At 43.7% G+C, this 60,948-nt stretch overlaps 1 protein-coding gene across 1 annotated transcript; it reads left to right on the top strand.

The window, feature by feature from the left end:
* Window positions 1–40,250: 40,250 nt before the first annotated feature.
* LOC140714746 (BTB/POZ domain-containing protein 17-like) lies at window positions 40,251–60,546 on the top strand. The gene is made up of 3 exons (XM_073026277.1): window positions 40,251–40,445; window positions 53,510–53,792; window positions 57,678–60,546. Exons 1-3 carry the CDS (start codon window positions 40,343–40,345, stop codon window positions 58,756–58,758), a joined length of 1,467 nt encoding a protein of 488 aa, XP_072882378.1. The 5' UTR covers window positions 40,251–40,342; the 3' UTR covers window positions 58,759–60,546.
* Window positions 60,547–60,948: the final 402 nt, after the last annotated feature.

The following is a 60,948-nucleotide window of genomic DNA, read 5'->3' on the forward strand; positions in this document are numbered from 1 at the left end:
TCCCATTCCCATTCCAGCATGATGGTCGATGGCCACCTCTACTGCCACGACGAGGCAACTCTCCGGTCGGAGGAGCAACACCTCATATTCTGTCTGGATAGCCTCGAACCTGATGGCATGAACATAAGAAATAGGAGCAGGAGTCGGCCATCTAACCCGTCAAGACTGCTCCGCCATTCGATAAGATCATGGCTGATCTGGCCATGGACTCATCTCCACCTGCCTGTCATTTCCCCATAACCCTTAATTCCAACCTTGGATCCAACCTTGTCAGTCTATCCAACCTTGTCTTAAATATATTTACTGAGGTAAATATATGAATATTGATTTCTCCAATTTTTTATAAAGTTTACCCCTTACCCTTCCCACTTTTCAATTCCCCATTCTGGCTCCCTCCTATCACCTGCCCAACATCTCCTCCTAGTGCTCCTCCCCCTTCCCTTTCTCCCAAAGCCCACTGTCCTCTCCTGTAAGATTCCTTCTTCTTCAGCCCTTTACCTCTTCCACCTATCCCCTCCCACCTTCGCACTTCATCTCCCTCTCCCACTCCCACCCACCTTCCCCCTCACCTGGTTTCATTTATCACCTGCCAGCTTGTATTCCTTCCCCTCTTCCCACCTTCTTACTCTAGCTCCTTCCTCCTTCCCTCCCTGTCCCGACGAAGGGTCTCCACCTGAAACATCGACCATTTATTCCCCTCCATGGATGCTCCTGACCTGCTGAACTCCTCCAGCACTTTGTGTGTGTCGCTCAAGATTTTCAACATCTGCAGAATCTCTTGCGTTTAAGATAATCTCCGACTCTGCTTCCAGAGAAGGTCGTTGTTCCCACTGGGAGGATTACACTGCCCTGCATTTGCATTTGGGTAAAACCTCGGCATCCTACTCCCTCACCCTGAGGCTCTCCAGTCTCCTACATTGTAAGGTGCTAAGCGTAGAGCACAGAATGTTACAAAGCAGGAACAGTACCTTCAAGTGACAAAGTCTACAACCAGCATGATGCCAAATTAAACTCCATCTCTCCTGCCTGTATATGATCCATATCCTTCAACCTCCTGCATATTCCAATGGTCTCTGAAGTGCCACTATAAAAGTTCAAAGTAAACTTATTATCAAACTATATACATTACTATTTACTACCCTGAGATTCATTTTCTTATGGCGTTCATGGTAGAACAAAGAAATACAATGGACTCATTGAAAATCCACACACAAAGACAGGCAAGCAACCAAATGTGCAAAAGAGGATACCTGTGCAAATACAAAAAATAGTATTGATTTTTATTTATTGAGATGGTGTGGAACAGGACCTGCTGGCACAATGAGCCACCCAGCCCAGCCACCCACCTATGTAACCCTGGCCTAATCACAGGACTGTTTACAATGACAAATTGAACTACTAACTGCTTCTTCAGAAAGTGGGAGGGATCTGGAGCACCCAGAGGAAACCACACCATCTTGGGGAGAACGTACAAACTTCTCACAGACGGCACCGGAATTGAACTCCAAAACTCTGGAACAATTCAAACTGAAATAACAACACACTACGCACTACGCCATTGTTTACTAAACAGGTAAATAAATAACACTGAGAACATGAGCTGTAGAGTACCTGCTTCTATCACTGCACCTGGTAGTCACGTCCAGTCACCTGACACTGTCTGTAAAAAACTTACCTTGCACTTTTCCTTTGAAGTTTCCCTTTCTCATCTTAAATGTGTGTCCTCTAGTACTTTTTATACTCTTATTGTCTCCCCGTGGTCAGAAAGATAGCAGGGACCAAATGGTGTGCTAACCAGTTAGTCCTACAAACATCTAGCCTCACACTACGTTTCTCAGTCACTGAATATTGTCCACCCACCTGCGGAAAGACGTGCTCACACAAACATCATCTACGGGAATAATCTCAGGAGCCCTAAAATCCAACCTGTCCAATGGCTCCCAACAATAAGCAGAATAGCACCCCTGGAGATCCGTAGAAGAGCAGCTTCAGCAAAATTCTACATGCGTATCCAAAGATGGCCAACAACATTCCAGTTCCCGACTCAAATCCCGAAAACCCTTCTACAACTTGAAAAACCTCGACTCCTATGATGAACACACTGTATGGTGCCAATACTGGCACACCAACATGCCCCCCACCACCCCCCAGTGGAGATCTGACCAACACCACCTGATGCACCATCAATAACTCTCGGAGACGGGAGGTGAACGATAGGCTTTTATTAGCAGCAAAAGTGACCACAACATCTTGGAGACTGAGGGGGGAGCAGTGCCTCCAATTGCCTTTATAAAGGGGTCTGTGGGAGGAGCCACAGGAGCAGTCAGCAGAGGGGCGTGTCCAGACAGGTATACACATAGTTTACCACACCACCTCACTGCTCCCGGGCTTTACAACAGCTACCAGAAAAAACGGGACCCCTGCAAATAGACTCGGAAGTCGACAAGCCAAACCAGCGCACACACTACACCGATGGGGCGCCTGAAAAACCCCAGCTTGCCCCCGTGGTGGTCCAACCCAGGAGGTCCTCCACCTGGTCTAAATATACTCTCGCACCAAGATCCTAGACAGCTTTGCCATGGTCCGTCGATGTGGCCACAGAGCTGGAGGAGTGGTTTGACAAAAAACAGTTAGGAGTGTGAAGAGAAGAACACCTGCCATACGAAACAACAAAACAACTATTGTCTCTCCCATCACTGCTCCGGTTACCTTGAGCAGAATTATTACTTTGTAATCCATCCATTCTCATCGTAGCCTGCAGCTTAACACTCAATAGCTGAACATGAATACTTATTGCGTATTGAGGAGATTGGGAAATTCTTTGATTTAATTAATGAAGGACACTAATTACTGAATAGACTGTTCTAAAGCAAAAGGCAATTTCTTGTATAATGAGGTTCCTCACTGCTTTGAAATACTCAATAGAGCAGGGACACATACTTGGCGATCACAGAACTTTAACGACTTCCATGTTTCTTAACTGTTCTGCAGCACCTAACCAAATTAGAACCACAAGAAGCAATAATAGCTTATAAAGCTCATCAACCTATCAGAAAAAAACGGATGCCTCTCCCTACTGATTGGTTTAATGACACACACAGACATCTACAATGTTCTCTTGGAGACATTGGAGATTCCAGATGCCGGAATCTTGACCAAAAGTCACGCTGCTGGAGGAGCTCAGCATGTCAGGCAGCATCTGTAGAGGCAAACTGATGTAACACTTACCCAACAGGCTGGTATATGTCTAGGGGAAAAGGAGATCCAGCCACTCACCAACCCCACCTCCCGTACACGCAGGTGCTGTGAGAATCAAGTTTATGCCGCGCCCACACACGCCATATCAAACTCACACCAGATACCATTATGGAATACACTTTAAAGATTTTACTAAAACTAAAAGATTACTATGCAATACAATATATATGAAGGAAAAGAAAATAAAGTAAAAGGCGCCAGCTTATCAAAGTTCAGTCAGTTTAGTGCACATCGTTGGAGCTCAACCATCGAACCATTCGACCCCTCGTCGCTTTCCTCCGACCTCCACGTCCTTGCACCTGGGACCACCTGGGTGGTCGACTGAGCAGTGCAGCGCACGTCCACCTTCCTCGGCATCTCCTTCCTGCCTCCCCTGAAAAGACCGCGAAACCCCCCAAGCTCCCAGCCCCACAAGACAAAATAACATTCCCCATTGGTTAACAAATGAATACAATCCCGATATCAGCAAGTCCAGAGCTAAACAACTGCGAGAGAAAGCACTTATCATACAAAGAAGCATTCCTACTCTTAACAGAACAAAGAAGCCATTTTGATTAACATACACAGTACATTGTACACTGACAATCAGTATTTTCTTTTGAGATCCTTCATCTGGACTGAGAAAAGTTGAATGTGCACTTAATGCTCCGAGACCCATTAAGTTTCCCCAGTTTGTCCTCCAATATTCCTGCATTTCCTCTGCTTATAACACAGAATAAATCCTGACCTTGCTCTCAAGCAAATAACCTAACATGTCTCTAACAGGCCAGACAGGAACTACACTCTCAACTTGTTTACGGAACAGAAACTGGCAGCATGGAGACGTGAGCCACTGTCGCCGATCTCGGTACATAAAGACCACGAAGGGCACCACATTAATTGGGACACGGCGCAGGCAAACACAAAGCAGGCACGAGATTTTTTAGAAGCATGCCTCTCTTCTAATAACTCTGTAAATAAGCATATCAAAATAGACGCCATTTAACGGACCCCTAAGAGCCAAAGAAAAGTGAGCCAATAGCATTCAAAGGTCAGATGAAGGGGTAGCCAATTAAGACCAAGGCAAGTGAACTGGGGGAGGAGGCTGTTATATAAATGCAAGCACTCACAGAGAGAAACACAATGAACTGTGCACTGAGGATCACCAACATCTGCAAGCTAATTGGCAAGCTCAGAGAACACCGCAATATCAAGGGTCTCTCTCCTCCCTCCGCGCTTTGAGAAACCAGGAAAGATCAGCCTCAGTGTCAGCAGCAATATTGGTGGAAAGCTCAATTGAAACTGTGCCGAAGCAACTCGGGAATCATTTTAAACACTGTTGAAGAACAAATTTAACTCTGTCACGGGAGGTGATCGGGTCAGTGCAAATGTAAAGGTTTTCATTTCGTTCAAATTTACTCATGACTTTGTCAGTAGCAACTGTTGCATGCATTTACTGAATAATTCAAAGCTGCCTTTGCAACTGGAAGGAATGAAGAGAAACCTCATTAATTCTGCACGCTCTCTTTGACTGATTGTTACTTCCCTCAACGTGATCCCTTGTTTGTGTTTTAGTCCTTTCACCTCCTGGTCTTTCTCCTCTGGTCTGGAAAGAGATGCAGTGTCTTTGTTGAGGTGCAGCATAACACAGGAGCCCTACACTTGACAGGCTGTGCCCAGGGGTGGGGCGGGGGTATTGGGGTGAGGAGAGGACTCACTGAGACAAACTCTGAATACTGCCATCTTGGAGAAAGATACACTTTGGTCTTTTGCTGGACTTCTAGCGCGAAGACTGAGTGTGGTAGGCTGATACGAGCTGAGGGGTGCACTGAAACCTGTTGGAAAGACTATAATGAAAGGACACATTTAACATCCTGGAACCCGGGCACAGCCTCAGTATGAAGGGTGGTCCCTTTAAAACTGAGATGAGGAGGAACCTCTCCAGTCAGAGGACACACATTTAGGGTCGTTAAACCATACACATACATAAACAAAACAGCAAGATGCTAAACAGTACATACAATCACACTCACCACATCTGGTTATGATAGCACTATGTGTGGTTGTTAGTTCCATTAGTTACCGCAAGTTATACCAGTCTAACCTTGTAGATGAGATCCCACCATCCTAATAAATCTTTTCACCCTCCTTGAGTCCTGGAAAGTGAGCATGAACTTTCAAGGACTCCACAACTTATGGTTTCAACATTATTCGTTACTTATTTATTATAATTTGTTCTTCTTGTATTTGCACAGTTTTCCGTATATTGCACGCTAGCTGTTTGTCCATTTTTGTGCTTATTTTTTCATTGCTTCCATTGTATGCCTTTTAACCTACTTTGAATGAAAATATACGGTACGTACCTTGATAAATTTACTTTGAACTTTGAACTCTCTAGGACCTTCACACCCTTGTCAAAGTGAGTGCCTAGAATTGAAATTAGTTGTCATCTAATCAGTGTGTCATAGAGGATTGGGGTAACTTTTCTGTTAATGTAATTGGAGTGGAACTACTTGAAATTCAAAGTAGAGAATGGTGGAATTGCCCAGCAGGTCAGGCAGCGTCAGTGGGAGCAGGTGATGGATGGTCGTATGAGAAGCTGATGCATATCGCAAGTCTCAGTTATGTGACTGCAGATGCTTGGCAGACAATCTCTGAAGTGTATTGATAATGGCTGGGGTCACCCGTGTTGTAAAGACACTGCCCAGAAGAAGGCAATGGCAAACCCCTTCTGTAGAGAATTTGCCAAGAACAATCACGGTCATGGGACCATGATCCTCTACGTCATACGATATGACACATAACGGATGAATGCGTACAAAACGTGTGGATAGTCAGAGGCTTCTTCCCAGGGCTGAAATGGCTAGCACGAGAGGGCACAGTTTTAAGGTGCTTAGAAGTAGGTACAGAAAAGTTGTCAGGGGCAAGTTTTTTACACAGAGAGTGGTGAGTGCGTGGAATGGGCTGCCGGCGACGGTGGTGGAGGCAGATACGATAGGGTCTTTTAAGAGACTCCTGGATAGGTACATGGAGCTTAGTAAAATAGAGGGCTGGGGTAACCCTAGGTAATTTCTAGAATAAGTACCTGTACAGCATGGCATCATGGGCCAAAGGGCCTGTATTGTGTTGTAGGTTTTCAATGCTTCTAAAATTAAGAGGGGTATAGGTAGGGGAAATGAAAGCAGGCTTTTTCCACTGAGGTTGGATGAGACCAGAACTAGGCCAAGGATGAAAGGTGAAATGACTGAGGGGAACATGAGGGAGAACCTTTTCACTCAGAGGGCAGTGGGTGTGTGGAGCAAACTGCAGTGAAAGTGGTGAATGCAGGTTCGATTTCAACTTTTAAGAAAAGTTTGGATAGTTACACAAATGGGCTACTGTTCGGGTGCAGGTGGATGGGATGAGGTAAAATAATAGTCTGCTCGGACTAGGTGGGACTGTAATGTTCTATGACTCTATGTCTCTGTCTTAGGAAGAGGCTCCAACGACGGGGCTGTGACCATGGTGCCTCTCGGAAGGTAAACAGTGGCAATTAACGTGCACAGACTGCAGTTGCCAGCTAATACAGGCCTGGTTTTCTGTAAAGTAACCAGGTTTGGTATTACTGTTTGAATAAAGGATTTATCAGAGTATTGCAACATTGTGATTGACACTGAGTACTGAGGCCGTCCTTATCTTAAATCCCAAGGTAACCTTTAACCCAGTTCTTACAGCTGAACAATACCTTCTTCCCTTCAGCGGTGAGCTTTTTTGCAGGATTGGCTGGAGGACAGAGATTTATCAAGATTGACTTGTGGCAAGTATACTTGCACGTGGAGCCAGAGTCACAGGAACTGTTGACCATGCTCTTCTGAAGAGTATTGACAATGGCTGGGGTCACCCATCTTGCAAAAAGACACTGCCCAGAAGAAGGCAAGACACTTCTGTAGAAAAACTTTGCCAAGAATAATCATGGTCATGGAGACCATGATCGCCTATGTCATCTGCCACGGCACGTAATGATGATGACGATATTTTTTAAATTAAGTAAGTACTGTGAAAAAGAGAGCAAAAATAGTGAGGTGGTGTTCATTCTTCATTGTCCATTCAGACATAGCATAGGCACAGGACCTTCAGCCCAGGATCTTGTTTTGAACTAATTAAACAGCTAACTGAAGTAGTCACTTTTACCTAGATAATGTCCTAATCCCTCCATTCTCTCCATGATCCTCTTATTTGCCTCTATTATATTTGCCTCCAGCACACTCCTGGCATTCCAGGTACCCACCACTCGTTCGTTATGTGCCATGCCGTATGACGAGGGCTGTCATGGTCTTTCCAGGACCACTGTTCTGGCATTGGTTTGCCATCGCCTTCTTCTGGGCAGTGTCTGTACAAGATGGGTGACCCCAGCCATTATCAATACTCTTCAGAGATCGTCTGCCTGGCGTCAGTGGTCTCATAACTGGGACTTGTGATAAACACCAGCTGCTTAAACGACCATCCACCTCCTGCTCCAATGGCTTCACATGACCTTGATCGCGGGTGGGGTTGCTAAGCAGGTGCTACACCTTGCTGAAGGGTGACCCGCAGACTAGCGGAAGAGAAGTGCGCCTTACACCTCCTTTGGTAGAGAAATAATCATTCACTATGTTAAAAAAAAACTTCCCTTGCGCATCTCCTTTGAACTAACCCCCTCTCACCTTCAATCTGTGATCTGTTAGGTACTTGGGCATTAAGTATTATTATTAGTGATTCGGCACACCTGGTAAGCCCAGTGTGATTTTTTGCTGCTGTAGCCCGTCCACTTCAAGGTTCGACATGATGAGCGTTCAGAGAAGCTCTTCTGCACACCACTGTTGTAACACATGGTTGTTTGAATTACTGTCGCCTTCCTGTTAGCCTGAACCAGTCTGGCCATTCTCCTCTGACCTCTCTCATTAACAAGGCGTTTTCATCCATGGAACTGCTGCTCACTGGATGTTTTTTTTTGCATTTCACACCATTCTCTGTAAACTCTAGAGACTGTCAGTGCATGAAAATCCCAGGAGATCAGCATTTTCTGAGATACTCAAACCACCCTGTCTGGCACCAACAATCATTCTACGGTCAAAGTCACCTGGATCACATTTCTTCCCCATTCTGATGTTTGGTCTGAACAACAACTGAACCTCTTGACCATGTCTGCATGCTTTTACATATTGAGTTGCTGCCATATGATTGGCTGATTAGATATTTGCATTAACGATCTGGTGTACAAGTGTACCTGATAAAGTGGTCACTGAGTGTATTTCTTGCCTTTCTGAAGTGAAAGGCTCCTACTGGCAGAATTTTAAAGGTTGGGGGAGTGACCTTTAAGAACGGTTCCTCCATGGATTTGGGGTGGCACGGTAGTGTAGTGGTACATATAATACTTTACAGAGCCAGCGACCCAGGTTCGATTCCCGCCACTGTCTGTAAGGACTTTATACGTTCTCCCTGTGACCATGTGGGTTTCCTCCCATATTCCAAAGACGTATGGGTTAGTAAGTTAATTGGTCACATGGGTGCAACTGAAAGGCTTGGGTTTGTTGGGCTGGAAGGTCCTGCTACCATGCTCTTATCTCCACATAAAAGACAAAAACCAGGGAAATGTGATTCAGCAGTCGCATGGGATTGAAGGGAGGGAAATTAATGAGCCCGTACTTAACTCAGACAACAGCTCTGATTCCTTTTATTTGCCAGATCAAAACCTACCGTCCCTGCTGCAGGATCATAGATCATCAAAATTTGTTTCATTGACTAAACAGTCCCTAATTATTGGAGCCTTGCTTTCATAATACGGTAATGCTTCACGTATTCTTAACTGACACAGAAGTGACTTTCAGATCTCATGGTAAAAGCTTCCTCAACCTGCTTCAGAGGACTCCATTTCTTAAGATTTGAATCGTCTACTAAGTGTAAGATATGAGACTTCTGGATTTATTTTTTTCTCTGTTTTATCTGTGATTGTCAAGTGCTGGAAATAATTAGAGGTGGCAAACATCCGTATGCAGCGCAAATATAAACGACACTGGTTTAAGACAGAGTGATGTCTCTTGCCCACAATTTCCATGTTGATGTATTAAACCAAACATCCCTCCCATCCCTTCATCTCCTCTCCTAGTGATAACAAACCAGAATATTAGTTTAATTTCCAGCTAAGTAGAGAGGTGACTGAAAGTAGCCGGCATGCATAGTTCAAGATCAAGTTTATAGTCCCCATACATGTACACCACCAGGTGAAACAACGGCCCTCCACACCAAGGTACATACAACTCACACACAACACACAAAGCAATGTGACCACAAATAAATTAACAAATAATAAAATATATTCCAGAAGACTGACGTTCAGCATCAGGTGCAGGTACAAAGGAAACAGGATAATGTTACTGGCACTTCATACGTGATGAGACCTGAGTGGTGGCAGGGACTTCAGCAGTAATATGGCTAGGGAAGAAACTGTTTCCTATCCTAGCAGGCCTTGTCCTACCTCCCACCTGATGGTTAGGGGGCAAAGAGATTGTTGGATGGATGGCGGGGATCACTGATAAATCCTGCGTATGCAGTGCTCCTGATAAATACCTTGGAAGGGTGAATGAGATTGCCTGATGATCTTCTCAGCAGTCCTCGCAGTTCTTTGTTGTATCTTGCAGTCAGATGCCTCGCAATTTCCGTAGCAGACAGGGATGCAGCTGGTGAGGGCACTCTCAATGATTCTCTTGTAAAAATTGGTTAGAATCGTGGGGGAGTGGGGAGAGCCTCTTGGTTACTTACTTACTGCCCGTTGCACCGCAACAATGAAGGTCCTCTGTCTCCGGCGGTGTTTAGGGCTTCCTTCATCACGTCAGCAGCTTCCTCTCGGTTTTCACCACTGCCAGTCATGAAAGCCCCGGGTGGAGACTCAGGAATACCGTCACACTCAGATGTAGAAGGATTCTTCATCGCTGCTTCCCTAAAAACTTTGGTTGATCAATCAGGGTTGTTAGCCCTGAGCTGAACCCCTGAACGTGGCGGACCGGTGGACCACTCTTAGTCTGTCCTCTACCCTTTGACCTGTTTGGCATGGGTGACCCTACCAAGAGCCGAAGCACAAGGCCCTGGCTCCAGCCAGCACAGCTCTCTGGGTCACTGAGGCACGCCAGCCTCCGAACCCTACAACAAGGTTGTGGTCCCCTTGGAGGCTGGGGAGCCTCGCTCACCCCCTCAGGAACTGGAGATGCTGCAGCGCTTTCCTGACTAAAGAAGTGGTGTTGAGGGACCAGGTGAGATCGAATTGTGAGGAGGGAAGTCATGAAGCAACAAGGCAGGGCTAGGCACTGCATCCAGTTACGGCTTATGTATCTGATGCAGCTATGCAAGGAGAGCCTCCAGAGAGAGAGAGGGAGCATGGTTAACTGGGAGAATAATTGCTGTGGCAATTTTCTAATGAATATTAATAATTTAAGGAGTTCTTAAAATTCATATCCCTGTGGTATGCAATTTAATGTTTGCAGACTTTGCCAGTCAGATGCAGGGTGAAGATTTGTTATTATAGCGGATATAAAATAAAGTGAGTCAACTGTGAAGACTTTGAAGAGTAAACGGGGTGACATGGTAGTGTAGTGGTTAGTGTTAACGCTATTACAAGTACCAGAGACCCAGGGTCAATTCTACAGCCGTCTATAAGGAGTTTGTGCACTCTGCTCATAACTGCATAGCTTTCCTCCAGGTGTTCTGGTTTCCTCCCACCGTCCAAAGGCATACAGGTTAGTATGCTCATTGGTCACTGTTACGTATGCACGGAGCAAGGACGACAACCGAGTTGAATAATTAAATGTTTTTACCGAGTCACGTTAGTGACTGTACATGCTGAGCAGCTTACAGTGCGGGAGCAACGGACCGGGCCCATGAGACAAAAGCACGCGCACTCGAAAGCCTGCGCTGAAAGAGAGAGCCCCATCACGCGCAGGAGCCCCAATCGATTCACCGCGCTATCAAACAACCTGCCCCTTTCTCGCGATTGATCTGGTATGGTACAATCACGTGGGTGTAATTGTGTGGTAAACTATGTATACCTGTCTGGACACGCCCCTCTGCTGACTGCTCCTGTGGCTCCTCCCACAGACCCCTGTATAAAGGCGATTGGAGGCACTGCTCCCCCCTCAGTCTCCGAGATGCCGTGCTCCCTTTTGCTGCTAATAAAAGCCTATCGTTCACCTCCCGTCTCCGAGAGTTATTGATGGTGCATCAGGGTCATTGGGCTGGAAAGGCTTTACCGTTCTATATGTCTAAATAAAATAAATAATTATGAAATAAGTTCTTAAACATTGCCACAGAATAAATGGACTGGCTGTGATCAAAAGGTCAAGTTTGCTTGTTTGTGAATTTAGTTATTGTGTATTCTGGTTTAAGGGCAGTAGGCCACTACATTTTCTTCCTCAGCAAGCAGATAACATGCAATTGGCAAATACGTTGTGTGTACACAATGTGAGCACACCTATACAAACCCTAGTGTGTCAGATCTGCGCACTTAAAGCATATTTGCTCTCTGCAATCGAAGTAGACCATCACTGATAAAGCCAGCCCGTATGAAGTCTGTTCTCTCCACAGACGCTGTGCTGTATCCAGTGAAGCACCAGTAAAAGCTTCAAATCCAAGTTTAACTACTTGTGGTAAGTGCTGGTGTCAGCAGGTTCTGGAGTTGGTGTTCTGCAGGGGCAGGAAGAACGGTTCTGATGGCTCCTGTGTTTGCAAATCATTCAGTCCGGGGTTCTAGGCCAGGTGTTTGATGCTACGGTTTGAGGCCCAAGGGTCAAATTGGGGAGTCCTGTCTGGCAACCTGTCCTGGGGTTAGAGGGGGGTGTGTGTGTGTGTGTGTGTGTGTGTGTGTGTGTGTGTGTGTGTGTGTGTGTGTGTGTGTGTGTGTGTGTGTGTGTGTGTGTGTGTGTGTGTGTGTGTGTGTGTGTGCGCCCCCTCACACCCTTGGGTGTGTCGGTTGTTAACACAAGCAACACGTTTCACGGTTTTGACATACAAACTTGATAAATAAACTTCGATCTTGAATCTTGCTTCTGTTTTTGAAGATCCAGTGGACACATAGGGCAGTCCTTTACTGGCAGGAGCCTGAACAGTTCAGGGTTTCTCTGTACGTGCCCTCGCCAGCTTTCGATTCACCTGTCTGACGTATAAGTGAGGGGGTGTCTGGGAGAGTGGAACTGTCGGCTGCAGACAACACCTGCAGTGGGGGGCTCAGCCAGCTTTCCGACAGAAATGTCCTGGTTGCAAACAGCTCACGGGAATGGAAACCCGCTGTAACCCGGGGACGGCTGGTACCGCGACTGCTGACGCTCTCCGCAGATTGCCACCCATCTCCGCACGGTGCTGCTCCTTTATCCTGATTACCGAAGAGCCACACAACACAAAAAGACCCCTCAGGGGTCTGAGGTCCCCCGAGTCTGCTCCAACAACAAAGCACCCGTTTGCACTATCCCAATTTCATTCTCCTCGTATTCCCATCAAATCTCCCCACATTCTACCACTTGCCTACAGACTAGGGACAATTTGCCATGGCCAATTGACCCACCCTATTGAGTCATAGAGCAATACAGAATGGCACACACTTCAGACCAACCAGCTCATGCCAACCATGATGCCCGCCCAGCTAGTCCCAATTCCCTGCAATCAACCCATACCCCTCCCAGCCTACTTCTTAAATTATACTAGTGAACCTGCCTCAGCCACTTCCTCTGGCAGCTCAGTCCATACATTCACCACCCTTTGTGAGAAAGTAAGACCATAAGACAAAGGAGCAGAATTAGGCCATTTGGCCCATCGAGTCTGCTCCACCATTTCATCATGGCTGATCCATTTCCCTCGCAGTCCCAGTCTCCTGCCTTCTCCCCGTATCCCTTCATGTCCTGACTAATCAAGGATCTGTCAACCTCTGCCTCAAATGTACCCAATGACTTGGCCTCCACAGCCATCACTGGCAACGAATTCCACAGATTCTCCACTCTCTGGCTGAAGAAACTCCTGTTCATCTCCGTTCTAAAACAATGCCTCTGTACTCTGAGGCCGTGACTCTGGTCTTAGACTCCCCTTCAGGTCCCTTCTACTTCTTTCCCCAAGCACTCTAAACCTGTATCCCTCAATTTTAGACTCCCCTACCCTGGGGAGAAGACTATTATCGTCAACCTTATCTCTGCCTCTCGTAACGCTAAACATTTCTATTAGGTCACCCCTCCCTCCCCCCTCGTTCTCCTACTTTCCATGGAATAAAGTCCTAATCTGGGAATGGGTGACGTGACTTTGGGATGTGGGAGGGAACATGGGGGGAGCCCACCTTCAAGATTCGAGGTCGTTTGTGGTCATTCTTCAGTACACAAGTGTAAAGGAGAACAAAGTGATTGTTACTCCAGATTTGATGCTGCACAAAAAACATAATAAACGTTAAAAAGCACAAAAATAAATACAAATGCAATCCTGTACTGTTACGAATGTGCCGCAACTCTGAGGGGCCGAAGGGAGCAAAGTTGCCCCCTCCTTTTTGAGAATCGCAAGATTGCTATTATTTGGGGTCTGAGACCCAGGAAATGAGAGAGAGAGACGCAGAATACACAATCAGGTGAAATGTCTCCTGACATAAGCGGAACGGAACCACTGATTACTGCTATTGTCTCTTGGAGAAGGAATTGTGTATTGAGTACTGTACTATTCATTGAAACCCCTCAGGGGACAACCAGAGTGGTCTGGTTGAGGGGTTGCATCATCCCAACCTGATTGACATCTGAGACCCCGTGAGTAAGGATAAAAGAGGGTCTGGGGAACAACCCCTTTGGACGCACCAGGAGAAACGCTGGAAATCCAGTGACAGCGTTTTATAGCGAAAACCGGTGGGAGCTCGTGTGCGTCCTCCCTTGCCTGGGTGGCGGGCTCATCACGGAAGAACGGTTTAGCTAAAGGAGAGGTCACACTTGAACGGCCACACCAACGAGACTCTGATGGATCGAAATCATAAAGGAAGGTTGGAAAAACCCGTAGCGGTAACTGTTCCCATTCTCCTATTTCTCTCTTTCTCTCTCCAACAATTGCAACACAGCAACAAACAAACGACGGCAGCCTGTGTGAACTGAAATGAACTTTATATTTCCATCGGACAATTCATTATCCCCTAGACAACGATAGAGGTGTATAAAATTATGATGGGTATAGATAGAGTGAATGCAGGCAGGCTTTTCCACTGGGGCTAAGGAAAAAAAACAGAGGTCATGAGTTAAGGGTGAAGGGGGAAAAGTTTAAAGGGAACATTGGGGGGCTTCTTCACGCAGAGAGTGGTGGGAGTGTGGAATGAGCTGCCAGATGAAGTGGTGAATGCGGGCTCACTTTTGACATTTAAGAAAAACTTAGACAGGTACATGGATGCGAGGGGTTTGGAGAGATATAGCCCAGGTGCAGGTCAGTGGGACTAGGCAGAAAAATGGTTCGTCACAGCCAAGAAGGGCCAAAAGGCCTGTTTCTATGCTGTAATGTTCTATGGTTCTATCATAACTACTATAGTGCCAGTGACCTGGGTTCAATTCCCACCGCTGTCTGTAAGGAGTTTGTATGTTATCCCTGTGACTGTGTGGGTTTCCTCTGGGAGCTCCAGTTTCCTCCCACATCCCGAAGATGTACAGGTTAGTAGGCTAACTGGTCGCATGCGTAACTGAGTAGCACAAGTCAGTTAGGCCGGAAGGTCCTGTTGCTGTGCTGTATCGCTAAATTAATAAAATAATATTTTCAAAGAAGTATGACCTATCTTTCTCTGACCCCAGCGAGAAACAAACTTTAAAAAAAAATTTGCATAGTTAATCTTCTTTTGCACATTGGTTGTTTGTCAGTGCTTGTTATTTGTAGCTTTTCATAAATTCTATTGTATTTCTTTATTTTTCTGTAAATGCCTGCAACAAAATGAATTTCAAGGCCATATCTGATGACATCTGCACAGTTTGATGATAATTTTACTTTGACTCTGACTCACACAGAGGAAGTCTTTTCTTGTACCGTGCACATTAGCGGAAAAGCCTTTGCAGAATTACTTGTTTATTTTGCAGTAGTTGCAATCTGTTTATTGATGCAGGTTTGTCAGCGGTGTAATTGATTCCATGCGTGCTGGTTATCCAGGCGTCCAACCATGCCTCACCAGCAGGCTGGGACTTTGTTCTTGTAGCTTCTGAACAGGATTGTCAGCTTGATGTCAGTTACACACTGTATTATGGACCATCTGTGCAGTGCATCGTATCATTAAAGTCCAGGTTGAGATTATGCAGATGCTGAACAAACTCCAATGCTCCTGTATTAGATTAGAATCCAATTCTAGGAAATGCAGCCGTTCGGTTAATGCAGGAGACTTCAATACCCCTCTTGCAGCTCAGCCATAAATAAACCAGAAATCCCCAGCACAGGAAGGTGCAAAGTCTATTCCCTAATGATTCAAAAATATAAATGTTCATTGTAGAACCTCCCTGCTGTTCTTAGAAACTATTATAAATTAAGTGCTTACTAGATCCTAAACACGAGAGATTCTACAAATGCTGGAAATCCAGAGAAACACACACACATACACACACACACACACACACACTCACACACTCACACACACACACACACACACACACACACACACACACACACACTCACACACACACACACACACACACTCACACACTCACACACACACACACACACACACACACACACACACACACACACACACACACACACACACACACACACAGAGACACACACACACACACACACACAATGCTGGAGAAACTCAGCAGGTCAGGCAGCATCTATGGAGAGGAATAAAGAGCTGATGCTTCAGACTGAGATCCTTTTTCCCGATTATCATAGATTCATACTGCCCGAAGCATCAACTCTTTATTCCTTTCCACAGATGCTGCCTGATCTGCTGAGTTCTTCCAGCATTTTTGTGTGGCTCATGAGATCCTGGTGTTCTCTCATTCCCAGACACCTGCACATCCCTAAGTTGTATTGTCCCTTTATTTCAGGGGTTTCCAACTTGGAGTCCACAAATCCTTCGGTTAATGATATAGGTCCCTGGCATAAGAAAGGTTGAGAGCCCCTGCTTCACTGAGAGCTGGCTATCACTTGCTAAGGACCCCAACCCTGGAATGCTTTTCTAAGCTCTTTTCACTCCATCCAGCTGAGCAGATTTCTAAATCGATGTTTATATGGTTTCATCTGAAGTGGAGTTTGATAATGTCCTTGCAAAGCACTTTGTGATATACATTCACTGTGGAGGAGCTGAAAGCTTCTCCCTGTGCTTTTTTTTATAAATTGCTCTATACAGCAACTGCAAAACAACAAATTTCACGACCGGTGAGTGGTATTAAACCAGATTCTGATTAAGTGATATTTAAATACAAATTGCTATTACTATTGGTGCATCACTTCAGCAGAGTTGGATCGAGTGTGTTCAGAAGCAAGCAAAGGGACTGAAACTTGTGCCCAAGTTCTCCCCGAGCATAAACAAGAGAAAATCTGCAGATGCTAGAAATCCAAAGCAACACAAACAAAGATGCTGGAGGAACTCAGCAGGCCAGGCAGCATCTGTGGAAAAGGGTAAACAGTCCACGTTTCGGACCGAGACCCTTCTTTTTTTCCCCAGTCCTGATGAAGGGTCTTGGCCCGAAACATCGAAACTGTGAACAAGGTAAAAACTGACTGAATATACTGTCCATGTTGACCTTCCTCCCACACCTTGGCTAAATATGCAATGTACCAGGTGTCCCCTGCTTTTCGAAAGTTCGCTTTACGCCACTTTGCTTTTACGAAAGACCTACATTAGTACCTGTTTTCGCTAACTGAAAGAAATCCAAAGAGGATTTTCGCTTTTACGAAAAAAGGCACCCGCTTTAAACTTGTGTTTACCCCGAGAAAGACTACCATGACCGCGAAGCCTCACGCGCGCGGGCAGGTGTGTACGCATGTGTGTACATGCCAATTTTTTTCTACAAATCGGTTTTGGCTAAATCTTCCTGATTCTGATATGTGAAACTACACCGTAATACATTATTTCTACTTTATATAGGCTGTGTATTTATCATATCATTCCTGCTTTTACTAGATGTTCGTGTTATTTATGTGCTATTTGGTATGATTTGGTAGGTTATCTTTTGGGTCTGGGAATGCTCAAAAATTTTTCCCATATAAATTAATGGTAATTGCTTCTTCGCTTTACGCCATTTCGGCTTACGAATGGTTTCATAGCAACGCTCTACTTTCAGATAGCGGGGGAAACCTGTATATATGTGTGTGTGTATATATATAAAAGATGTTGGTGAAGCCAAATCTGCAGTATCGTATTCACTTCTGGTCATCTACCTACAGGAAAGACAATAATGAGTTTGGGGGGAGTACAGAAAACATTTACAAGGATGTGTAGGTTTTCACAAATAAAACGATGTGAGGAGTTTTATGTTTAAGAAAAACCATAACAGCTCTTTGATTGTACTCCAAATACTGAACACCAAAAGCGCGGTAACAGAACTTCAGGTATACGTCATCATGTCAGACCAGCCTCTTAAACTGAACCCCCACTCAATATTGGTGGCTGTGAATTTTGTACACTTCCACCGATTACATTACCCTACACAGGTCGCCGCAGAGTTCACTAAACCGGCATTGTGAGCCTGTCTGGAGCTCGGACGGGCCACCCGGCTCGGGTCCCGTGTTCCAATGGTGGCAGAACAGCAGGTGCCTCTGGCTCGTCCAGAGGTGCACTGACACGCTCACGGTCATGTCATGATGCCCTCCAGCCTCTAGAGGGCATGAGAGCGGAATCCTTCAAATCCTGGAGGGCCGATTTAAGCCGATCTGCGGCGACCCACTTCCTAGCGCACTCAAACCGGCTCACAAATAGCCAGCGCGCCGGCACAAAGGCCAGGTCTGCTTCACCAACAAAGGGAAAAGCCTGCGGGGATTTGTGGGTACGTGCCCCTTACAGCATCCGCGCCCGGGGAGGGCGGGATGAGGGAGGCTTTAAAGCAAGGCTGTGAAGTTCAAATAAAATCTTCTTTAATTGCAGTTTACCGACTCCGTGTCGTTATATTAGCGCTGCGTGTAGCACACCGCTACAGATCTACCAAAATACATCTACGATAAAAGGTTTTCCTCTATGTTCCAAAATGTGGAAGGGGCCATCATCAGGGGGCTAAAGGGGATGTTGGTGTGTGTCACGTTGGACAAAAACAAATGAGGCAGAGTGTAGGTCAACAGGAACCCAAGAGTGCTGCATGCAGTGATGGGAGTTTGGAACAGGTGCGAAGAGATTGAATTTATGGAGGAGCGTGGAACGCTGTTGAGGGACAAACCAGCAGTGGTGCAATCAGGAATAAGATCATCTGACACCGGTAACGGCTGCCCGTAGAGCAACTCAGCCGCAGACGATCGCAAGTCCTCCTTTGGAGATGTTCTGTGTCCCAGCGGGACCCAAGGGAGATGATCATGCCAACATTCACCCTTCAGGGAAGACCTCAGAGCAGACTTTAAGGAGTGGTGAAACCACTTGGATCGGCCATTGGACTGCAGCTGATATTCCGTGGTGCGATGTATCCTAACTCCGAGGTTTTGGGCCATTGCAGCCCAGAGGTCTGAAATGAATTGGGGACCACGGTCAGATGGGGTACCAAGCCAGGCATCCCAGTCGCTGATTGAACGACCGAACCACGTCTGCGGCCATTGTCGACGCTAGAGGGTTGACTTCTAGCCTCATGGTGTTACAGTTCACCAAGGTAAGGAGGTGCGTGAAACCGTGGGAGGGGGGGAAGAGGACCAACAAGGTCCACACTGACATGGTCAACCGTTGTTCAGGGATCTCAAAAGGTGCCAATGGCGCCTGAACATGACGGTTGATTTTTGCCCGGTTGCACTCCACACAGGCTGCCGTCCAATCATGCGCGTCCTTTTTGAGGCCGTGCCACACAAACTTTAGTGCAAGCAGCTTCTGTGAGGCCTTCCGGCCCGGATACGAGAGGCCACGTGTGGAGTCAAAAACAGTCCGCCTCCAGTTTGCGGGCACGATGGCATGAGAGCGACTGGCTGAGACGTCGCACGGGAGAGAAACACCAGCTTCCCCAAAATGTAATGTCATCCAACCGCAGGCTCCTGACTGCTGTTCGGTAAGCCCTGGGTCAGTAACTTGGTCGCTGTCATGCCAGCATAGTCAACCCCTATGTGCACGGCCTCAATTCTGAAATGTCGGCCAGTTGGCGTTGCTGCCGTACAAACCAAGGCTCTGATACTTCGGCCATCGCGTGCACAAAGGGTTTATGGTCAACGAACGCCATAAAATGGCGACCCTCTAGAAGTAAACAAAAATGGCAGACAGCCAGATGGAGACCGAGAAGCTCATGTGGTCAAATGTGATGTACTTCCTTTTGGGGGGACGGAGCTGCCGGCTGAAGCAGGCGAAGGTTTGCCACACGCCTCCGGCCAGCTGTTCCTGCACAGCCCCTACAGCACAGTATGAGCCGTTAGTAGTAATGGCTAGTAGTTGGGGAGCCAGTGTGCCAGTAGGGTCGTGTTGGAAAGAGCTTGTTTGGTACCTGATGCACCATCAATAACTCTCGGAGACGTGAGGCGAGAGATGGGCTTTTATTAGCTGGAAGAAAGCACTGTCAGCAGCAAGAGACCATCACACAACATCCTGGAGACTGAGGGAGGAGCAGTGCCTCCAATCGCCTTTATACATGGGTCTGTGGGAGGAGCCACAGGAGCAGTCAGCAGGGAGCATGTCCAGACAGGTATATGTAGTTCACCACAGTACCATCAAGTGCCCTGGGCACATCCACTGACCAGTCAAGCACGCAATTAGGGGTGTTGCCTTTAAGCGCCCTATACAGGGGGAGTATAAGCTCACCAGCTCACGGAATGAAGCGGTGATAGAACTTCACCATGTCTAAAAACTCTTGTAGTTTTTTGTAGTGTGGGGCGGTGGGAAATCCATAATATCAACTACCTTCGATGGGAGGGGTTTCTGCAGAGATGTGGTGGCTGGGAAAGTCGGTGGTTGACAACACAAACTGGTATTTAGCAGAGTTAATAATCAACCCGTGTTGGCTTAACCGCTCAAAAAGTGTGCGGAGATGAGATATCTGTTCAGATTTGGATGCACTGGCGACAAGTACCTCATCCAGGTAAACAAAAAGAAAATCGAAGTCTTTTAGCACAGAGTTCATTAGCTGTTGGAAAGACTGTGCTGCATTTTTCAGCCCAAACGGCATACATCACAAGCTCAACGTTGCCAGATAGGGTTTTCACAGCCCTGCTGGGAATGTTCTCCGAGCACACAGGTACCTCACGGTAGCCCCTAACTAATTCAATTTTTGAAAAAAATTAACCTTCCGGCTAAACGTGCCAAAAAGTCTTGGATGTGTGGGACCGGGGGTGGTGGTAATCCTCACATGGCTGGCAACTACCCCTAGCGACCATACGGAGGGGGTGAAGCCCAGGGGCTATTTGACCGGTGTACAATGTCTAGTCTTCCCACGTTGGCAAACTCAGCCTTCATGGCTGCCAGCTTTTCTGGGCCCAGTCTACGCGCGCTGGCATGGAATGGCGGGCCAGTTGTGGGAATGGGGTGCTCAAGCCCACGATTTGCGACTGCGGTGGAGAATGCGGGCTTGGTGCGGTTTGGGAATTCACCCAGCGGTCGAGTAAACTCACATGCAGCGGCGCATGGGCTTGACGGAGTCGTCGGGGGGAACTTACTGGGGGAGCAGGGTAACGAGCCAAAGTTCTTGACATCCACAGGCCGGCAGTCCTTAAAATCGACTGACAGTCCTTGGGCGCACAGGAAGTCTGCAGAGGTCTAGCGCTTCAGCCAGGACGAAGTCCCATGAGTAACATCACCCACTGAAGCAGTGCATCACCCGTTGTGTCCCGCAAGTCCAGGTCCCGTTGCTGTTGGCGGCCGCCAACGGGGTTTCGTCGCACTTTGCCTTCTCATCATAGGCGATGTTGGTAGCACAGTCACCTGGTCACGTAAGAAGCGGCACCCTGTGAGAACGTACATAGTGAACAGTAGATGACCCATCGTGTTCACAGACCTCTGATGTCCTGATGCGCAGGCACTGTCAAAGCCGAAGGCGATCATACCAAAATGATCATGGCGAAAACACAGACCCAGCATCACCTGCTTTGCAGCCCTGGGCGTCCTTTTGTCATGGGCCTTGCTGACCAGGCTTACTGAGGCAGCGAAAGGAGGAGGAATGATTCACTGTGACCTGGCTGAGTGTAGACTATCTGCCATTTTAGCAAGCTCCCTTCGCTTGCTTCACGGGTGAATTCTCGCGGCACAAAATGGGCCCCGGCTTGAACAAACCAAGCGGCGGCATTTTGCTCCCAAACCTCCGGCAGTTTCAAAGCGATCGTGTTGGCCGTCATGTTCAATAACTCTGGAATCGTCCTGGAGCAACGGGATCACAATGTAGGTTTTCCACAAATAAAACAGAGTGAGGCGTTTGATGTTTAAGAAAAATTGTAACAGCTCATTTATTGTACTCCAAACACTGAACACCGAAAACGCAGTAACAGAACTTCATGTAATGCGTCACCACGTCAGACCAGCCTCTTAAAGTGAACCCCAACTCAACGTGAATATGTACGTTTCCACCGATTACATTACCCTACACTGGGACTTGAGAACCTGAGCTATAGGGAAAGGTTGAATAGGTTTGGAGAATGAGAAGAGATTTGATAGGGGTATATAAATGAAGTTCCCTCATCGGGATCATATGGAAACTTAGCTCATTGCTGGTCCCACTAAGGAAATCAGCGGTGAGAAGCTACCCTTCATAAACAATAGGCATCTGGGGTCGGTATGATTTGAGGTTCAACCAAACAGGAACGTCGTGATGTTCCAATTAAAGAAACCCCAGTTTGAGCGAATGCTGTGTAAATACTGTCCGTACACAATTATCAGTTAGCAAGAAGTAACAGATTGGACATTGCCTAAAATTATAAAGCAAGTATATTTACATATTTCAGCTGTATTGAACAGTTAGTATGAAAAAGAAAAGGAGAAAAATATAAGGGCCCATTGCAGTTAAGCCAGTCCAAATGTACACATGAAGTTGGAGCTCATCTTGAAGTTGTCTCTAACTCACACACCGGACCCACAGTCTGTGTGAAAGCCCACATTCATTCCGAACTTGGCCCAAAACGTCATCTGAGTTCCTCCCACGTTCTGTGTGTGTTTCTTTGGATTTCCAGCATCTGCAGAATCTCTTGTGTTTATAGTATATTTCAGCAAGATTCTTGAATTCCAACAACAATCCTAAACACCTTCTGTATTTGTCTCTTACACAGCGACGTCGAATGGTTTACATTTTTATCTATTGTAACACACACAAAACGCTGGAGGAACTGGGCAGGTTCTATGGAACTGAGTAAACAGTCGATGTTTCAGGCCAAAATGCTTCATCAGGACTGGAAAGGAAGGGGAAAGAAGAAGGTGTGGAGAGGGGAGGGAGTACAAGCTGGGAGGTGATAAGTGAGGGGGGAGGTGGGTGAGTGGGGATAAAGTGAGAAGCTGGGAGGTGATAGGTGAGGGGGGAGGTGGGTGAGTGGGGATAAAGTGAGAAGCTGGTAGGTGATAAGTGAGGGGGGAGGTGGGTGAGTGGGGATAAAGTGAGAAGCAGGGAGGCGATAGGTGGAAAAAAACAAAGGGCTGAAGAAAGGAATCTGCTAGGAGAGGGGAGTGAATCATGAGAGAAGAGGAAGGAGGAGGGTCACCAGAACGAGGTGATAGGCAGATGAGGCAAAAAGAAGAGGTAAGGGGGAGCCAGAACAGGGAATGAAAAAGTAGAGAAGTGGGGTGGAGAAGTTAGAGAAATTTATGTCCATGCCGTCAGGTTGGGGGCTACCCGAATGGAATAAGTGCTGTTGTTCCTCTGACCGGAGAGTGGCTATGGACCAACGTGTTGGAATGGAAATTGGGAATTGAATGAAAATAGTTGGGCACTGTTATTCAGCATAATTCTTGACTCTCTGTTTTTTTTAAATGATCAACCTGCCTCGGCCTTGAAGGACAAGTGCAGTTGATGCATTGGACCACCTCTCCAATTCATAAACCGTCTTTTCCTCCATCACTCAGTCTCAATCCTGGAGCTCCCTACCCCACCACCAGTACTTTCTCAAGGGAAGTTTGGGGATGCAGGCTTTAACTAATTCTTAATTTGTACGCAGGTGAAAATGCGTCAAGAAGTGGATCAGATAAACTTTATTTCTCATATGCGCATCAAAACCAACAGCGAAGTGCGCCGGGGGTATTCTGGGGAAGTCTGCAAGTGTCACCGTGCTTCCAGTGCCAACATTGCGTGCCCACAGCTTGCTAATCCTAACTGTTTGTCATTGGAAAGTGGCAGGAAAATGGGGCACCCATGGGAAACCCACACGGTCACAGGGAGAAGGTGCATTCTCCTTACTAACAGTAGCGGGAATTGAACCCAATCCTATAGGGGGCGCTGTAAAGCGTTGCTTTGATCGCTACGCTGCTGTGCTGACCAGAGATGGATCTAAATCTAACCTTGGCCTGCAGGATATAATCAGATCGGTAATTTGCATCAAGTGTGTATGCAACGTTCCCATTGAAATGACACCAGGGTTTGAGGACTGATTTCAACAGCCAATAAGGCCTAGAAGCTATGTGTTGGCATCTTTCATAATCTTTGGTTGTCTCTTAGTAGTGATTCTTTTTTTGTGATCTAAAGTCACTGATAAGCCAGCATTGATTGTTCCCCCTCAACTGCCCCCCGAGAAGGTGATGTCGAGTTGCCTCCTAGTACTGGAGAGTTTAACATTGGTAGCTGAGCGAAGGGCGCTGAGTAGGTTACGGTCAATTATGGATAACTCTGAACATCCTCTACATAGCACCATCCAGAGACAGAGAAGCAGTTTCAGCGACAGGTTACTATCGATACAATGCTCCTCAGACAGGATGAAGAGGTCAATACTCCCCAATGCCATTAGGCTTTACAATTCTACCGCCAGGACTTAAGAACTTTTTAAAAGCTATTATTAATGCTTTTTGAGATAGTGATTTAGATGCATATCATATTTTTTACTGAGTTGGGTATTGTATGTAATTAGTTTTGCTACAACAAGTGTATGGGACATTGGAAAAAAAGTTGAATTTCCCCATGGGGATGAATAAAGTATCTATCTATCTATCTATCTAAAAGACCGTGGTCCTTCTGGTGGAGGAGGTATTCAGGAGGGATTTCAGGGATTCTGACCTTGCAGCAATATATACTGAGTATTTCTCGGATCATGTGCAGTTCGGCAGGGAACCAGCAGGGGGCAGTGTTTACCTGCATCTGAAGCCCTTGTCCTTGCGCTGGACGTGACAGGTTTGGAAGAGTAGCCTGGGTGGGTAACGACAGTGTGTTTTGTGTGGGGGGGGGGGGGGGGAATTGAGTTTTTAGGGTAATGGGAGAGTATCAGTGAAGCAGGCTGAATCGTGCTGAGATTCTTTAGTGTAGTTGCAGTTATCCAGGCATGTAATTGGAAAGATCAGAAAGGTGAGGTCCAGGCTGAATTGAGGCGACGGGCTCCTGGCCCCAGACTGTATTGAAGTGACAGACCCGAACCTTGGACGACGATTCCGTGTAATCTCCTAAATCTATTCCTTCGACTCTTGAGGCTATGTCGTCAACTGGGCCTTGATTGTCTAGACTGAGTTATTTGCTCTTTTAGATACTACTTACGTAACTTCCAGCTGAGTTTCTTTTTAATGAAGACACCGGGATGTCTGTGGTGGGAGTCTTAGTGGTGGTATTGATTTTGAAACTCAAGTGTGGGTGGTTCGATTTTCTTCGAGTTTAAAGGCAATTAAGTATTGTTGAAATGTAACCATTGTTGTGACATAAGAAAAAAATCCACTGCAATGAATAATATTATCATTTATTTCAACAACTATTGCTGAATGTGTCACAATATCAGATCAGAAAATAACACTGAGCTTAAAATGTCCCCAGCAGCTTAAAACTGGTCAAAAAGATCTTTCTTTCTTTTCAAATCTTTTTATTAGTTTTTTAAAAAAAACAGAAGAAAAATATTGTTACAAGACATTTGAGAGTACATAATAGATTGATAAACATTCAAATATATATTGATCCATACATAGAATCTCTCAAACTCATATAATAATATAAATGATTAAGAGAAACCCCCCCCAAAACAAAAAAAAACAACAACTAAATAGAAAAAAAACTAACCAACATGGGCAATCGCATAATGTTATATATATACAGTAGTGCCTATGACTCCCAACCTCCATCCACACAATTCAGGATAGTGACAATAAGGTTCAGGATCAGACCGTTTAATTCATATGAAAATGCTGAATAAATGGTCTCCAAGTTTCCTCAAATTTAACTGAAGGATCGAAAACCACACTTCTAATTTTTTCTAAACTTAAACAGGAAATAGTTTGGGAAAACCACTGAAATACTGTTGGAGGATTGGCTTCTTTCCAATTCAGTAAAATGGAAACTTTTAAATAGTTTCTTCTGGAAGTAACTTGGAAAATGTGTAGCTATGGGTGCTTGATGGTTGGGTTGAGTTGTTCTCTGATCTTGGCAGCCCATTTGCAAACATTTTGAGGAGACATCATCAGTACGCTGTTCACTGTGTCGTCCAAATGCTTGGTCTATACTGTATGCAGCCTACTTATCGATCAGCCGATAGGTCATCATTACGGAATCTCAGTTGTGATGTGGGGGGGGGGGGGTCTCATCACTGATTGGTTGCGTATGAGCAGACATGTTGAGGTGAATGTCATTTGGATATGTTAATGAGAATCAAAAGCTATCAATTGGATGGAAGTTCTATTAGTCTAGATAGAGTTTACAAAGAATGGGTAAATGCCAAAGACAGGAGAGAGAAAAAAAACCGAGTGACTTAAGTATGTATGTTATTTTGTTGTTATTCTGTGCAGTTTTATGTCAAATGTTTTGTAAACCGACAGAAACTGCGCCATGTGTGCATTCAGTGCGCACATACTTCCATCACAGGAAAAAAAATTTGCACAGCATAAGATTTTGGCACACACTGACTACTAAAAATTAGAGGGAACGTTGATGTCGACCTCGATCCTATTTATAAGCCAACGTGGGCAAAATTCCAGAAAACACACAGAGTTCGCCATGCGCCTCCTCGTAGGGAGACAAAACGTTTGCAAGTGGACTGCCAAGATGGGAGAACAACTCAATCCAACCATAGTTTTGCTTTAGTTTGATACTTTCAATTATTTTAAGTGATTTAATGTATTTTAATTCAAAATTAATTTAGACTGTAAGACCAAAATACACAGGAGCAGAATTAAGGCACGTGGCTCATTGACTCTGCTTTGTCATTCTTTTTGTCTTAATTCTTCATTCCTCGTCTGTTAGGGCACAGTGGCGTGGTGAGAAGGGTTCCGGGGCAGTGTTTTGTACTGGGTGTGAGATGTGGGAAGTCTGAGAGACCTCCAGTCTTCCAGATAAACACATCTGCACCAGGTGCACTGAGCTGCAGCTCCTCGGAGAGTGTATTAAGGAACTGGAGCTGCAGCTCGATGACCTTCAGCTTATACAGGAGAATGAGGAGCTGAAAGACAGGAGCTACAGGGAGGTAGTTACCCCTAGCTTGCAGGAGACAGGTCAGGTCTTTAGAAATACTTTTGTAGCCTTTTCCAGCTTCATGCACTTCTACAATTCATGCTCTGAAAGTTGTTCTGATCAAGGCATGGTACACATAAACATAATTTTCTTGAGAAGAGCAAGCTCCATCGGTAATCAGACTTTGTGTGTCTTTTTTTAATATAGAGCAGGGCACCTCTCCACCCCACACCTCCAATCTCATCTCATTGATTGGAATACCTGACTCCAAATAGCTTTTGTAGAAGGCATTACCCCAGAGGTTCACATACTCTTTTGAACCTGGACTGTGATTGTTTGAATGGTGTACTCAGTATTGATGAGAAGAAGTACGATTGTTTGAGTGTTATTAGTTTAGGCAGATTGTGTTTGTCTATTATTGTGACTTAGATGAAGATCAGACCACATTTTGTGAGTAATTTAAAAAGCAAGTAATTGCAGAAGGTTCACAAACTTCTTCTTGCAAGTGTATCTACCGACCCCCACACAGTGGTAAGGATGTGGTCTACAAATTACAATGGGAGATAGAAAATGCATACCGAGAGGGCAATGTTACAATGGTCCTGGGGGATTTCACGATGTAGGTACATTGGGAAAATCAGGTTGGTGCTGGTTCCAAGACAGGGAACTTTGGACTGCCTTTTTTAAAAGCAGCTCATGGTGGAGTCCACCAGGCGATCATCTTTTCTGGATTAGGTGTTGTGCAATGAACCCGAGTTGATTAGAAAGCTTAAAGTAAAGGAACCCTTGGGGACAAGTCATCATTCTGTGATAAAATTCACCCTGTAATTTGAGAAGGAGAAGCTGAAGCAGATGTATCAGTATTACAGTGGAGTAAAGGGAATTACAGAGGCACGAGAGAGGAGCTGGCCAAAATTGATTGGAAATAAACCCTGGCATGGATGCAGGCAGAGCCGCACTGGCGGGAATTTCTGGAAGCAATTTGGAAGGCACGGGATATCCACAGCCCAAAGGGGAAGAAGTATTCTAAAGGCAAGATGATACAGTCATGGAATAAAGAGAAGTCTAAGCCAATATAAAAGCCAAAAAGAGGACATACAATGGAGCAAAAATTAACCTGAAGTTAGAGGATTGGGAAGCTTTTAAAAATCACCAGAAGACAAGTAAAAATGTCATCAAGCAGGAAAAAATGGAATATGAAGGTAAGGTAGCTGATAATATTAAACAGGATACTCAAAGTTTCTTCAGATACATAAAGTCTTAAAGAGAGGTGAGAATGTATATCGGATCGCTGAAAAATAATGCTGGAGAGGTAGGAATGGGGGATAAGGATATGGTGGACCAACTGAATAAGCATTTTGCATCAGTCTTCACTGTTGAAGACACCAGCAGTATACCAGAAATTCGAGAGTGTCAGGGGGCAGAGGTGTGTGAAGTTACCATTACTAGGGACAAGGTTCTTAGGAAACTGAAAGGTCTGATGGTAGATAAGTCACTAGGACCAGATGGTATACTCTCCAGGATTCCGAAAGAGGTGGATGAAGAGATTGTAGAGCATTAGTAATGATCTTTCAAGAATCAATTGATTCTGGCATGGTTCTGGAGGAATGGAAAATTGCAAATATCATTCCACTCTTCTAGAAGGGAGAGAGGCCGAAGAAAGGGAATTATAGTCCAGTTAGTCTGACCTCAGTGGTTAGGAAGATGTTGTTGCCAGTTGTTAAGGATGTGGTTTAAGGTACTTGGAGGCATGTGATAAAATAGTCCATAGTCAGCATGGTTTCATCAAGGGAAAATCTTCACTGACAAATCTGTTGGAATTCTTTGAAGAAATAACAAGCAGGATAGACAAAGGAGAATCCATTGATGTGTACTTAGATTTTCAGAAGACCTTTGACAAGGTGCCACACGTGGGGCTGCTTAACAAGTTAAGAGCCCATGGTATTAAAGGAAAGATTCTAGCGTGGATAAAGCAGTGGCTGATATGCAGGAGGCAAAGAGTGGGAATAAAGGGAACTTTTTTCTGTTTGGATGCAGGCGACTAGTGGTGTTCCACTATGTTGGGACTGCTTCTTTTTACATTATATGACAATGACTTGGATACTGAATTGACAGCTTTGTGGCCAGGTTTGCAGACAATATGAAGATAGGTAGAGTGGCAGGTAGTTTTGAGGAAGTAGAGAGGCTTAGACAGATTAGGAGAATTAGGAGATTAGGAGAATAGGAGAGTGGCAGATTGAATACAGTGTCGGGGAGTGTACGGTCATACACTTTGGTAGAAGAAATGAAAGGGTTGACTATTTTCTAAATGGAGAGAAAATACAAAATACTGAGGTTCAAGTGGACTTGGGAGTCCTTCTGCAGGATTTCCTAAAGGTTAATTTGCAGTTAATTTGGCAAGAAAGGCAAATGCAGTGTTAGCATTCATTTCGAGAGGGCTAGAATATAAAAGCAAGGATGTAATGTTGAAGCTTTATGAAGCACTGATGTGGCCTCACTTGGAGTATTGCGAGCAGTTTTGCGCCCCTTATCTAAAAAAGGATATACTGACACTGGAGAGGGTAAAAGGAGTTTCATGCAAATGATTTGAGATCGAAAGCCTCGTCATATAGTACGAGGAGCATTTAATGGCTCTGGGCCTGTGCTCGCTGAAATTCAGAAGAACAGGGGGTGACCTCATTGAAGCCTATCAAATATTGAAAGGCCTCATTAGAGAGATGTGGAGAAGATATTTCCTGAGGTGTGGGGAGTTTAACGACAGAGGATACAGCTCACAATAGAGGAGCATCATTTTAGAATGGAGATGAGGAGGAATTTCTTTAGCCAGAGAGTGGTGAATCTGGAATTTGTTGCCACAGGCAGCTGTGGAGGCCAGGTCTTTATGAATATTTAAGGCAGAGGTTGATAGATTCTTGACTGGTCAGGGCATGATGGATATGGGGAGAAGGCAGGAGACTGGGGCTAAAAGGGGAAATGGATCAGCCATGATGAAATGGCAGAGAAGATTCAATGGGCCAAATGGCCTAATTCTGCTCTTATATCTTATAGTATTATAGTCTTATCCCATTATGGCTGATTTATTGTCCCTTTCAACCCCATTCTTCTGCCCTCTCCCTGTAACCTTTGACACCATTACTAATCAAGAACCTATCAATCTCTGTTCTAAATATACCTAATGATTTGGCCTCCACAGGCAACTGTGGCAATGAATTCCACAGATCTGGCTAAAGAAATTCCTCCTCATTTCTATCCTAAAGGACCGTCATTGTATTCTGAGACTGTGCGCTCAGGTCCTAGGCTCCCCCACTAAAGGAAACTTCTTTCCACACCCACTCTATATACGCCTTTCAACATTCAATAGGTTTCAATGAGATCCCCCGTGCTGCCTCAGTAGTTGGTTATTTTTATTTCTCATTTAGCGCCCTCTGCTGGTGGTTTTGTATAGCAGCCATTTCGGTCATGTGATCTGTGTCTGTCGTTGATGACAGCATCAGTAGGTATTTAAGCAGTTCTCCATGTTAAAGCTGAAGGAAAACTCGTGCCTTTTTATCCTGATGTTCAGGTCTTTGAAAGCATTGTCGGTATGTAAAAGTAACCCATTTCTTGATGTTTATGCCTATTTTCACAAATCAGAGATATTTTAATGGTTTGTGAGCAGATAAAATACAGACGGAGTATTCATGTGGACCACATGTTCCTACAGACAAAAAAAGGGATTTAATATAACCCGACAAGGAACCATTTAATTCTAAATAGTATTATTTTTGTAGGCTTCTTTGGTAATGGTATTATTTTCTTGGGAGTATCATTGCCATTGTTTTATATTTTATGTCTTTAGGAATGCCTTTTAAAGTTTTATGGAATGCTGGGTAAGCAAGGAGATTTAAGGTACCCATATAGGTAATGGGCATCACTGTATTTAGCAGTTGATTTAATTATTTAAGATTGAAAGGGATGATATTTGTAAGGGTCAAATTCCCCTATTAAATAATAAATGTCATAGCTGTTTTTAACATAAGTATTGTAGTAAAACTTGTTTGACCACCTTCAGTAAGAGTAGGCAATTGTGTTTGCTAGGGGGGTAAATTGATTATGAGTATCCCAATGGCACAGAACTCATTGGTGCCTCAAGAAATGAAGGTTCATGGTGGGATATTAGCACATGGACTTTGTTAATTAACTGCTCGTTGGAGCTCAGAACAAATTAAATTTAATCATTCACAAAATGTAGAAAGTTCCAAGAGCACTTGGCAACTAAATGTTTTCCCAATACGCTGTGGGCAGCCATGGGTTACACTTCCTTGATTCCAGAATGTCGTGCCAATCGTCAGTCTGGTTTGACTGCTTCAGTAACCACATGCTCATGTATTGCATCTGAGAACGAAATTACTTGATAGAAAAACAAGCCATTAAGTTGAATCCTGATAATGCATAAACCTGGCTAGCTTGTAGTGAGAAAATGTACAAAGATACATTGTATATAGCAACATCATGCTTACCAGTAGCCCTTCTTTATGATACATTTGGAACTTATTTGTAGACAGTATCTTGTATATTATCCTGTATCAATTGTGGTATACTTAATATTTACCTTGTACTTATCAGAATGGAATTTGGATACTTTTTGACTGTGTTGTAGCCCGGGGAAAAGTACACACTCAGGACAACAAATACTTTTTAGGGTTTTTATTCCTTTATCTGTTTTAGATGTTTAAGTGCCAGAAGAGGGTCTTAAAACAAAACGAACGACTTTACAATCAGGTCCTCCCATTACAACCTCCATTTAACCTTCGATCCACACACTTGTGTGTCGACCAATTGTGTATGCAGTATAAAAATGCGAAGAAAACCGCACAAAACGAATACAGTATTAATACAGTAGTGGCAATTCTGAAGGAACACAACACGAACAACATTAGAATCCCCCCAACCCTGTACCTTATACATACAGTGAAAAATATAAGCGAATACATCTCATCTAAGATGTCTACTACTCTTTAGTACACGTGCTGAACCCCCGAACGGAGACTAAACATTCACATTACGCGGTTACGTGCACAATCAGTCATGATACAATAAAGTTAGACAAAAGGTACATTTTGGCACAACTTTTACAAGAGATTGCCTGGTAGTTAAATTACAGGAAGGCTGACCTACTTGGCCGGTGAGGAACTTTGCAAGCCACGCTATCCAGCGTCAAGTTCTTTACTCGTGAAAATCTAAAGCATCCATGTGTAAAACATGTCAAATTACTGATATTCTCGATTTGCCAACAAGCATAAACAAATTCACATGGATATGACAAATTAATGCTCACCTTTCCTCACCCAGCCCAGTACCTCTGGGGGAATTCAATTCCAATGCCCCACCAGCTTCTGCAGCAGAAAGCAAAATTTTCTCCCCACTACCCCGTGCATGCGTAATGACGTCACCATCTCCACTTAAAGGCACAGACAACTATTCTAGCATTACCCGGATGAATGCCTGAGTACAATTTTAACGATAAGATTCGACGGTCACAACTGTATGTTTTTCTTTCTGTCAGTTTTACCCTATTGCCAGTTGCTACATTAAAGAAAGTCAACTCGGAACGTCTTTGTCAGTATAGTAATTGGGGATGAAGCTCTTCTGCCTGTCAATTCATGCAAGGCATGTGAAGAAGACAGGACATCCCCTTCATTGTTTTAAACTCCAGTGAGTACAGGCCCAGAGCCATCAAACACTCCTCATACAGTACATTAACCCTTTTATTCCCAAGATTACTCTCATGAAGTTCTATATCCAAGGTGGCGACACGACCATAGTGGGGGTACTCCCTTCTGCCGCCGGCGTGGGATGGCGAGTCTTTCAGGACCCTGGGGACTTGTGGAAACTGTGTGGTGATTTCTTTTGAACTTACAGTCCTTTAACATCTTGGACTATTTTTACTGTGCCCATGGTCTGTTTTTTTTTTAATCAATTATGCTATTGTTTGCACTGTTGTAACTATATGTTGTAACTATGTGGTTTTGTGCAGGTCTTGTAGCTTTAGTTTTTGGTCTTATTTTTGTCTGGTGGATTTGGAGCTCCTTTCTGGGGAACGTGCTAGATGGTAGTGCGATATTAATACGCAGCAGCCTCTCTGGACTCTGGATTGGGGATTGCCAAACGTTACGTGGATTTTCTGGTGTAGTCTGTTTTGTCATATGCTTTTGTGATATCATTCTGGAGGAACGTTGTCTCATTTTTAAACTGTATTGCATTTGTGGTTTCTAAATGACAATAATCTGAATCTGAATGAACTTCCTCTGGACCCTTTCCAATGCCAGCACATCTTTTCTTCAGTAAGGGGCCCAAAGTTGTTCACAATACTCCAATAATATAGCAACAGGAATGAATATAGTTGCAGACAATTGAACTCAGTCAAACTCTGGATGTGACAACATTTCTGATCTGGGACAAATATGCCTTGGGAGGGGTGAAATAAATCTGCAAGGAACTTCTGGGTGTAACTTGTTTTCTGTAAGTGAACAATGAAGATTACAAGAAGCACATCATGCTGGGATGGTGTAACCAAAAGGAATGACTCATTCCGTCATGTTTTTTTAGAGTCAGTGCATCATCAGAAAGTGAATGCACACTAAAACTAGTTTGATTACTGAAGTGAAAACAAAACTAGTGAGCAACTTATCAAGATTGGATGTCTTAACTCGCTTATATGCTGATCAAGGATTCCTGATTTCACTGTTGGTGGTGTGTCAAATCTGGACTCCCCAAACCAACAGACAGGTCATTTAAGATGTTCCATCTTGATAATTTGCTAATTCATTTTGTTTTCACTTTAGTAAATAGTAGAAATCTTCCTGGCACCAGTCACAGCCTAGTTTTCAGTTTAATCTGATTAAAGAATGTTTCTGCATTTCTTATAGACAATATTTCAAAACTGTATACTTATTATTCGTGCTCAGATGCCAGGAAGCGCTTGTGCAAAGTCCAAGTGGCTGTTCTACAGTTTAATTCTGCTTTCTTAACCACCCACACCTTGTTAGTTAGTTACCGCCTGTTGCACTGCTGGCATTTGGGGCAGCAATGAAGTTCCTCCATCTTTATCCGTCCTTGGCCATCTCCTCCATTGTGCCCCAGGCGTGGTTCAGGATCCTCATTCCTGCCTCAATGGCACGGCACCAAGATGCCTTTGGTCTCCCATGTTCCCTCTGCACTTCAGGGGTCCAGTGAAGTCTTGATGTTGGAGCTATCCTCTCTTCTCATCACGTGCCCAATCCATCTCCAGCACTTCTTCATGATGATCGTGGCCACGTCCTCTTGACTCTGAAGGAGTAGGCCGCGCTTGGAGATTGACCTTATCTGATACTTATAAAGTAAACAGATGGGGTTCAGGCAGTGTGACAAAACTCGCCTATAATCATAAACAGAGGGCAGTGAAACAAACAATTCTAACCATTTCTAGTAGCATTATGAGAAGCAAGTTTAAAAGGAATCACAGACAGGGAGGAAACCCATAACTTATCCCTTACTTTACAGACGGGCAGTCAGAAATTAAAAAATGCCGGTATGTTGCCAGGACAAACGAGAATACCTCAAAGACCATGGGCACCTCCATGGAAATAACAGCTACTCTGTGTGGTGAAATCACGTGTCACATGTAAGAATGTGATTGGACAGAGTTCGGAGCGTGCGCAGAACTGACAGAATGATCTAGAAACTTGTATGGTTTAAACGTGGTTGCTGTTTGCTGTTAAATAAAAGTTCTAGTTATATTCTTCCAGAATATGGTTTGTCCTTAGTAACCCACTGTACGTATAAAGAACACAACATGGTGTCGGAAGTCGGTCTGGAAGAATAATATGGAAACGGAAGAATCGAAGTTAATCGGAGAAAAAAAGCGCGCAAACTTCTTTAGTGTTTGCTAACAGCTTTAAAGATGGAAGTTTTGCAACCCCCACTGACACTTCAGCTGACTGGAAACATTGCTGAAAACTGGAAAAAATTTAAACAGCATTTTGAAATTTATTTATTGGTGATCGGAGCAGATAATAAAACGGAAAAAACGGAAGCTGCAATTCTATTCCACATAATAGGGGATGATGCAACTGAGGTATATAACCATTTAACTTTTGAAAATGGAGATAATTTGAATCTAAATGCGATAATCGACAAGTTTGAAGCATTTTGCATACCAAAGCGCAATCTGACATATGAAAGATATAAATTCTTTACGTGCAAGCAGAAAGCTGGTCAAACGATTGATCAATTTGTTACGAAGTTAAGAAACCACAGTAAAACATGCTGACAGACTCTCTCATTAAAGACAGAATTGTTTGCCGCATTCAGGATAATGGTCTGAGAGAAAGACTCTTAAGAGAACCAGACGTAGATTTGGAAAAAGCTTTGATTCTTTGCAAAGCTTCGGAGACTGTGACGTTGCAGGCTAAAGAGCTTTTCATTGAGAGCTACGTAGAGACTGTGGAAAAGCACGAACATGTTAGAAAAAATAATAAAACAGCAACGAAACCAACAGAGAGCAAGGTGTCATCTGAAAGAAAAAACTTCGTGATCACTGTGGGCGGGAGCACCGACCTAAAAAGTATCCAGCGTATGGAAAAATGTGCAATCACTGCTGTAAGAGTAATCATTTTTCACGCTGTTGCAGAAGTAGAAAGGAAATAAAACATGTAAATGCAGTGCTTGGAAATGAACGTGAGGAGTCTTATATCGATGTGCTTTGTGAAAACAAACAAAGTAAGAGTGACTGGACTATGCCATTGCAAGTGAATCAAAACAGTATTCTGTTTAAACTGGATACTGGAGCACAAGTAAATGTTCTTGCAGGATCTGAGTTTAATGCATTAAAGCCAAGACTGAAGTTACATCAGACAAATATAAAAGTGACTGGGTATTCAGGTGCAGACATTCCAGTTACAGGTACACGTTTGGCAAAAGTATCACACAAAAATATTGTGCACACGCTTTCATTTGTGGTCGTGCCAAAAAATGTACAGTCAACACTTGGTTTATCTGCCTGGGAGAGACTGAATTTGGTGAGAAGAGTATTAGTTCTGGACAGTGACACTGTCAGAATACAGTGACTTGATGAAAGAGCAAGAGAGAACAGAATTTGGTTCAGAATAATGTGGCAAAAGTAAAAGAAGTCATAAAGAAAGGTCCCAGACCCATCCCTTTGTTACCAAACTTGCTGATACAGTACAATATGGAACTAAAGTCAAAGAGTGACAAGAATCAGGATCCAATTGAAGAAGTGAAAGCACAAGTGAAGGAATTGAGAAGTTTTATTGAAATGATGAAGTCTCAGCATAAAAAAAGAGATTACACAGTTAATGAATGAATTGCGATTTCTTCTCAAAGACCTCAAGGAAGAACCAACTTCAGAGTTTCTATTAACTGACGCAGACCAGACAAAACATGAAAATAACAACAAAACACAAGAACTGTGTGAACCACTTAGAAGGTCTACTCGAGTTTGTAAACCCCCAAAGAGACTGATAGAGACATGTTAAATTATGCATTTGTTTTGATTAATGTTGCTAATTGTTCTTTTTAAGGAAAGGAAAATGTGATATCACGTGTCACGTGTAAGAATGTGATTGGACAGAGTTTGGAGCATGCGCAGAACTGACAGAATGATCTAGAAACGAATGGTTTAAACGTGGTTGCTGTTTGCTGTTAAATAAAAATTCTAGTTATATTCTTTTAGAATATGGTTTGTTCTTAGTAATCCACAGTACATATAAAGAACACAACACTCTGTGAGTAACTAGTATTGTGTACAGTATTGTGTATTGCTCACCCACTTGTAGAAAAGATATTAATAAGACTGAAAGAACTTATGAAGATATTGCCGGGATTTGAGGACCTGAGTTATAGGGAAAGGTTAGGAAGTTATTCTCTGGAGCGTAGAAGAATGAGGAAAAATTTGATAGAGGGATACAAGATTATGAGGAGTATAGATTGGGTAAATTCTAGCAGGCTTTTCCCTGAGGTTGGGTGACACTACATCAAGAGGTTATCGGTTATGGCGAAATATTTAAGGAGAACCTGAGGGGAACTTACTCACTCAGAGGGTGCAAGAGACTGGAACATTCTGCCAGTGCAAGGGGTGAGTGTGGGTTTGATTGCAACATTTAAGAGAAATTTGGATAGGTGCATGGATGGGAGGGGTATGGTCCAGGTGTAGATCAACAGGACTTGGCAGAATAATAGTTTGGCATGGAGAAGATAGGGCAAAGGGCCTGTTTCTGTGTTGTAGTGTCCTGTGACTCTATGTAAAACAAATGGGATCAAGTGGGTGATAGTTGCCATGGATTTAGTGTTTCTATGCTGCATCCCCATAACTCTGGGGCTCCAAGGAAAGGTTTGTGTTAATCACAGCTCATCAAAGGGACTCTGCTGCCCAGTGACCTCAACTGTCACAGGTAGGATTCTTGTGGTGCCACCAAGCCTGACGACTTGTAAGAAAACTGCAGACAGCCACTAACACCCTGTTTTACTATATTCTGAGCAGAAGCCTGAAGGCACACACTCAGCGATTCAGGAACAGCTTCTTCCCCTCTGCTATCTGATTTCTAAATGGACATTGAACCCATGAACACTACCCCACAACATTTTTCATTTCTAATTTTTGCTCTACTTATTTAACTATATATATACCTGTATACACACACAGATACTTACAGCAATTCACAATTTTTTCCTCTCTATTATCATGTATTGCATTGTACTGCTGTAACAAATTTCCTGACATATGTCGATGATATTAAACCTGATTCTGACTCAAACTAAACAATAATGGTTGATGTGAGGATACAACACTCAACAATTATAAAGAGTAAAGGATTATTTAAAACAACTTTAGAGGTTAAGGTATGGATATGGAATAAAATGTGTGTAAATGCATCAATACAAGCTTGCTGAGTGTTGTGGATGTGCTGTGTTGGTGCCAGAATGCGTAGCAATACACGTGGGCTACACCCAACACACCCTCGGGTGTGTTAGTTATAAATGTAAGTATCCCATTTTAGTGTATGTTTCAAAGTACACACGACAAACAAACATGAATCTAGACCTACAGTTTCAAGGAAGACTACTTGCAGCTGTGAAAATATTCTGACCTCAGAAACTTTCCCAGAATCATATTCAAATTTATAGTTGGAGGCAGCATAATAAATTAGACAAGTAATTAAACTTACGTCCTATCAAATACACTTTCTTTAAAAGTAGACCCAGTGTAATGATCCAGTGAATTTTTTTAATGTTTTATGTCAGCTGACTGCACCAGCCAATATAATCACCTTAAGTCCTATAACTACGTGCTTGCAATCTCTGTAAGATTCTTTTCCTACATTTCTTACTTTGTGATCATTTCTGAATGTAGCTCAACTACCAGTGGCTGTTGGGTGGCAGGGTGGAGATACGTCTCTACCAAAGGAGGTGTAAGGTGCTTCTTCCCTCCGCTTACCTGCAGGTCACCCTTGGGCAAGGTGTAGCACCAGCTTAGCCCTCCCCGATCAGGGTTGCGTGAAGCCATGGGAGCAGCTGGTGGTTATCACCTGGTTATGCGACCACTGATGTGGGGCAGGCAATCTCTGAGGAGAATTGATAATGGATGGGGATCACCCATCTTGTAAAGACGCTGCCCAGAAGAAGGCAATGGCAAACTACTTCTGTAGAAAAATTTGTCAAGAACCATCATCATCATGATGAAACCACGATCGCCTACATCATATGACACAACTCATAATGATGATAAGTGGTTGTGCCTTCAGATGCTACAGTTTCTGGCTCTAAATCTCTGCATTTAACCCTCCAACTTAAAGGCGTTCCTTAAAACGAAGCTCTTTAACCAAGTGCTTGGTTACTTGTATTATTAATTCTGAGTGAGTTTTAGTACAAGGTTATGCATAGGGTAGGGTCAAAAGAGCACAGTTTTCCACCCATCATCTCTAAGTTCATTAACAATATTACTGACACACATAAATATAGAGCTCACTCCATCACGGGCACTAACCTTCCCATCCTCGGACACCTTCAAAAAGTGATGGCTCAGAAAGGCGGCATCCATCATTAAGGACATGCCCTCTTCTCATTGCTACCACCAGGAAGGATCTACAGGAGCCTGAAGACACATTCCACATTTTAGGAACAGATTCTTCCCCTCTGTCATCAGATTTCTGAATTTACAATGGTGGCATCCATTAGTCTCGCGAGAACATGGATCTGTGCCTGGAAAGTCCACTGGAGCTTCCTCTCCAGGGTGCAGGCCTGGGCGAGGTTGTGTGGAAAACCAACAGTTACCCATGCTGCAGGTCTCCCCTCTCCACGCCACCGATGTTGTCCAAGGGAAGGGCAAGGGCCGATACAGCTTGGCACCAGTGTCGTTGCCAGAGCAAGGATGATTGCCTTAGGGACTCCAGCTCCAGATTTGTCCTCAGGGTTTACTCCCGAAGCCTTTCCCATGAGTGGGTATGGCCGCAAGGCAGCGGAGGTTTGAAATCAGAGTGTTCCCTCTCGTAGATGGACTGCCTTCCCAGGCTAATGAGCTCCATCTACCCAAAGCACTGGTTTTAAGGTGCCAGGACCCGCCTTCGCCCCTTCTCCTGTCAGTAGAAACAGTTCCGCCGGGCTTAAAGGCTAAGCCACACAAGAAGGCCAGGAGTTGGACTTGGTTGTCAGAGGCTATTTGAGGTACATGCCGTGAGGAGCATTTTTAGGTAGCGGGAGCTTGTCCTCACTACCACTCCTCAGCTTGACAACCTTGGAATTTACAATGAATCTACCCATGAACCTATATTTTTAATCTTTTTGCATTACTTGATCATATATATTTCTTATTATTTATAGATTTTTAGTATTGCACTGTACTGTTGTCCCAAACAACACATTTCACAACATTTGCCAGTGATATTAAACCTGATTTTTATTCTGATAGCGTCATTGTCATCCCTCTAAAAGTACATGACCATAGCCAATGTCAATTTTCTTCAACAATATTCCTGTGAAGCACTTTACGATGGTTAATTTCACCAAATGTTCTTTACAAATGAACGTTCTTATTTTAGTTAAGATTTTCTTTTTAACTATAAAATAATATTAACACTTCTTTTCCTTTATATTAATTTACACCTGTCTTTTTCTTTTGATCTGCCTTCATTTATCTAATCATTACCAAAGTTACAAGAAAGAAAAAAAACATACAGCATGTTCTTGATCTTTTTGAAAAATGTAGTCACCTCTTTTTAACTCTCATCCTCATTGCTTTGTACAGATTCATCCAACACAGTGGAGCGATGAACAAAAATCTGAATTGAACCGGTTACTATGGCAGCGAAGGCCAGAATCCACCAATAAAAGGCGACTTTTCAGTGAGGGACAGCTGAAAAGGAGCTGTGTCCTACATAAGTGTCCAGTAATCCAGATGTATTCTGAGTGAGGTTTAACACTATATGGGCTCCGTTGAGACAATGCTGTACAGAAATCGTCCGAGTGGTGCGAGATGCCTTCTTCCCTTTGCAACTTTGGTTTTATGGAGTGCCATTGCCAGAGGAGGTAGGGGGAGAGACTGTGGGGTCACTTTGCTTTCATTTGAATCTTCCATTGCTTTGTGAAATTCTATGAAGAGACTGCACGTCATTCCTTGCTGTCGAGGCAGCATTCTATACATGTTACAATGAAAGACGAGACAAAATCAATATTTCATTGCTTTGTGGCAGCACAGAATCGTTGGCTTGTTTGAAATGTAAAAATGTCATGAGTGCAACAGACATTACAAATGTCTGCAAAGTAGATTGCTTAAATCTAAATCCATTTTTTTATTTTCAAAATAGTGGATTAGACACCAATTGGAGTTAGAATATGAACGGAGTCTAACTCATAATCATTGTTTTCAATAACAATTATTAACTGGAAATGTTGTCTTAATTCAATAGGCCTAAAGTTTTAAAATATTATTTCAATTTGTTTTGATTCAAATGCTACAAGATCAGAATCTACAGCTATAAAATAGTGAGAGTGTACATAATGTTTTGAGAAAAGTGACGATCAATTTTCCACTGAGGTTGGGTGAGACTAGAACCAGAGGTTAAAAGTTAAGAATAAGAGGTGAAATATTTAAGGGGAACAACTTCACTCAGATGCTGGTGAGAGTGTGCAATGAGCTGCCAGTGGAAGTGGTGGATGCAGTTTTGATCTCAACATTTAAGATTATTTTGAGATAAGTATATGGATGAGAGGAGTATGGAAGGCTATGGTCCAGGTGTGGATCAATTGGACTAGGCAGAAGAACAGTTCAGCATGGACTAAATGGGCCAAAGAGCCTGCTTCTGAGCTGTAGCGCTCTATGACCACGGCAAAATTATGCTAAGCAAAATTGAGGCTCATGGAATAACAGAGTCATGACCAGCATGGATAGGGAGTTAGACCATAATAAGACCACAAGACATAGGAGCAGAATTAGGCCATTCAGCCTATCGATGTTGGCCTAAAGTAGAAATTACATAGCAGAGCAGTGAATATACAGTAGATAGTAGTGATCTCTGGGGGTCATACTGGAACAATTGTCTTTCCAATATGCCATTGACAGACTTGGATGTGCAAGGCAAAATTCCCCGAAACCAGAAACTGGCCATGCACCCGAAGAACATTGAATATTTGTTATCGTGCAGCACTGATGGGAATTAATCAGTCATTAACCAGTCATTTTCTCAGGGTTTTTGAATTGTCACAACCTTTTCCTTTATTCATTCAGCGATGTGATTATCTCTGGTTTGAACACAGTTCAATTTGAATCTGGAGACAACATAGAGCATACTAGTTAGGGTGTCAGGCTTTCTACCCAATAGGACATTAATGAACCTAATGAATTTTTAAAGCATTCCTATTGTCATAAGACCAGCTTCTTTTGTTAAAATCAGATTTTTAAGAATTTAGTTCCTTGAAATCAAACTTGGTTTGAACGTTGGGGTGTTGTGAATGAATCACAAACACGAGGAAATCTGCAGATGCTGGAAATCCAAAGCAACACACACAAAATGCTGGAGGAACTCAGCGAGTCAGGCAGCATCTATGGGGAAAAAAGTAAACAGTGAACGTTTCGGGCCAAGACCCTTCATCAGGACGAGAAAGGAAGGGGGAAGGAGTCAGTCGAAGAAGTTGGGGGGACGGGGGAAGAAGTACAAGGTGGATACATGGCTGTGGTAGTGGGCTTTTGTGTGATCGACTACTCCACTGCAACGTCTCTTCCAGGGATGCCTACTCAGAAGAAGTTTAAATCTTCCCTTCAACAGGAGTTTAGTGAAACTCTCTTTCACTTCTCCCCCTCTGGGATCTCTGCTGCCCTCCAACTCTTCAACCATGTGGTCACCCAGACCCAGCACCACAGCCACATATCCACCTTGTAATTCTTCCTCTCCGCCCCCCCAACTCCTTTCCCCCTTCCTTTCCAGCCCTGATGAAGGGTTGATTTCGACTGTTTATTCTTTTCTATAGATATTGCTTGACCTGCTCGGTTCTTCCAGCATTCTGTGTGTGTTGCGGGTGGTGGTGTGAATAGTTGTCTCGGGCTACAGGAGCACACTGATAGGCCGAGAAGTGACAGATGGATCTCCATCCAGAAAAGGTCAAATTTGAGGGCAGAGTGCAGGGTTAATGGCAGGATTCTTAGCAGTGTGGAGGAACAGAGGGATCTAGGGGTCCACGTCCACAGATCCCTCAAAGTTGATGGGCTGTTTAAGAAGGCGTATGGCACGTTAGCCTTCATTTTTTGGGATGTGGAAGCTTTAGAGAGGGTGCAGGGGAGATTTTCCAGGATGCTGCCTGGAACAGACGGAATGTCTTATGAGGAAAAGGTGGTGAGCTGGCGCTGGAGCTTTTCTGCTTGGCGTGAAGGAGGATGAGAGGTGACTTGACAGAGTGTATAAGATGATAAGAAGGATAGACAGCGTGGACAGCCAAAGACTTTTTCCCAGGGTGGAAATGACTACTACAACAGAGCATAATTTTATGGTGATTGGAGGAATGTATAGGGGAGGGGTGGGCAGAAGTATTTTTTTCCATGCAGAGAGTGGTGAGTGTGTGGGATGTGCTGCCAGAGAAAGTGGGAGAGGCAGATACATTAGGAACATCTAAGAGACTCTTAGATAGGCACATGGATGAAATAAAAATGGAAGATCATAAGATCATGGAGCAGAATTAGGCCATTTGGCCCATCAAGTTTGCTCCGCCATTTCATCATGGCTGATCCTTTTTTACCCCTCTCAGTCCCAGTCTCCTGCCTTCTCTCTGTATCTCTTCATGCCCTGACTAATCAATAATCTATCAACCTCTGCCTTAAATATACCTAATGATTTGGTCTCCACAGCCTCCTGTGGCAACAACTTCCAGAGATTCAGCACTCCCTGGCTAAAGAAATTCCTCCTCATCTCCGTTCTAAAAGGATGCCCCTCTATTCTGAGGCTGTGCCCTCTGGTCTTAGACTCCCCCAGCATAGAAATGCAAGAGGGAAGGGATAGGTTGATCTTGGAGTAAGTTAAAAGGTCAGCATTTCATCATGGGCCAAAGAGCCTGTACTGCACTATACTGTTCAATGTTTTATGTAAGTCCAGGGAAATACAGGGGAGCCATATGTTTCAGTAACAGTCTTTGCACACCTCAAGGCACAGCATAGCCACACAACAAAATGCTGTGAATGCTGGCAATTTAAGATATAGATTTGAGAGGGATTGCAGGGTTAATGGGGATGGGAGATTCAGAAAAAGTAAAATATTATGTATTAAACACCTCACATATTTACTTCATGATTGTGAAAACAGAGAAAGCGGCAGAGAAGTCCTCCCCAGCACTGAGTGGCATCCACCATCATTCAGACCATGTTCTCTTCTCACTACTTCCATTGGACAGGAGATACAGGAGCCTCAGGTCCCACATCACCAAGCTCAGGAGCAGATACTACCCTTCAGTCATCAAGCTCCCTAACCAGCGTGGATATCTTCACTTATCCTAACTCTGAACTGATTCTATAATCTACAGACTAACTTTCAAGGACCGTACAACCCGTGTTCTCAGTATTTATGTATTATTATTATTTTTGTACAGACTGTTTCCTTTTGCACATTGCTTGCTTATCAGTCTTTGTGTATAGATTCTTTAATTCTATTGTATTTCTTTATTCCAGTGCGAATGTCAGCTCGAAAATGAACCTCAAGTTAGTATCTGGTGACAATTATGTACTTGGATAATGAATTTACTGCGAACTTCGAAATTTATTCAAGTTTATTGCATCTGCACAAATACACCTAGGCACAGGTACAATGGAAACCTTACTTGCAGTGGTATCACAGGAACATATATAAGCAGCATTTACAAAAAAAAAATTAAACAAAAATTATATACAATTTTTACAAGAAAGAATGCAATTCATTCAGCCTTTTGGTTCCATGCTAGCTCCCAGGGGAGCAATACTGATTGTCTAAGACCATAAGACATAAGAACAGAATTAGACCATTTGACCTATTAAATCTGCTCCACCATTCCATCATGGCTGATTTACTATCCCTCACAACTCCACTCTTCTGCCTTCACATAACCTTTGATACCTCTACTAATCAAGAGCCTATCAACTGCCATTTTAAACATATGCCATGACTTGGCTTCCACAGTCATTTGAGGCAATGGATTCCACATTCTCTCCTACATGTTCCCATGAACTCCATTTTTCTTTGCAATTGGCTTATATGGGAGGGTCATTTGCAGCAGATTGTTAGAATTCCGGGTGTGGGGAGAGTCTTTCCAGGACTCAGGATTGCTCTTGGGCCTGTCCAACGCAAATCCAGTTCAAATCCACAAAATGTAAACTAGAATGGATATACCGTAATTACTGCCACTGAATAAAATTATTATCCTTCCTTACTTTTCACAAAAAACACCAATTTTAATAAAGATTATTCAAGAAAATCATGAATCAGTTTGGAGTTTCCTCTCAAAACAAAGGTTTTTTAAAAAATGTTTTAGGACATGAGTGTCACAGGAAGAGCGACTTTTCTTATCCATTGCCAACTGCCTGTCTAAAGGCAATTAATTCTTGAACATCTTAATGAAAGTACTCACAAAGTGCTATTAGACAGGGAGTTCCTGGAATTAGGCTCAGCAGTGATGAAGGAACAAGATATATTTCCATGCCAGAATGATTAAAGAGGTTGTAGCACCACTGAGTATGAAACAACCAACCTTGTCCATGTCAACCATCAACACCCATCTACACTTGTCCCACTTTATCCCTTACACCCTTATCAACTCCTGTCCTACCCTACTGATCATCTTGCCACCTACATGGGGGAGTGTGTCAATTTATAGCAGATAGTTAATTTACCATCCATCGTATCTTTGGCATTTGGGAAGAATTCAAATCACCTGTGAAAGATCCAGAGGAAGGACGTGTAAAACTCCACACAGGTGTGTGACTTGACAGGAGAACCTGCAGTTGCTGGTGCTCCCATATACTGGAAGCCTTCCTTTTTCCTGCTGGTAGAGATCAAGAGTTTGAGAACTATTTTTTCAAGGTTCAAATTAAATTTATTATCCAAGTACATATATGTCACCATATACAACCCTGAGATTTGTTTTCTTGCAGATACACACAGTAAATCCAGGAAACACAGTGAAAGACCGTACCCAATGGGACTGACAAACACCAATGCGCAAAAGACAACAAACTATGCAAATACAAAAGAGGAAAAATAATGTAAAAAATAAATAAACAATGAATATTGAGAACATGAGATGAAGAATCTTTGAAGGCGAGACCGTAGGTTGTGGGAACAGTTCAGGGATGGGGTGAGTGAAGTTGGGTGTAGTCACCCCCTCTGGTTCAAGAGCCTGATGGTTGAGGGGTAATAACTGTTCCTGAACCTGGTGGCGTGAGTCCTGAGCTCCTGTGCTTTTGAAGTAGCCTAGGCAACTGCATTTGTGGATTGCATCAGGGCAACTGGTAATGGGGCTGGACAGGGTCTCAATCAAATGGATTTCTTTCTACTTAGTGGGAGGAAGCATAAAGTAGCAGTGGAAAGGTGCTTTTCTGATTGGAAGCCTGTTACCAGTAATGTATCCCAGAGAGTGTTGCTGTGATTCTTGTTCTTTCTGATATGCATTAACAACTTGACTTTGAATGCAGGAGGTATGATTAGTAAGTTAGCAAGGATGCTAAAATTGGTGGTGTCCTGGATAGCAAGGAACATTGTTTAAGGCTACAAGACATAGATCAGATGGACAGTTGGGCAAAGCATTGACAAGTGGAAATTAGACCAGATGACCATAAGACATAGGAGCAGAATTAGGCCATTCAGTCCATTGAGTCTTCGCTGTCATTCGATCATGGTTGATTTATTATCCCTCTCAACCCCATTCTCCTGCCTTTTCCCAAAACTTTTAATGCTGTTACTAAACAAGAAGCTATCAATCTCCGCTTTAAGTATACCCAATGACCTGGCTTCCACAGCATGTCAGTGAAGGATGATGGATTGTGAATGGAAATGAATAATGTTCAATCGTCAGTGACGTCCCCACTTTTGACCTTACCATGGAAGGTCACTAATGAAGCAATGGAAAATGGTTACGCCTTGGGCAAGTGTTACAGGAGCCTTAGGTCTCACAACATCATGTTCAGGAACAGTTAATACCCTACAACCATCAGGGTCCTGAAGCAGCACGGGTAACTTCACTCTGAACTAATTCTAGAACCTATGGAGTAACTTTTAGGGACTTTTTACAACTCATCTTCTCAGTATTTTGTTTATTTGCACCGTTTGTCACCTTTTGCACATTGGTTGTTTGTGAAACTTTACCTATTTCTGCATAGAGTTTTTTTTTGCTGGGTGCAAAAATAGGTTGTGATCCAAGAGCTTAGCTCTGCCTGGTGTACGGTGTTTTGGCCGTGTAGTATGAATGTGGTTCTGCGCTGTGGCTTTTGCAAGCTGGAATCTGTTTCTGAAGAACCCTGCGAAAACCGATGCTGTTTTACTGAAGTTCCCATGGTTGTGACTGTGGATTTCAGCTGTAGTAGTTCTAAACGGGAATATCGATGGTTCCCATCGGAGCTGCACACAAAGAATCTCCACTTTCCAGCGCCATCTTGGGGGTAGTTATACCTGGTGTTGTAAGCCATTCTGCACTCCTTATTAGAGCAGGAGTGAACCCCTGACCATGGGATGAAGGTTGCTCCAGTTGTCTGCTTGTGGGCATTTCCATTGTCACTGATGGTCACCAGTGCCTCAGGTATAGCCAGCTTTTAGCTGCCAGAGTCAGAAGTATTTATTGCATGAGCCTTGAAACATGCAGTGAGATGTGTCATTTGCCTTAACGACCAACACACCTGATGGTGTGCTGGGGGCAGCCCACAAGGGTCACCACACATTCTGGCATCCACATAGCAAGCCCACCATGTCCAGCAGACCAACACAACAAGCAACAAGTCAACAGCAAAACAAACCCCATTCCAACACTCCCATCCACCCACATACACGGAGAGTCCTCCAACCTCAGGGCAGGCCTCCAGCCTCCAGCATCGGGTTTCGACCTTTGGACTTCCAGTCAATCTGTGAGCTCCAGTTTTTGTTATCGAGCCCTGGAGCAGCCGATGACACGACCAGAACTCCCAGCTCGAACTCCAGACACACTGACTGACCACCCCTTATGCCTCCTCCTGCCGCCTGCTCACATGGACATCCGATCCCAGGGACCTAGGACGGCCTCACATTCACACACGTGCTTATCACTGGCCTCGGAACACAAAGCCAAGTCCTAACTTCTAACACCCCCACATCACTGTCCCTAAACACTAACCTGGCCCCTAAGTTCTCTCTCTAATCCCAAAACAACTGAGACCGAATCATGACCTCGATGGAGACCGCAGCTCAGATTCAATTACGGTAAGTTTCTGATCCAGATTCCGTTTCAGATTTATTTATCACATGTACTTGTGGTGAAATCGGTCACTTGCATTAACAACCAACACATCCAAGGACTGCTTGGGGCAGCCCGCAAGTGTCAACACACATTCCAGCACCAACGTAGCCCGCCCACAATATTCAGCAGAACAACACAAGCAACAACAACGATAGAACGAAACAAGACAACAACAGCAAAACAAGCCCCTTTCCCACCCTGCCCCTCTCTCTCACACACAGACAGGCTTTCAAACCCAGGACAGGCCACTTCTGGCCCTCTGGTTCTTGGTCAGACTGGACCTTCAGACCTCTACCTCTGAACTTGCTGACTTTTGGTTTTTAAACTTTTTTGTAATGTACTGTACTGCTGCTGCAAAATGACAAATTTCATGGCAAGTGTCAGTGATATAAAACCTGATTCTGATTCCGAACCACTAAGTGGTGATTGGCAAAGACGTGAGAAGCCGATCACTTGAAAGTCAGCTCTCCAAGCCCGTCTAAAGTTGAATAGATTTGTTGTTTCTTCTCTTGCAGTTGAAGTATTTATTTTGAAAAGTGTACAAAAGAAATCCCAAAAGGCATGTTGTTTTATGTAAATGAAACTTCTCCGCTAAATGTGGGCTGATGTATAATCAGTTTCCAATGCTAATGAGCTTGAATCCATTCAAGTCTATAGTGTGTGTCTTTTAGATATTCAAATGAGTTCACATTTTTTGCTACAACATCACTGTGACAGAGCCAGTAGAAATGATGGTCAGGCTCACTAAAGTAATCCAAAAGCTACTGGTAGAGCCAAAATATTAACTATTCAAATTTCAATGTGCTCAGACATGTACACTTTTAACAATTTCCTTGATCTATATATTAATGGAATCTAATCTAGTGATTTCTGAATCCATCTTATTCAACTACTGTCTGAACATTCCATTGTTAATTTGCCCTCCAGTGAGTGTCAACTAAAAAGTAGTGGTAATGACCTAGTCAAACACAGTTAAAGCCCTCTTAACCATTGAACACATCGACATGCATGAACACTCCTGCATGAAAGCTGCATCCATCATCAGGGTCTCCCATCACCCAGGACATGCTCTCTTCTCACTGCTACCATCAGGAAAAAGGTAGTTGAGCCTCAGGACTCACACCACCAGGTTCAGGAACAGTTACTACCCCTCAACCATCAGGCACTTGAACCAAAGGGGATAACTTCACTTGCCCCATCATTGATGTGTTCCCACAACCAATGGACTCACTTTCAAGGACTCTTCACTTTGTGTTCTTGATATTTATTGCTTATTTATTTATTATTATTATTCCTTCATTTTGTATTTTTACAGTTGTCTTCCACACACTGGTTGAACACCCAAGTTGGTGGGCTCTTCCGTTGATTCTGTTATGGTTATTATTCTGTAGATTTATTGAGTGTTTGCACAAGGTCGTATATGGTGACATATATGTACTTTGATGATAAAATTTGCTTTGAACTTTAGAAGGTACATATTAGCAAAGGACACCAAGATGTTCTAACAACATTGTCTGGACAATGAGCCAATAGGAGCATTTCGAGAGTGAGCAGACAGAGAAAATCATTTAGAAGTTGTGAAATACGGAGCAGGAGGACTTGCCTGGCAGGTAGGTCAGGCTGGATGCGTCCTCCACTCCCAGAGATGGAGAAGTAAACCAAAGCGAGGGAGGATAAAAGAATATGCTGAGCCAATATCACAGGTGGATGACTGATACAGAGAAATAGCAGCAACATTGTGGGCCGAATGGCTGTGCCATTCTATGCCCTAAATCAAGATACCAGAAGTTGTAGAGTTCATTGCAGAGTCCAGAAGGCTACAGCATGTTCATATAGAAGATGAGATGTTGTATTTCAAGCCCATGTTCAACCTCACTGTAGCACTGTAACAGCAAGTGATTTTCACACACACAAAATACTGGAGAAACTCAGCAGGTCAGGCAGCATCCATGGAAATAAATAAACAGTCAACATTTCAGGGCAAGACTCTCCTTCAGGCAGTGAAAAGGAATGAATTTCTTTCTTTCAGTTTGATTTGACCTTGAATCAACTGAGGTACAAAAAGTCAATAAAGTATTGTATGAATTAATGATTTAATGGGCTTATGGTCCTGTGGGACCCACTGTTCACTCTGACTAAACTGCTGATGTGTATCAGCAACAGACACTCACAAAGTCAAGGGTTATACAGTCAGTGGCCTCTTCATTAGGTACATCTGCTCGATAATGCAAATATCTAATCAGCCAATCATGTGACAGCAACACAATACATAATAGCATGCAGGCATGGTCAAGAGGTTCAGTTGTTGTACAGACATCAGAATGGAAAAGAAATATGATCTAAGTGACTTTGACCCTGGATAGGGCAGCACAACCAACTGCTGATCTCCTGGGATTTTCATGCACGACAGCCTCTAGAGTTTACAGAGAAAACTAAAAGAAACATCCAGTGAACAGCAGTTCTGTGGAAAAAAAGTGCCTTGTTAATGAGAGAGATCAGAGGGGAATGGCCAGATGGGTTCAAGCTGACAGTAACTCAAATAATCATTCCGGTGTGCAGAAGAGCGTCTCTGAGCGCACAACACGTTGAACCTTGAGATGGATGGGCTACTGCAGCAAAAGACCATGAACATGCAGGAGGTGCTTAATAAAGTGGCCACTGAGGGCATTTTATGACACTGTGTCTGTTGAAACCTGCAGATTTGCATTTGGTCTCATGCAGAATGTTATATTACATGTCAACATTATTGTCAGTCTTGTTCACAAGGGATAGGAGAATTCCCATGGAAAACAAGCAAACAATGAAACCTTAAAGGCCATTGACAATGACTCTTCCACTAAAATAACAACATCTAAGTCATTAATATTGTGTGCAGTTCTGGTCACCGACCTATAGGGAAGGTAACAATAAGATTGAAAGAGTGCAGAGAAAATTCACAAGCATATTGCCGGGACTTGAGTTATAGGGAAAGATTGTATAAGTTAGGATCTTATTCCCTGGATTGTGGGAGAATGAGAGGAGATTTGACAGAGGTATACAGAATTATGAGGGGTATAGAAAGGGTAAATGCAAGCAGGCTTTTGCCACTGAACTTGGGTGAGACTACATCTAGAGGTCATGGATTAAGGGTGAAAGGTGAAATGTTTAAGGGGAACATGAGAGGGAACTTCTTCACTCCGGGAGTGCTGTGAGTGTGGAATGAGTTGCGATTGGGAGTGGTGGATGCAGGTTCGTAGTGGTAGTTAATAATGGTATTCCGGTCCCGGTCCCACATGGAAGGAGTTCACATACTGTACAAGGAGAGTTATCAGTGAAGTTGAGCAGAAGATCCTGCGTGTTGCCATGCTGGTGTGCTCTGAACCTGCCCCCCCCCCCCCCATATTGAACACAACAGATTTGATTTCAACAGCCAAGAAAAACTTACGTACATGGATGAAAGGGGTATGGAGGACAACGGGCCAGGTGAAGGTAAATGGGAATAGGCAGAATAGTTTGGCATGGAATAGATGGGCAAACGGCCTGTTTCTGTGCTACGGTGTACTACGACTTGTAGTGTTTCAGTTTGTGATATGCCTCCTCCAGCCACACACCCAGCGCCTCTCTGGACCCCATGTCCAGCCACACACCCAGCGCCTCTCTGGACCCCATGTCCAGCCACACTCACTGACCAACCTTGCACACAAGTTCCTGCCTTTTTGATACCCTGAAACAAATTCAAAGATTCGCTCGGGGCTAAATTTGCGGATGTGCAGATAATAAGCCAGTGAATAATGAGGGCAGCGTGTACAAGAACTTTGACTGTAGGCAATTGATTTTTCAGGGGAACTTGTTACAAAGTAGATGTGTTTAGTGGAAAATAAATGATTGATTGGGTGTGGAGGTCAGGTCAATATAAAAGGACAAGTAGCAGAGAAAAAGAGTTATCGAGTTGAACTGTATGAAAATGGGCCACTCAGCCCATCGAGTCCATGCTTGCATTCTTGCCCCATTTATACTAATCCCATCTACCTACGTTAGGTCTGAAATGCTCAGCAGGTCAGGCAGCACTGATAGAGAGTGAAACTGAGTTGTCTTAGGTTAATGATCTTTTATCAGACCATTTGTTGTTACTTTCTCCATACATCATACCTGATCTAATAAGTATTTGCAACAAATTCTGTTTTATAAAAAGATTATCATACATTTTTTGTTGTTACATGACAGCAGTGCCTTTGTTTTGAAGGAATACCTTTGCTCTGAAATGTCCTGAAAAGGCTGCAGGAGACACTTGGTGAGAGTGCCAAGGCAGCATAGCGGCTGAACACTATTACAGCTTGGGGCTTTCTGGAATTCGGAATTTAATTCCAATGCTGTTCTGTTGGGAGTCTCTGTACATCCTCCCTGTGGAATGCACGGGTTTTCTCCGGGTTCTGCAGTTTCCTCCCACAATCCAAAGGCGTACCGGATAGATTAATTGGTCATTCTAAATTGTCCCGTGATTAGGTTGGGATTTATTGGGGGTTGCTGGGCACTATGACTCTAAGAGCTGGAAGGGCCCACTCCACACTGTATTGTTATATAATATAAAATAAAAATAAAGTCTTCCTGCTACATTTTCTTTTGTAGTGTTCTGTGCTCTTAATTCATATGTTTATTCTGCTTCAGACCTCATGATAGACAGTTCAAACATTACCTTCAATGACAAGTGGAAAGAACGATATAAAAAATCTAATGACGTCTTCATTAACTGTGTGACGCTCCAAATAAATCGAAACACAAGGCAACACACGCAAAATGCTGGAGGAACTCAGCAGGTCAGGCAGCATCTATGGAAGGGAATAAACAGTTAATGTTTCAGGCCAAGACCCTTCTTCAGGACTGAGAAGGAAGGGGGATAATAAAAGGGTTGGGAGGGTGGAGAGGAAAGAAGCTAGCTGGAACATGATTGGTGAAGTTAGGTGAGTGGGAAACGTCAAGGTGTGGAGAAGAAGGAATCTGATAGGAGAGGAGACAAGACAAGAAGAGAAAGGGAAGGAGGAGGGGACCCAGGGCGAAGTAATAAACAGGTGAGAAGAAGTAAAAGGTCAGAGTAGGGAATAATGGCAGTGGGTTGGGGGGGGCGGTTAATAATTTGTTTATCAGAAGGAGAAATCAATACTCATGCAATCACATTGGAGAGTATCCAGACAGAATATAAAGTGTTGCTTCTCCACCCTGAGAGTGGCCTCATTGTGACACAACAGGAAGCCACAGACCAACACCTCAGAACAGAAACAGAAACTCAATGAAAATGTTTGGCCACCGGGAAGTTCCACTTGTGGCAGATGGTGCAGAGCTGCTCATTAAAGCAGTCCCCCCACTCTCAACATAGAAGAGGCTGTATCAGGAGCACCAGACACAATAGATGACCCCAGTAGATTCACAGGTGCAGTGTTGCCTCAGCTGGAAGGGCTGTTTGGAGCCCTGAAGGGAAGTGACAGGAGGTGTATAGGCAGGTGTGGCACTCAGGCCACTATCTAAACAAAGAACAAATGTTCAGTATGAGCCTGTTCATGGTTTGGTTCTCTCTTTATTCAAGAACTCTATGTCATAACATTTGAGATCAAATCAATTTTGAAGAACCTGTTAAACTTTTTTTTAAATGATTGACTTTTCTTTTGTTGTCTTTTTCCGCACAGCCCAGAAAATAGATCTAAACAATGAAAATGCCATTGCAACAATCAACCATTCTTCAATCCTTATTGATCACCTTCAGGGCCTCCTGCACAATTCCAACTCGAGTGATATCACACTGAAGGTCTACACAGGGAATTCGGATGAAGTCAAAGTGTTTCACACTCACCACCTTCTCCTTGTCCTTCAGAGTGATGTCTTTGAGGATCTCTTGCTGAATCGAAGTGTTACCACACTCATTCTACATGAAACATCTGAATGTGCTGTCCTTTTTGAGAACTTACTCAGGTAAATAGGTAATAACCTTGTGTAGGAAGTTATAAGGTACAACCTCCTGTACTTACTAACGTGGACACTGAGTGTATGCTTGTGGCCTTCTGCTACTGTAGCCCATCCACTTCAAGGTTTGACATGTTGTATGTTCAAAGATGCTTTTCTGCACACCACTGTTGTAACCTTTGGTTATTTGAGTTACTGTCACCTTCCTGCTAGTCTGGCCACTCAACTCTGACCGTTCTCATTAACGGCATTTTTGCCCACAGAACTGCTGCTCACTGTGTTTTTCTGCACCATTCTCTGCAAACTCTAGAGACTGTTGTGCGTGAAAATCCCAGGAGATCAGCATTTTCTGAGATACTCAAGCCACCCTGTCTGGCACCAACAATCATTCCACTGAGTCAAAGCCGCTGAGATCACATTTCTCCCCCATACTGATGTTTGGCCTGAACAATAACTGGACAACTTGACCATCTTTGCATGCTCTTACGCACCGAGTTGCTGCCATGATTGGCTGATTAGTTATTTACATTAACGACCAGATATACCTAATAAAGTGGCATAACTATAATGAACAAATCTTTTGAGGCAACCGGTGGATTTAGAACATAGAACAGTACAGCACAGTACAAGCCCTTCGGCCCATGATGTTGTGCCAACCCTTTAACATAGTCCAAGATCAATCCAGCCCTTCCGTCCCACATAGCCCTCCACTTCTTCTTTCATCCATGTGCCTATCTAAGAGTCCCTTAAATATCCCTAATCTAGATAGATAGATAGATAGATAGATAGATAGATAGATAGATAGATAGATACTTTATTCATCCCCATGGGGAAATTCAACTTTTCAATCTATCTGCCTCTCCCACCACCCCTGGCAGCACATTCCATGGACCTGTGTAAATTTAAGAAAAACCTCTGACATCCCTCCTATACTTCAAATTTCTTAAAGTTATTCCTCCCTGTATAGGCCATTTCTGCCCTGGGTAAAGGTCTCTGGCTGTCCACTCAACATATGCTGCTGATGATCTTATATATATAGTCACTTCTCATCCTCCTTTTCTCCCTAGCTCCCTCAACCTATCCTGATAAGACATGCTTTCTAATCTAGGCACATTCTGATAAAATCTCCTCTGCATCCCCTCTAAAGCTTCTACATCCTTCCTATAAGGAGGTGACCAGAACTGAACACAATACCGAGTGTGGAATTAAACTGAGAAACAAGTTGAAAGGTATAGGCTTAAAAATTCAGCGGTGTGTCTTCAACGTTCAGTTGCTTGCTAGCCAGCACACACATCCCTAAACCTACACTTGCCACTATGTTACAGAAGGAAGAGGAAGAAAGACACAGATACTGGAATTTTGAAATAAAAACAGAAAAATGCTTGAAATTCTCTGTAGGTCAGTCAGGCAATATCGGTGGATAAACAAACAATCCAAAGCCTGATGGATTTTCATTAAGCTGTCTCTTTAGAAATCTATCAAACTGATTTTTGCCCCCATCTGTTTCTTACCAATGCTCTCTGACTTGCTCCATGCTTCTAAAAATTCCTGTTTTATGTTTGGAAAGGACCTTATTGGAATTTATTATTATTGGTTCAGAGGCTTAAGATCTTTTGATGAGAGAGAGCCTGCATAGATTTGTAAGGGGGTGTGTGTTTAGATCATAGTTGATGAACCAAACTGAATGTATTTTAAATATACTGTACAGATGTAAGAATAGGACACTGGCTGTGGTTATACTTTCAGTTGATTAGGTCTACCCTGTAAAAGACTGCCAGCTGGTATTGAATGCTACGGTATTGAATATTGGGTGGCAGAGTGGAGATACGTCTCTACCACAGAAGGTGTAAGGCTCTCCTTCTCTCCGCTAGCCTGCAGGTCACTCTTGGGCAAGGTGTAGCACCTGTTAGCACCCCCCTCACCCAATCAGGGTCATGAGAAGCCAGGGGAGCAGGTCGTGGGTGGTCATATGTGGAGCTGGTACATATCACAAGTCCTGACCACTGTGGTGGTCACCACTGACACCAGGCAGACAATCTCTGAACAGTATTGATAATGGCTGGGGTCACCCGTCTTGTAAAGACATTGCCCAGAAGGCGGCAATGGAAAACCCCTTCTGTAGAAAAATTTGCTTAGAACAATCATGGTCAATACCATGATCACCCATGTCATACGACACAGCACATAATGATGGTGATGGTGATTTAAGGCAAATTGTTAAGAAACTGAGAGGAAGGGGAGAATACCAGTGGGCAGCATGGCGGCTCAGTGGGTAGTCATACTACCTCACCGTTGTAGCAGCCTAGGTTCAATCCCGACCTCCACTGTTGCCTATATGGAGTCGGAACCTGCCACCAGTAGTAGGTGGGTTTCCTTCTGCTGCTCCCGTTTCCTGCCATTTCCTAGCGACATGTTGGCTAACTGGACATCATTAGTTCTTCCCAGGGAAGGAGGGTAATAGTAGACTTAGGGCGACGTTATTAGGTGCATAAAGAATAGATTATAGGGAACTAAATGGGGCAGAGGGGATTACCAGCCTGGACTCATTAGGACAAATGGTCTTATGCTGTAAGGAAAATAACTATTTATTGTATTTTGATATAATGATACAATAATGGCAGAAGATTGAAGAGAATCTCATTACAACTTTCAGAACATTGAAAGGCCTCAATCAGGGTTCATGCACCCCTCAGTTAATGGCGTGGATCCTTGACATAAACGGGTTGGGAGCCCCTGGCCTAGATAGGGCAGACATGTAGGGGGTGTTTCTAATAATGAAAGAGTCCAGGTCGAGAGGGCACAGCCTCGCAATACAGAGATGAGGAGGAGTTTCTTCAGCCAGAGGGTGGTGAATCTGTGGAATTCATTGCCACAGATGGCTGTACAGGCCAAGTCATTGGGTATATTTAAAGTAGAGTTTGGTACATCCTTGATTAGTAAGGGTGCCAAAAGACAGAAGAATGGGGTTGAGAGGGAAAATAAATCAGCCATGATCAGAATGGTGGAGGAGACTCTGTGGGCTGAATGAGCCAATTCTTCTCCTGGATCTTAGAGTCTTAACACCAGTCCAGGCAGCATTGTAACCACTATGGCTGGAATCATTAAATTTCATAAGGAAATATTCACACAAATGAAGAGGCTCCGTTGTAGAATTTTGGTATGGACAAATTGGACCTGAAAAGAAAGAACACTTGCTTGGGAACTAAATGGTACAACCAAGCTAATTTCAGTCAAGGTCAAATATAAATGACGATAAGGATGTTCCAGACATAACACGATTCACAGGCTTGCTACTTGGGATGTATTATGTATCCAGCACGCTAATGCCCGGAGATAACTGGATGTAGCACACACAAAATGCCAGAGGAATTCATAAAATCTGGCAGCATCTATGGAAATGAAGAAACAGTCGACACCTTAGGCCGAGACCCTTCATCAGCACTGGAAAGGAAGGAGTAAGAAGCCAGAATAAGAAGTTGGGGGGAGGGGGAGGAGTACAAGCTGGAAGGTGATCGGTGGGTCTGGGTCTGGGTCAATTCTAGACCTTGGGAGAAAGGGAAGGAGGAGGGCCACCAGAGGGAGGTGGTAGGCATGTGAGGAGAAGAGGAAGAATAAAAGGGCAGCCAGAATGGGGAGTGGAAAAAAAAGGGAGAAAGAACAGAGTGGGGGAGAAATTACTGGAAGTTAGAGCAATCATGCTGTCAGATTGGAGGCTACCCAGATGGAATATGAGGTGTTACTCCTCCACCCTGATAACTGGATGTGCGCACTGCTATCAAGGAAACAGTGTGTGTTCTCCAAGTATATTCATCGAGTTTTAATTGTGAAAGTACCTTTGAGTATATAGATCAACTAATAGATGTTTAACAGGAGACTCCTTCTTTGTTTTCACAGGTACTTGTACAGCGGTGAAATCACAATCCTTTTGAATCAAGTTGTCCCACTGCATAAACTAGCCACCAAGTACCACATTACAGCCTTGCAGCATGGTATTCTTGAATACATGAGCCAACACCTTGCCAGTGCCTTGCCCCGAGGCCATGTGGTCAGTTGGTATCATTACTCACTCAAAATAGGTAATGAAGACCTACAGGAGAGGTGCAAGCGGTTTCTGGCTTGGAACATGTCCAGCATCATTCACAGCCAAGAGTGGCAAACCATCAGTGACGATCTGATGGTCGCCCTGCTTCAACGCTCCGACCTGGTTGTGGAAAGCGAACTGGAGATTTATTATGCAGTTGAGGAGTGGATAAAGAAGAACCACCCCGACATCACAGTAACAGAGACCGTCCTCAAGTCAATTCGTTACGCCATGATCAGCCCGCAGCACTTGTTCCACATTCAGAAGGAATCACCCATTATGAATGAGTTTTACAGTTTAGTCCACAACTTACTTTTCCTCACTTTCCAGTTTCATTCCACCACACCTCTTGTGTTTGCCAAATATTTTGATGTCAACTGTAGCCTCTTTATACCAAGGAATTATCTGTCTAGTTCCTGGGGTTCCCCATGGGTGATCAATAACCCTGCCCGAGATGATCGTAGCACCAGCTTCCAAACCCAGCTGACACCCAGTAGCTCTGACAGTGGCAGGAAAGTGACCTGGAATGCCCTCTTCTCACCGAGGTGGCTGCCGATCAGCTTCAGGCCCTCATATTCATCGCCAGCGAATGGAGCGGTACAGGCTTACAGCCCTGAAGATGGGAGGCCGCGGATCGTAATCAACCCAGCTACTAACAGCGTCAACTTCGCAGGAGTCAGCTTCCAGAAGACTATCTTGGTGAGGGTGAAGCAAGAAGGGAGGTCCTATGTGAAGCATGTGTATAACTTTCACCAAAGCACTGAAGAAACTGGTGACTTCCTTGTCCGGGCCGATCTCCAAAAACGCTCCTCAGAATACTTGATTGACAATTCCCTTCACCTCCACATCATCATTAAACCCATTTACCAGGCGCTGATTAAAGCAATAAAGTGATTTCGTTCAGAGGATGACGTTCATCCAAAAACAGTCTCAGTAAATAAAGTCCAGTACATGCAGAAAATAGGAAACCCTTATTGCTTAATATACAGTGCCTATAAAAAGTATTCAACCCCTCCCCCCCCCACCCCCCCAGAAGTTTTCACCTTTTGCAGGAATTACAGCTCAATTCTGTGGATCGGTCTCTGTCAGCTTTGCACATCTGGACAATGCAATTTTTCTCCTTTCGTCTTTACAAAGCTGGTCAAGCTCTGTCTGATTGCATGGGAATCATGAGTAAACAGCCCTTTTCAAGCCCAGCCACAAATTCTCACTTAGCCTCTCCAGGACATTAACTTTGTTGTTTTTAAGCCATTCCTGTGTGGCTTTGGCTTTATGCTTGGGGTCATTGTCTTGCTGGAAAACAAATCTTCTCCCAATTCGCTGTTCCCTTGCAGACTGCATCAGGTTTTCGTCCAGGATTTCCCTGTAATTTGCTGCATTTTACCCTCTACCTTCACGAGCCTTCCAGAGCCTGCTGCAGTTAAGCAACCCGAAAGCATGATGCAGCCGCCACCATGCTTTATGGTAGGGTGTTTTTTGATGATGTATGGTGTTTGGCTTACGCTAAATATGGCATTGAGTCTGATGGCCAAAATGCTCAATTTTGGTTTCTACAGACCATAGAACCTTCTTCTAGTTGATGTCAGAGTTCCCCATATGCCTCCTGGAAAACTCTAGCCAAGAGTTCATGTGAGCTTTTTTCAACAGTGGCTTTCGCTTTGCCACTCTCCCACAAAGCTGCGACTGGTGAAGCACCCAAGCAACAGTTGTATGTGCAGTCTCTCCCATCTCAGCCATTGAAGCTTATAACTCCTCCAGAGTTGACATAGGTCTCTTGGTGGCGGCCTCCCTCACTAGTCCCCTTCTTGCATGGTCATTCATTTTTTGAGGATGACCTGCTCTAGGCAGATTTACAGTTTTGCCATATTCTTTCCATTTCTTGATGATTGACTTAACTGAAATCCAAGAGATATTCAGTGACTTGAAAATTTTCTTGTATCCATCTCCTGACTTGTGCTTTTTAATAACCTTTTCACAGAGTTGCTTGGAGTGTCTTTTATCTTCATGGTGTAGATTTTGCCAGGATACTGATTCACCAGCAGTCAGACCTTCCAGATACAGGTGTATTTTTACTATAATCAATTGAAACATCTTGATTGAACACAGGTCTCCAAAAACAGATCTCCATTTAACTAATTACGTGACTTCTAAAACCAATTGGCTGCACCAGTGATGATTTGATGTGTCATATTAAAGGTGGTGAATATTTACGCAATCAATTATTTTGTGTTTTATATTTTAATTTGTAATTAATTTAGATCACACTGTAGAGATGTTTTCATATTGACCTGAAAGAGTCTTTTCAGTGTCAAAAAAATTAAATCAGCTGTGATTCAATGTTGTAAAACGATAAAGCATGAAAACTTCTGAAGGGTTGAATACCTTTTATAGGCACTTTATACACTTTAGTATAAAGGACTCTGTCCCTCTTCGACGGTTGACTTTCCAAATATCCATAATTGATTGTACATTTTTAGTATTGATGTACAATCTCATCTACCTGTGCCCTACAACAAGCCTATTAGTAACTGAATCGCTAATACATAGATGGCTGCAGGTAGGTGAGAGTGAATGCATGAGCAAAATATTGAAGCATTGATATACCCCTGTGAAATGCAAATTGAAGATTTTATAATCCATTCCATTTATTAATAAGGTAATAAAAATCGAGGTCAATTGTGACCTTGTCTATTTGGTGTCTATTGGGTGACTATTTTCCTCCTCTTTCAAGGATCATATCATTGCCCAGGGCAAAAACACAAGAGATTCCAGAATAACACACACAAAACGCTGGAGGGACTCAGCAGGTCAGGCAGCTTCAATGGAAAGGAACAAACAGTCAATGTTTCAGCCTGAGTTCCTTGATGGTGCCATAGTGGTTAGCACGATGCTTTACAGTTCAGGCGACCTGGATTTGATTCCCGCCGCTGCCTGTAAGGAGTTTGTATGTCCTCCCCATGATCGCGTGTGTTTCCTCTGGGTGCTCTGGTTTCCTCCCACAGTCCAAAGATGTACTGATTGTTAGATTAATTGGTCATTGTAAATTGTCCTGTGATTAGGTTAGGATTAAATCAGGAGATTGCT

This window comes from Hemitrygon akajei, chromosome 22, assembly GCF_048418815.1.
Source record: "Hemitrygon akajei chromosome 22, sHemAka1.3, whole genome shotgun sequence".
Taxonomy (NCBI): domain Eukaryota; kingdom Metazoa; phylum Chordata; class Chondrichthyes; order Myliobatiformes; family Dasyatidae; genus Hemitrygon; species Hemitrygon akajei.

Bases quoted from the DNA above. Each gene is read 5' to 3' on its own strand.
- LOC140714746 (XM_073026277.1), top strand. From the start codon at position 40,343: ATGGGCTCCGTTGAGACAATGCTGTACAGAAATCGTCCGAGTGGTGCG. The intron at 40,446-53,509 runs GTAGGGGGAGAG...TTTTCCGCACAG, and splicing joins GAGTGCCATTGCCAGAGGAG to CCCAGAAAATAGATCTAAAC. The intron at 53,793-57,677 runs GTAAATAGGTAA...TTGTTTTCACAG, and splicing joins CTTTTTGAGAACTTACTCAG to GTACTTGTACAGCGGTGAAA.